We start from the raw sequence: 65,744 nt of genomic DNA on the forward strand, positions 1-65,744 counted from the left end.
GCGAGTGTGTGTGCGAGTGCGTATGAGTGTGTGCGAGTGTGTGTGCAAGTGTGTGCGAGTGTGTGTGCGAGTGCATATGAGTGTGTGCGAGTGTGTGTGCGTGTGTGTGCAAGTGTGTGTGATTGTGTGCGAGTGTGAGTGAGCTTGTAGGACTGTATGTGCGAGTGTTTGCGAGTGTGTGCGAGTATGTTCGAGTGTGTGTGAGTGTGTGCGAGTGTGTGTGCGAGTGTGTGCGAGTGTGTGCGAGTGTGTGCGAGTGTGTTTGAGTGTGTGCAAGTGTGTGCGAGTGTGTGTGCGAGTGCGTATGAGTGTGTGCGAGTGTGTGTGCAAGTGTGTGCGAGTGTGTGTGCGAGTGCGTATGAGTGTGTGCGAGTGTGTGTGCGTGTGTGTGCGAGTGTGTGTGATTGTGTGCGAGTGTGAGTGAGCTTGTAGGACTGTATGTGCGAGTGCTTGCGAGTGTGTGCGAGTATGTTCGAGTGTGCGTGAGTGTGTGCGAGTGTGTGTGCGAGTGTGTGCGAGTGTGTGTGCGAGAGTGTGCGAGTGTGTGCGAGTGTGTGCAAATGTGCGCGAGTGTGCACGAGTGAGTGGGTGTGAGTGTGTGCGAGTGTGTGTGCGAGTGTGTGCGTGTGAGTGTGTGCGAGCATGTGTGAGTGTGTGCAAGTGTGTGTGCGTGTGAATGTGTGCGAGTGTGTGCAAGTGTGTGTGAGTGTGTGCGAGTGTGTGTGTGCGAGTGTGTGTGAGTGTGTGCGAGTGTGTGTACGAGTGTGTGTGTGCGATTGTGTATAAGTGTGTGCGAGTGTGTGTGTGAGTGTGTGTGCGAGTGTGTGTGAATGTGTGCGATTGTGTGTAGGGCTGTATGTGCGAGTGTGTGCGAGTGCGTATGAGTGTGTGCGAGTGTGTGTGCAAGTGTGTGCGAGTGTGTGTGCGAGTGCATATGAGTGTGTGCGAGTGTGTGTGCGTGTGAGTGCAAGTGTGTGTGATTGTGTGCGAGTGTGAGTGAGCTTGTAGGACTGTATGTGCGAGTGTTTGCGAGTGTGTGCGAGTATGTTCGAGTGTGTGTGAGTGTGTGCGAGTGTGTGTGCGAGTGTGTGCGAGTGTGTGCGAGTGTGTGCGAGTGTGTTTGAGTGTGTGCAAGTGTGTGCGAGTGTGTGTGCGAGTGCGTATGAGTGTGTGCGAGTGTGTGTGCAAGTGTGTGCGAGTTGTTTGCGAGTGCGTATGAGTGTGTGCGAGTGTGTGTGCGTGTGTGTGCGAGTGTGTGTGATTGTGTGCGAGTGTGAGTGAGCTTGTAGGACTGTATGTGCGAGTGTTTGCGAGTGTGTGCGAGTATGTTCGAGTGTGTGTGAGTGTGTGCGAGTGTGTGTGCGAGTGTGTGCGAGTGTGTGTGCGAGAGTGTGCGAGTGTGTGCGAGTGTGTGCAAATGTGCGCGAGTGTGCACGAGTGAGTGGGTGTGAGTGTGTGCGAGTGTGTGTGCGAGTGTGTGCGTGTGATTGTGTGCGAGCGTGTGTGAGTGTGTGCAAGTGTGTGTGCGTGTGAATGTGTGCGAGTGTGTGCAAGTGTGTGTGAGTGTGTGCGAGTGTGTGTGTGCGAGTGTGTGTGAGTGTGTGCGAGTGTGTGTACGAGTGTGTGTGTGCGATTGTGTATAAGTGTGTGCGAGTGTGTGTGTGAGTGTGTGTGCGAGTGTGTGTGAATGTGTGCGATTGTGTGTAGGGCTGTATTTGCGAGTGTGTGCGAGGGTGCATGAGTGTGTGTGCGAGTGTGTGTGCGAGTGTGTGTGCGAGTGTATGTGATTGTGTGCGAGTGTGAGTGAGCTTGTAGGACTGTATGTGCGAGTGTTTGCGAGTGTGTGCGAGTGTGTGTGCGAGAGTGTGCGAGTGTGTGTGAGTGTGTGTGCAAGTGTGTGCGAGTGTGTGTGTGAGTGCGTATGAGTGTGTGCGAGTGTGTGTGCGTGTGTTTGCGAGTGTATGTGATTGTGTGCGAGTGTGAGTGAGCTTGTAGGACTGTATGTGCGAGTGTTTGCGAGTGTGTGCGAGTATGTTTGAGTGTGTGTGAGTGTGTGTGAGTGTGTGTGCGAGTGTGTGCGAGTGTGTGTGCGAGAGTGTGCGAGTGTGTGCGAGTGTGTGCAAATGTGCGCGAGTGTGCACGAGTGAGTGGGTGTGAGTGTGTGCGAGTGTGTGCGTGCGTGTTTGTGCGAGTGTGTGTGCGAGTGTGTACGAGTGTGTATTAGTGTGTGTGCGTGTGTGTGCAAGTGTGTGCGAGTGCGTGCGAGTGAGTGTGAGTGTGTGCAAATGTGTGCGAGCGTGTGCGAGTGTGTGCAAGTGTGTGTGAGTGTGCACGAGTGTGAGTGAGTGTGTGTGAGTCTGTGTGAGTGTGTGCTTGCGAGTGTGTGCTAGTGTGCGTGAGTGTGTGAGTGTGTGTGAGTGTGCGCGAGTGTGTGCGTGTGAGTAAGTGAGTGTGTGTGTGAGTGTGTGCGAGTGTGTGTGTGAGTGTGTACGACTCTGTGTGCGAGTGTGTGCGTGTGTGTGCGAGTGTATATGAGTGTATGTGCGAGTGTGTGTGCGAGTGTGTGTGCGAGTGTGTTTGAGTGTGTGCAAGTGTGTGCGAGTATGTGTGTGAGAGCGTACGAGTGTGTGCGAGTGTGTGTGCGTGTGTGTGCGAGTGTGTGCGAGTGTGTGTGCGAGAGTGTGCGAGTGTGTGCGAGTGTGTGCAAATGTGCGCGAGTGTGCACGAGTGAGTGGGTGTGAGTGTGTGTGAGTGTGTGTGCGAGTGTGTGCGTGTGAGTGTGTGCGAGCATGTGCGAGTGTGTGTGCGAGTGTGTGCGAGTGTGTGCGATTGTGTGTGTGAGTGTGTTTCAGTGTGTGCAAGTGTGTGCGAGTATGTGTGTGAGTGCGTACGAGTGTGTGCGAGTGTGTGTGCGTGTGTGTGCGAGTGTGTGTGATTGTGTGCGAGTGTGAATGAGCTTGTAGGACTGTATGTGCGATTGTTTGTGAGTGTGTGCGAGTGTGTTCGAGTGTGTGAGTGTGTGTGAGTGTGTGCGAGTGCGTGTGCAAGTGTGTGCGAGTGTGTGTGCGAGAGTGTGTGAGTGTGTGCGAGTGTGTGCAAATGTGCGCGAGTGTGCACGAGTGAGTGTGTGTGTGTGTGTGAGTGTGTGTGCGAGTGTGTGCGTTTGAGTGTGTGTGAGTGTGTGAGTGTTTGTGCGAGTGTGTGTGCGTGTGAATGTGTGCGAGTGTGTGCGAGTGTGTGTGTGCGAGTGTGTATAAGTGTGTGTGAGTGTGTGTGCGAGTGTGTGTGCGAGTGTGTGTGCGAGTGTGTTTGAGTGTGTGCAAGTGTGTGCGAGTATGTGTTTGAGTGCGTACGAGTGTGTGCGAGTGTGTGTGCGTGTGTGTGCGAGTGTGTGTGATTGTGTGCGAGTGTGAGTGAGCTTGTAGGACTGTATGTGCGATTGTGAGTGTGTGCGAGTGTGTTTGAGTGTGTGAGTGTGTGTGAGTGTGTGCGAGTGTGTGTGCGAGTGTGTGCGAGTGTGTGTGCGAGAGTGTGCGAGTGTGTGCACATGTGCGTGAGTGTGCACGAGTGAGTGGGTGTGTGTGTGTGCGAGTGTGTGTGCGAGTGTGTGCGTTTGAGTGTGTGCGAGCATGTGCGAGTGTGTGCGAGTGTGTGCAAATGTGCTCGAGTGTGCACGAGTGAGTGTGTGTGTGTGTGCGAGTGTGTGTGCGAGTGTGTGCGTTTGAGTGTGTGCGAGCGTGTGCGAGGTTGTGTGAGTGTATGTGCGAGTGTGTGTGCATGTGAATGTGTGCGAGTGTGTGCGAGTGTGTGCGAGTGTGTGTGTGCGAGTGTGTGTGAGTGTGTGCGAGTGTGTGCGAGTGTGTGCGGGAGTGTGTGTGCGATTGTGTGTAAGTGTGTGCGATTGTGTGTGTGGGTGGGTTTGAGTGTGTGCAAGTGTGTGCGAGTATGTGTGTGAGTGCGTACGAGTGTGTGTGAGTGTGTGTGCGTGTGTGTGTGAATGTGTGCGATTGTGTGTAGGGCTGTATTTGCGAGTGTGTGCGAGGGTGCATGAGTGTGTGTGCGAGTGTGTGTGCGAGTGTGTGTGCGAGTGTATGTGATTGTGTGCGAGTGTGAGTGAGCTTGTAGGACTGTATGTGCGAGTGTTTGCGAGTGTGTGCGAGTGTGTGTGCGAGAGTGTGCGATTGTGTGTGAGTGTGTGTGCAAGTGTGTGCGAGTGTGTGTGCGAGTGCGTATGAGTGTGTGCGAGTGTGTGTGCGTGTGTTTGCGAGTGTATGTGATTGTGTGCGAGTGTGAGTGAGCTTGTAGGACTGTATGTGCGAGTGTTTGCGAGTGTGTGCGAGTATGTTTGAGTGTGTGTGAGTGTGTGTGAGTGTGTGTGCGAGTGTGTGCGAGTGTGTGTGCGAGAGTGTGCGAGTGTGTGCGAGTGTGTGCAAATGTGCGCGAGTGTGCACGAGTGAGTGGGTGTGAGTGTGTGCGAGTGTGTGCGTGCGTGTTTGTGCGAGTGTGTGTGCGAGTGTGTACGAGTGTGTATTAGTGTGTGTGCGTGTGTGTGCAAGTGTGTGCGAGTGCGTGCGAGTGAGTGTGAGTGTGTGCAAATGTGTGCGAGCGTGTGCGAGTGTGTGCAAGTGTGTGTGAGTGTGCACGAGTGTGAGTGAGTGTGTGTGAGTCTGTGTGAGTGTGTGCTTGCGAGTGTGTGCTAGTGTGCGTGAGTGTGTGAGTGTGTGTGAGTGTGCGCGAGTGTGTGCGTGTGAGTAAGTGAGTGTGTGTGTGAGTGTGTGCGAGTGTGTGTGTGAGTGTGTACGACTCTGTGTGCGAGTGTGTGCGTGTGTGTGCGAGTGTATATGAGTGTATGTGCGAGTGTGTGTGCGAGTGTGTGTGCGAGTGTGTTTGAGTGTGTGCAAGTGTGTGCGAGTATGTGTGTGAGAGCGTACGAGTGTGTGCGAGTGTGTGTGCGTGTGTGTGCGAGTGTGTGCGAGTGTGTGTGCGAGAGTGTGCGAGTGTGTGCGAGTGTGTGCAAATGTGCGCGAGTGTGCACGAGTGAGTGGGTGTGAGTGTGTGTGAGTGTGTGTGCGAGTGTGTGCGTGTGAGTGTGTGCGAGCATGTGCGAGTGTGTGTGCGAGTGTGTGCGAGTGTGTGCGATTGTGTGTGTGAGTGTGTTTCAGTGTGTGCAAGTGTGTGCGAGTATGTGTGTGAGTGCGTACGAGTGTGTGCGAGTGTGTGTGCGTGTGTGTGCGAGTGTGTGTGATTGTGTGCGAGTGTGAGTGAGCTTGTAGGACTGTATGTGCGATTGTTTGTGAGTGTGTGCGAGTGTGTTCGAGTGTGTGAGTGTGTGTGAGTGTGTGCGAGTGCGTGTGCAAGTGTGTGCGAGTGTGTGTGCGAGAGTGTGTGAGTGTGTGCGAGTGTGTGCAAATGTGCGCGAGTGTGCACGAGTGAGTGTGTGTGTGTGTGAGTGTGTGTGCGAGTGTGTGCGTTTGAGTGTGTGTGAGTGTGTGTGAGTGTTTGTGCGAGTGTGTGTGCGTGTGAATGTGTGCGAGTGTGTGCGAGTGTGTGTGTGCGAGTGTGTATAAGTGTGTGTGAGTGTGTGTGCGAGTGTGTGTGCGAGTGTGTGTGCGAGTGTGTTTGAGTGTGTGCAAGTGTGTGCGAGTATGTGTTTGAGTGCGTACGAGTGTGTGCGAGTGTGTGTGCGTGTGTGTGCGAGTGTGTGTGATTGTGTGCGAGTGTGAGTGAGCTTGTAGGACTGTATGTGCGATTGTGAGTGTGTGCGAGTGTGTTTGAGTGTGTGAGTGTGTGTGAGTGTGTGCGAGTGTGTGTGCGAGTGTGTGCGAGTGTGTGTGCGAGAGTGTGCGAGTGTGTGCACATGTGCGTGAGTGTGCACGAGTGAGTGGGTGTGTGTGTGTGCGAGTGTGTGTGCGAGTGTGTGCGTTTGAGTGTGTGCGAGCATGTGCGAGTGTGTGCGAGTGTGTGCAAATGTGCTCGAGTGTGCACGAGTGAGTGTGTGTGTGTGTGCGAGTGTGTGTGCGAGTGTGTGCGTTTGAGTGTGTGCGAGCGTGTGCGAGGTTGTGTGAGTGTATGTGCGAGTGTGTGTGCATGTGAATGTGTGCGAGTGTGTGCGAGTGTGTGCGAGTGTGTGTGTGCGAGTGTGTGTGAGTGTGTGCGAGTGTGTGCGAGTGTGTGCGGGAGTGTGTGTGCGATTGTGTGTAAGTGTGTGCGATTGTGTGTGTGGGTGGGTTTGAGTGTGTGCAAGTGTGTGCGAGTATGTGTGTGAGTGCGTACGAGTGTGTGTGAGTGTGTGTGCGTGTGTGTGCGAGTGTGTGTGATTGTGTGCGAGTGTGAGTGAGCTTGTAGGACTGTATGTGCGATTGTTTGTGAGTGTGTGCGAGTGTGTTCGAGTGTGTGAGTGTGTGTGAGTGTGTGCGAGTGTGTGTGCGAGTGTGTGCGAGTGTGTGTGCGAGAGTGTGTGCGTGTGTGCGAGTGTGTGCAAATGTGCGCGAGTGTGCACGAGTGAGTGGGTGTGTGTGTGTGTGTGAGTGTGTGTGCGAGTGTGTGCGTTTGAGTGTGTGCGAGTGTGTGTGAGTGTGTGCGAGTGTGTGTGCGAGTGTGTGCGAGTGTGTGTGCGAGAGTGTGTGCGTGTGTGCGAGTGTGTGCAAATGTGCGCGAGTGTGCACGAGTGAGTGGGTGTGTGTGTGTGTGCGTGTGTGTGCGAGTGTGTGTGATTGTGTGCGAGTGTGAGTGAGCTTGTAGGACTGTATGTGCGAGTGTTTGCGAGTGTGTGCGAGTATGTTTGAGTGTGTGTGAGTGTGTGTGAGTGTGTGTGCGAGTGTGTGTGAGTGTGTGTGCGAGAGTGTGCGAGTGTGTGCGAGTGTGTGCAAATGTGCGTGAGTGTGCACGAGTGAGTGGGTGTGAGTGTGTGCGAGTGTGTGCGTGCGTGTTTGTGCGAGTGTGTGTGTGAGTGTGTACGAGTGTGTATGAGTGTGTGTGCGTGTGTGTGCAAGTGTGAGCGAGTGCGTGCGAGTGAGTGTGAGTGTGTGCAAATGTGTGCGAGCGTGTGCGAGTGTGTGCGAGTGTGTGTGAGTGTGCATGAGTGTGAGTGAGTGTGTGTGAGTCTGTGTGAGTGTGTGCTTGCGAGTGTGTGCTACTGTGCGTGAGTGTGTGAGTGTGTGTGAGTGTGCGCGAGTGTGTGCGTGTGAGTAAGTGAGTGTGTGTGTGAGTGTGTGCGAGTGTGTGTGTGAGTGTGTACGACTCTGTGTGCGAGTGTGTGCGTGTGTGTGCGAGTGTATATGAGTGTATGTGCGAGTGTGTGTGCGAGTGTGTGTGCGAGTGTGTTTGAGTGTGTGCAAGTGTGTGCGAGTATGTGTGTGAGTGCGTACGAGTGTGTGCGAGTGTGTGTGCGTGTGTGTGCGAGTGTGTGCGAGTGTGTGTGCGAGAGTGTGCGAGTGTGTGCGAGTGTGTGCAAATGTGCGCGAGTGTGCACGAGTGAGTGGGTGTGAGTGTGTGTGAGTGTGTGTGCGAGTGTGTGCTTGTGAGTGTGTGCGAGCATGTGCGAGTGTGTGTGAGTGTGTGCGAGTGTGTGTGCGAGTGTGTGCGAGTGTGTGTGCGAGTGTGTTTGAGTGTGTGCAAGTGTGTGCGAGTGTGTGTGCGAGTGTGTGCGAGTGTGTGTGCGAGAGTGTGCGAGTGTGTGCGAGTGTGTGCAAATGTGCGCGAGTGTGCACGAGTGAGTGGGTGTGAGTTTGTGCGAGTGTGTGTGCGAGAGTGTGCGAGTGTGTGCGAGTGTGTGCAAGTGTGTGCGAGTGTGTTTGCGAGTGTGTGTGCGAGTGTGTTTGAGTGTGTGCGAGTGTCTGTGCGTGTGTGTGCGAGTGTGTGCGAGTGTGTGTGCGAGTGTGTGCGAGTGTGTGTACGAGTGTGTGTGTGCGATTGTGTATAAGTGTGTGCGAGTGTGTGTGTGAGTGTGTGTGCGATTGTGTGTGAATGTGTGCGATTGTGTGTAGGGCTGTATGTGCGAGTGTGTGCGAGGGTGCATGAGTGTGTGTGCGAGTGTGTGTGCGAGTGTGTGTGCGAGTGTGTTTGAGTGTGTGCAAGTGTGTGCGAGTGCGTATGAGTGTGTGCGAGTGTGTGTGCATGTGTGTGCGAGTGTGTGTGATTGTGTGCGAGTGTGAGTGAGTGTGTGTGCGAGAGTGTGCGAGTGTGTGCGAGTGTGTGCAAATGTGCGCGAGTGTGCACGAGTGAGTGGGTGTGAGTGTGTGCGAGTGTGTGCGTGCGTGTTTGTGCGAGTGTGTGTGCGAGTGTGTACGAGTGTGTATGAGTGTGTGTGCGTGTGTGTGCAAGTGTGTGCGAGTGCGTGCAAGTGAGTGTGAGTGTGTGCAAATGTGTGCGAGCGTGTGCGAGTGTGTGCGAGTGTGTGTGAGTGTGCACGAGTGTGAGTGAGTGTGTGTGAGTCTGTGTGAGTGTGTGCTTGCGAGTGTGTGCTAGTGTGCGTGAGTGTGTGAGTGTGTGTGAGTGTGCGCGAGTGTGTGCGTGTGAGTAAGTGAGTGTGTGTGTGAGTGTGTGCAAGTGTGTGTGTGAGTGTGTACGACTCTGTGTGCGAGTGTGTGCGTGTGTGTGCGAGTGTATATGAGTGTATGTGCGAGTGTGTGTGCGAGTGTGTGTGCGAGTGTGTTTGAGTGTGTGCAAGTGTGTGCGAGTATGTGTGTGAGTGCGTACGAGTGTGTGCGAGTGTGTGTGCGAGTGTGTTTGAGTGTGTGCAAGTGTGTGCGAGTGCGTATGAGTGTGTGCGAGTGTGTGTGCGTGTGTGTGCGAGTGTGTGTGATTGTGTGCGAGTGTGAGTGAGCTTGTAGGACTGTATGTGCGAGTGTTTGCGAGTGTGTGCGAGTATGTTTGAGTGTGTGTGAGTGTGTGTGAGTGTGTGTGCGAGTGTGTGTGAGTGTGTGTGCGAGAGTGTGCGAGTGTGTGCGAGTGTGTGCAAATGTGCGCGAGTGTGCACGAGTGAGTGGGTGTGAGTGTGTGCGAGTGTGTGCGTGCGTGTTTGTGCGAGTGTGTGTGCGAGTGTGTACGAGTGTGTATGAGTGTGTGTGCGTGTGTGTGCAAGTGTGTGCGAGTGCGTGCGAGTGAGTGTGAGTGTGTGCAAATGTGTGCGAGCGTGTGCGAGTGTGTGCGAGTGTGTGTGAGTGTGCACGAGTGTGAGTGAGTGTGTGTGAGTCTGTGTGAGTGTGTGCTTGCGAGTGTGTGCTAGTGTGCGTGAGTGTGTGAGTGTGTGTGAGTGTGCGCGAGTGTGTGCGTGTGAGTAAGTGAGTGTGTGTGTGTGAGTGTGTGCGAGTGTGTGTGTGAGTGTGTACGACTCTGTGTGCGAGTGTGTGCGTGTGTGTGCGAGTGTATATGAGTGTATGTGCGAGTGTGTGTGCGAGTGTGTGTGCGAGTGTGTTTGAGTGTGTGCAAGTGTGTGCGAGTATGTGTGTGAGTGCGTACGAGTGTGTGCGAGTGTGTGTGCGTGTGTGTGCGAGTGTGTGCGAGTGTGTGTGCGAGAGTGTGCGAGTGTGTGCGAGTGTGTGCAAATGTGCGCGAGTGTGCACGAGTGAGTGGGTGTGAGTGTGTGTGAGTGTGTGTGCGAGTGTGTGCGTGTGAGTGTGTGCGAGCATGTGCGAGTGTGTGTGAGTGTGTGCGAGTGTGTGCGAGTGTGTGCGAGTGTGTGTGCGAGTGTGTTTGAGTGTGTGCAAGTGTGTGCGAGTGTGTGTGCGAGTGCGTATGAGTGTGTGCGAGTGTGTGTGCGTGTGTGTGCGAATGTGTGTGATTGTGTGTGAGTGTGAGTGAGCTTGTAGGACTGTATGTGCGAGTGTATGCGAGTGTGTGCGAGTATGTTCGAGTGTGTGAGTGTGTGTGAGTGTGTGCGAGTGTGTGTGCGAGTGTGTGCGAGTGTGTGTGCGAGAGTGTGCGAGTGTGTGCGAGTGTGTGCAAATGTGCGCGAGTGTGCACGAGTGAGTGGGTGTGAGTTTGTGCGAGTGTGTGCGAGAGTGTGCGAGTGTGTGCGAGTGTGTGCAAGTGTGTGCGAGTGTGTTTGCGAGTGTGTGTGCGAGTGTGTTTGAGTGTGTGCGAGTGTCTGTGCGTGTGTGTGCGAGTGTGTGCGAGTGTGTGTGCGAGAGTGTGCGAGTGTGTGAGAGTGTGTGTACGAGTGTGTGTGTGCGATTGTGTATAAGTGTGTGCGAGTGTGTGTGTGAGTGTGTGTGCGAGTGTGTGTGAATGTGTGCGATTGTGTGTAGGGCTGTATGTGCGAGTGTGTGCGAGGGTGCATGAGTGTGTGTGCGAGTGTGTGTGCGAGTGTGTGTGCGAGTGTGTTTGAGTGTGTGCAAGTGTGTGCGAGTGCGTATGAGTGTGTGCGAGTGTGTGTGCATGTGTGTGCGAGTGTGTGTGATTGTGTGCGAGTGTGAGTGAGTGTGTGTGCGAGAGTGTGCGAGTGTGTGCGAGTGTGTGCAAATGTGCGCGAGTGTGCACGAGTGAGTGGGTGTGAGTGTGTGCGAGTGTGTGCGTGCGTGTTTGTGCGAGTGTGTGTGCGAGTGTGTACGAGTGTGTATGAGTGTGTGTGCGTGTGTGTGCAAGTGTGTGCGAGTGCGTGCGAGTGAGTGTGAGTGTGTGCAAATGTGTGCGAGCGTGTGCGAGTGTGTGCGAGTGTGTGTGAGTGTGCACAAGTGTGAGTGAGTGTGTGTGAGTCTGTGTGAGTGTGTGCTTGCGAGTGTGTGCTAGTGTGCGTGAGTGTGTGAGTGTGTGTGAGTGTGCGCGAGTGTGTGCGTGTGAGTAAGTGAGTGTGTGTGTGAGTGTGTGCAAGTGTGTGTGTGAGTGTGTACGACTCTGTGTGCGAGTGTGTGCGTGTGTGTGCGAGTGTATATGAGTGTATGTGCGAGTGTGTGTGCGAGTGTGTGTGCGAGTGGTTTTTTTGTGTGTGCAAGTGTGTGCGAGTATGTGTGTGAGTGCGTACGAGTGTGTGCGAGTGTGTGTGCGTGTGTGTGCGAGTGTGTGCGAGTGTGTGTGCGAGAGTGTGCGAGTGTGTGCGAGTGTGTGCAAAAGTGCGAGAGTGTGCACGAGTGAGTAGGTGTGAGTGTGTGCGAGTGTGTGCGTGCGTGTTTGTGCGAGTGTGTGTGCGAGTGTGTACGAGTGTGTATGAGTGTGTGTGCGTGTGTGTGCAAGTGTGTGCGAGTGTGTGCGAGTGAGTGTGAGTGTGTGCAAATGTGTGTGAGCGTGTGCGAGTGTGTGCGAGTGTGTGTGAGTGTGCACGAGTGTGAGTGAGTGTGTGTGAGTCTGTGTGAGTGTGTGCTTGCGAGTGTGTGTGATTGTGTGCGAGTGTGAGTGAGCTTGTAGGACTGTATGTGCGAGTGTTTGCGAGTGTGTGCGAGTATGTTTGAGTGTGTGTGAGTGTGTGTGAGTGTGTGTGCGAGTGTGTGTGAGTGTGTGTGCGAGAGTGTGCGAGTGTGTGCGAGTGTGTGCAAATGTGTGCGAGTGTGCACGAGTGAGTGGGTGTGAGTGTGTGCGAGTGTGTGCGTGCGTGTTTGTGCGAGTGTGTGTGCGAGTGTGTACGAGTGTGTATGAGTGTGTGTGCGTGTGTGTGCAAGTGTGTGCGAGTGCGTGCGAGTGAGTGTGAGTGTGTGCAAATGTGTGTGAGCGTGTGCGAGTGTGTGCGAGTGTGTGTGAGTGTGCACGAGTGTGAGTGAGTGTGTGTGAGTCTGTGTGAGTGTGTGCTTGCGAGTGTGTGCTAGTGTGCGTGAGTGTGTGAGTGTGTGTGAGTGTGCGCGAGTGTGTGCGTGTGAGTAAGTGAGTGTGTGTGTCAGTGTGTGCGAGTGTGTGTGTGAGTGTGTACGACTGTGTGCGAGTGTGTGCGTGTGTGTGCGAGTGTATATGAGTGTATGTGCGAGTGTGTGTGCGAGTGTGTGTGCGAGTGTGTTTGAGTGTGTGCAAGTGTGTGCGAGTATGTGTGTGAGTGCGTACGAGTGTGTGCGAGTGTGTGTGCGTGTGTGTGCGTGTGAGTGTGTGCGAGCATGTGCGAGTGTGTGTGAGTGTGTGCGAGTGTGTGTGCGAGTGTGTGCGAGTGTGTGTGCGAGTGTGTTTGAGTGTGTGCAAGTGTTTGCGAGTGTGTGTGCGAGTGCGTATGAGTGTGTGCGAGTGTGTGTGAGTGTGTGTGCGAGTGTGTGTGATTGTGTGTGAGTGTGAGTGAGCTTGTAGGACTGTATGTGCGAGTGTATGCGAGTGTGTGCGAGTATATTCGAGTGTGTGAGTGTGTGTGAGTGTGTGCGAGTGTGTGTGCGAGTGTGTGCGAGTGTGTGTGCGAGAGTGTGCGAGTGTGTGCGAGTGTGTGCAAATGTGCGCGAGTGTGCACGAGTGAGTGGGTGTGAGTTTGTGCGAGTGTGTGTGCGAGAGTGTGCGAGTGTGTGCGAGTGTGTGCAAGTGTGTGCGAGTGTGTTTGCGAGTGTGTGTGCGCGTGTGTTTGAGTGTGTGCGAGTGTGTGTGCGTATGTGTGCGAGTGTGTGCGAGTGTGTGTGCGAGAGTGTGCGAGTGTGTGCGAGTGTGTGCAAATGTGCGCGAGTGTGCACGAGTGAGTGGGTGTGAGTGTGTGTGAGTGTGTGTGCGAGTGTGTGCGTGTGAGTGTGTTCGAGTGTGTGCGAGTGTGTGTACGAGTGTGTGTGTGCGATTGTGTATAAGTGTGTGCGATTGTGTGTGTGTGTGTTTGAGTGTGTGCAAGTGTGTGCGAGTATGTGTGTGAGTGCATACGAGTGTGTGCGAGTGTGTGTGCGTGTGTGCGAGTGTGTGTGATTGAGTGCGAGTGTGAGTGAGCTTGTAGTACTGTATGTGCGATTGTTTGTGAGTGTGTGCGAGTGTGTTCGAGTGTGTGAGTGTGTGTGAGTGTGTGCGAGTGTGTGTGCGAGTGTGTGCGAGTGTGTGTGCGAGAGTGTGTGAGTGTGTGCGAGTGTGTGCAAATGTGCGCGAGTGTGCACGAGTGAGTGGGTGTGTGTGTGAGTGTGTGTGCGAGTGTGTGCGTTTGAGTGTTTGCGAGTGTGTGTAAGTGTATGTGCGAGTGTGTGTGCGTGTGAATGTGTGCGATTGTGTGCGAGTGTGTGCGAGTGTGTGCGAGTGTGTGTGCGAGTGTGTTTGAGTGTGTGCAAGTGTGTGCGAGTGTGTGTGCGAGTGCGTATGAGTGTGTGCGAGTGTGTGTGCAAGTGTGTGCGAGTGTGTGTGCGAGTGCATATGAGTGTGTGCGAGTGTGTGTGCGTGTGTGTGCAAGTGTGTGTGATTGTGTGCGAGTGTGAGTGAGCTTGTAGGACTGTATGTGCGAGTGTTTGCGAGTGTGTGCGAGTATGTTCGAGTGTGTGTGAGTGTGTGCGAGTGTGTGTGCGAGTGTGTGCGAGTGTGTGTGCGAGAGTGTGTGAGTGTGTGCGAGTGTGTGCAAATGTGCGCGAGTGTGCACGAGTGAGTGGGTGTGAGTGTGTGCGAGTGTGTGTGCGAGTGTGTGCGTGTGAGTGTGTGCGAGCGTGTGTGAGTGTGTGCAAGTGTGTGTGCGTGTGAATGTGTGCGAGTGTGTGCAAGTGTGTGTGAGTGTGTGCGAGTGTGTGTGTGCGAGTGTGTGTGAGTGTGTGCGAGTGTGTGTACGAGTGTGTGTGTGCGATTGTGTATAAGTGTGTGCGAGTGTGTGTGTGAGTGTGTGTGCGAGTGTGTGTGAATGTGTGCGATTGTGTGTAGGGCTGTATTTGCGAGTGTGTGCGAGGGTGCATGAGTGTGTGTGCGAGTGTGTGTGCGAGTGTGTGTGTGAGTGTATGTGATTGTGTGCGAGTGTGAGTGAGCTTGTAGGACTGTATGTGCGAGTGTTTGCGAGTGTGTGCGAGTGTGTGTGCGAGAGTGTGCGAGTGTGTGTGAGTGTGTGTGCAAGTGTGTGCGAGTGTGTGTGCGAGTGCGTATGAGTGTGTGCGAGTGTGTGTGCGTGTGTTTGCGAGTGTATGTGATTGTGTGCGAGTGTGAGTGAGCTTGTAGGACTGTATGTGCGAGTGTTTGCGAGTGTGTGCGAGTATGTTTGAGTGTGTGTGAGTGTGTGTGAGTGTGTGTGCGAGTGTGTGCGAGTGTGTGTGCGAGAGTGTGCGAGTGTGTGCGAGTGTGTGCAAATGTGCGGGAGTGTGCACGAGTGAGTGGGTGTGATTGTGTGCGAGTGTGTGCGTGCGTGTTTGTGCGAGTGTGTGTGCGAGTGTGTACGAGTGTGTATTAGTGTGTGTGCGTGTGTGTGCAAGTGTGTGCGAGTGCGTGCGAGTGAGTGTGAGTGTGTGCAAATGTGTGCGAGCGTGTGCGAGTGTGTGCGAGTGTGTGTGAGTGTGCACGAGTGTGAGTGAGTGTGTGTGAGTCTGTGTGAGTGTGTGCTTGCGAGTGTGTGCTAGTGTGCGTGAGTGTGTGAGTGTGTGTGAGTGTGCGCGAGTGTGTGCGTGTGAGTAAGTGAGTGTGTGTGTGAGTGTGTGCGAGTGTGTGTGTGAGTGTGTACGACTCTGTGTGCGAGTGTGTGCGTGTGTGTGCGAGTGTATATGAGTGTATGTGCGAGTGTGTGTGCGAGTGTGTGTGCGAGTGTGTTTGAGTGTGTGCAAGTGTGTGCGAGTATGTGTGTGAGAGCGTACGAGTGTGTGCGAGTGTGTGTGCGTGTGTGTGCGAGTGTGTGCGAGTGTGTGTGCGAGAGTGTGCGAGTGTGTGCAAATGTGCGCGAGTGTGCACGAGTGAGTGGGTGTGAGTGTGTGTGAGTGTGTGTGCGAGTGTGTGCGTGTGAGTGTGTGCGAGCATGTGCGAGTGTGTGTGCGAGTGTGTGCGAGTGTGTGCGATTGTGTGTGTGAGTGTGTTTCAGTGTGTGCAAGTGTGTGCGAGTATGTGTGTGAGTGCGTACGAGTGTGTGCGAGTGTGTGTGCGTGTTTGTGCGAGTGTGTGTGATTGTGTGCGAGTGTGAGTGAGCTTGTAGGACTGTATGTGCGATTGTTTGTGAGTGTGTGCGAGTGTGTTCGAGTGTGTGAGTGTGTGTGAGTGTGTGCGAGTGCGTGTGCAAGTGTGTGCGAGTGTGTGTGCGAGAGTGTGTGAGTGTGTGCGAGTGTGTGCAAATGTGCGCGAGTGTGCATGAGTGAGTGTGTGTGTGCGATTGTGTATAAGTGTGTGCGAGTGTGTGTGTGAGTGTGTGTGCGAGTGTGTGTGAATGTGTGCGATTGTGTGTAGGGCTGTATTTGCGAGTGTGTGCGAGGGTGCATGAGTGTGTGTGCGAGTGTGTGTGCGAGTGTGTGTGCGAGTGTATGTGATTGTGTGCGAGTGTGAGTGAGCTTGTAGGACTGTATGTGCGAGTGTTTGCGAGTGTGTGCGAGTGTGTGTGCGAGAGTGTGCGAGTGTGTGTGAGTGTGTGTGCAAGTGTGTGCGAGTGTGTGTGCGAGTGCGTATGAGTGTGTGCGAGTGTGTGTGCGTGTGTTTGCGAGTGTATGTGATTGTGTGCGAGTGTGAGTGAGCTTGTAGGACTGTATGTGCGAGTGTTTGCGAGTGTGTGCGAGTATGTTTGAGTGTGTGTGAGTGTGTGTGAGTGTGTGTGCGAGTGTGTGCGAGTGTGTGTGCGAGAGTGTGCGAGTGTGTGCGAGTGTGTGCAAATGTGCACGAGTGTGCACGAGTGAGTGGGTGTGAGTGTGTGCGAGTGTGTGCGTGCGTGTTTGTGCGAGTGTGTGTGCGAGTGTGTACGAGTGTGTATTAGTGTGTGTGCGTGTGTGTGCAAGTGTGTGCGAGTGCGTGCGAGTGAGTGTGAGTGTGTGCAAATGTGTGCGAGCGTGTGCGAGTGTGTGCGAGTGTGTGTGAGTGTGCACGAGTGTGAGTGAGTGTGTGTGAGTCTGTGTGAGTGTGTGCTTGCGAGTGTGTGCTAGTGTGCGTGAGTGTGTGAGTGTGTGTGAGTGTGCGCGAGTGTGTGCGTGTGAGTAAGTGAGTGTGTGTGTGAGTGTGTGCGAGTGTGTGTGTGAGTGTGTACGACTCTGTGTGCGAGTGTGTGCGTGTGTGTGCGAGTGTATATGAGTGTATGTGCGAGTGTGTGTGCGAGTGTGTGTGCGAGTGTGTTTGAGTGTGTGCAAGTGTGTGCGAGTATGTGTGTGAGTGCGTACGAGTGTGTGCGTGTGAGTAAGTGTGTGTGCGTGTGAATGTGTGCGAGTGTGTGCGAGTGTGGGTGTGCGAGTGTGTATAAGTGTGTGTGAGTGTGTGTGCGAGTGTGTGTGCGAGTGTGTGTGCGAGTGTGTTTGAGTGTGTGCAAGTGTGTGCGAGTATGTGTTTGAGTGCGTACGAGTGTGTGCGAGTGTGTGTGCGTGTGTGTGCGAGTGTGTGTGATTGTGTGCGAGTGTGAGTGAGCTTGTAGGACTGTATGTGCGATTGTGAGTGTGTGCGAGTGTGTTTGAGTGTGTGAGTGTGTGTGAGTGTGTGCGAGTGTGTGTGCGAGTGTGTGCGAGTGTGTGTGCGAGAGTGTGCGAGTGTGTGCAAATGTGCGTGAGTGTGCACGAGTGAGTGGGTGTGTGTGTGTGCGAGTGTGTGTGCGAGTGTGTGCGTTTGAGTGTGTGCGAGCATGTGCGAGTGTGTGCGAGTGTGTGCAAATGTGCTCGAGTGTGCACGAGTGAGTGTGTGTGTGTGTGCGAGTGTGTGTGCGAGTGTGTGCGTTTGAGTGTGTGCGAGCGTGTGCGAGTGTGTGTGAGTGTATGTGCGAGTGTGTGTGCATGTGAATGTGTGCGAGTGTGTGCGAGTGTGTGCGAGTGTGTGTGTGCGAGTGTGTGTGAGTGTGTGCGAGTGTGTGCGAGTGTGTGCGAGAGTGTGTGTGCGATTGTGTGTAAGTGTGTGCGATTGTGTGTGGGGGTGGGTTTGAGTGTGTGCAAGTGTGTGCGAGTATGTGTGTGAGTGCGTACGAGTGTGTGTGAGTGTGTGTGCGTGTGTGTGCGAGTGTGTGTGATTGTGTGCGAGTGTGAGTGAGCTTGTAGGACTGTATGTGCGATTGTTTGTGAGTGTGTGCGAGTGTGTTCGAGTGTGTGAGTGTGTGTGAGTGTGTGCGAGTGTGTGTGCGAGTGTGTGCGAGTGTGTGTGCGAGAGTGTGTGCGTGTGTGCGAGTGTGTGCAAATGTGCGCGAGTGTGCACGAGTGAGTGGGTGTGTGTGTGAGTGTGTGTGCGAGTGTGTGCGTTTGAGTGTGTGCGAGTGTGTGTGAGTGTATGTGCGAGTGTGTGTGCGTGTGAATGTGTGCGAGTGTGGTCGAGTGTGTGCGAGTGTGTGTGTGCGAGTGTGTGTGAGTGTGTGCGAGTGTGTGCGAGTGTGTGCGAGTGTGTGTACGAGTGTGTGTGTGCGATTGTGTATAAGTGTGTGCGAGTGTGTGTGTGAGAGTGTGTGTGAGTGTGTGTGTGCGAGTTTGCTCGATTGTGTGTGAGTGTGTGTGAGTGAGTGTGTACGAGTGTGTGCGAGTGTGTGCGAGTGTGTGTGTGAATGTGTGCGATTGTGTGTAGGGCTGTATGTGCGAGTGTGTGCGAGTGTGTATGAGTGTGTGTGCGAGTGTGTGCAAGTGTGTGCGAGTGTGTGCGAGTGTGTGCGTGCGAGTGTGTGCGACTGTGTGTGTGAGTGTGTGCAAGTGTGTACGAGTGTGTGTGCGAGTGTGTGCCAGTGTGTGCATACGAGTGTGTGCAAGTGAGTGCGAGTGTGTACGAGTGTGTGTGCGTGTGTGTGCAAGTGTGTGCGAGTGCGTGCGGGTGTGTGTGCGAGTGTGTGCGAGTGTGTGCGAGTGTGTGTGCGAGTGTGTGTGCGATTGTGTATGAGTGAGTGTGTGCGAGTGTGTGTCAAAGTGTGTACGAGTGTGTGCGAGTGTGTGCGAGTGTGTGTGCGAGAGTGTGTGAGTGTGTGCGAGTGTGTGCAAATGTGCGCGAGTGTGCACGAGTGAGTGGGTGTGTGTATGTGTGAGTGTGTGTGCGAGTGTGTGCGTTTGAGTGTGTGCGAGTGTGTGTGAGTGTATGTGCGAGTGTGTGTGCGTGTGAATGTGTGCGAATGTGTGCGAGTGTGTGTGCGAGTGTGTTTGAGTGTGTGCAAGTGTGTGCGAGTGTGTGTGCGAGTGCGTATGAGTGTGTGCGAGTGTGTGTGCGTGTGTGTGCGAGTGTGTGTGATTGTGTGCGAGTGTGAGTGAGCTTGTAGGACTGTATGTGCGAGTGTTTGCGAGTGTGTGCGAGTATGTTCGAGTGTGTGTGAGTGTGTGCGAGTGTGTGTGCGAGTGTGTGCGAGTGTGTGTGCGAGAGTGTGCGAGTGTGTGCGAGTGTGTGCAAATGTGCGCGAGTGTGCACGAGTGAGTGGGTGTGAGTGTGTGCGAGTGTGTGTGCGAGTGTGTGCGTGTGAGTGTGTGCGAGCGTGTGTGAGTGTGTGTGCGAGTGTGTGTGCGTGTGAATGTGTGCGAGTGTGTGCAAGTGTGTGTGAGTGTGTGCGAGTGTGTGTGAGTGTGTGCGAGTGTGTGTACGAGTGTGTGTGTGCGATTGTGTATAAGTGTGTGCGAGTGTGTGTGTGAGTGTGTGTGCGAGTGTGTGTGAATGTGTGCGATTGTGTGTAGGGCTGTATGTGCGAGTGTGTGCGAGGGTGTATGAGTGTGTGTGCGAGTGTGTGTGCGAGTGTGTTTGAGTGTGTGCAAGTGTGTGCGAGTGTGTGTGCGAGTGCGTATGAGTGTGTGCGAGTGTGTGTGCGTGTGTGTGCGAGTGTGTGATTGTGTGCGAGTGTGAGTGAGCTTGTAGGACTGTATGTGCGAGTGTTTGCGAGTGTGTGCTCGTATGTTTGAGTGTGTGTGAGTGTGTGCGAGTGTGTGTGCGAGTGTGTGCGAGTGTGTGTGCGAGAGTGTGCGAGTGTGTGCGAGTGTGTGTGCGAGAGTGTGCGAATGTGTGCGAGTGTGTGCAAATGTGCGCGAGTGTGCACGAGTGAGTGGGTGTGAGTGTGTGCGAGTGTGTGCGTGCGTGTTTGTGCTAGTGTGTGTGCGAGTGTGTACGAGTGTGTATGAGTGTGTGTGCGTGTGTGTGCAAGTGTGTGCGAGTGCGTGCGAGTGAGTGTGAGTGTGTGCAAATGTGTGCGAGCGTGTGCGAGCGTGTGTGAGTGTGTGTGAGTGTGCACGAGTGTGAGTGAGTGTGTGTGAGTCTGTGTGAGTGTGTGCTTGCGAGTGTGTGCTAGTGTGTGTGAGTGTGTGAGTGTGTGTGAGTGTGCGCGAGTGTGTGCGTGTGAGTAAGTGAGTGTGTGTGTGAGTGTGTGTGAGTGTGTGTGTGAGTGTGTACGACTCTGTGTGCGAGTGTGTGTGTGCGAGTGTGTGTGAGTGTGTTTGAGTGTGTGCAAGTGTGTGCGAGTATGTGTGTGAGTGCGTACGAGTGTGTGCGAGTGTGTGTGCATGTGTGCGAGTGTGTTTGATTGTGTGCGAGTGTGAGTGAGCTTGTAGGACTGTATGTGCGATTGTTTGTGAGTGTGTGCGAGTGTGTTCGAGTGTGTGAGTGTGTGTGAGTGTGTTCGAGTGTGTGTGCAAGTGTGTGCGAGTGTGTGTGCGAGAGTGTGTGAGTGTGTGCGAGTGTGTGCAAATGTGCGCGAGTGTGCACGAGTGAGTGGGTGTGTGTGTGTGTGAGTGTGTGTGCGAGTGTGTGCGTTTGAGTGTGTGCGAGTGTGTGTGAGTGTATGTGCGAGTGTGTGTGCGTGTGAATGTGTGCGAGTGTGTGCGAGTGTGTGCGAGTGTGTGTGCGAGTGTGTTTGAGTGTGTGCAAGTGTGTGCGAGTGTGTGTGCGAGTGCGTATGAGTGTGTGCGAGTGTGTGCGAGTGTGTGTGCGTGTGTGTGCGAGTGTGTGTGATTGTGTGCGAGTGTGAGTGAGCTTGTAGGACTGTATGTGTGAGTGTTTGCGAGTGTGTGCGAGTATGTTCGAGTGTGTGTGAGTGTGTGCGAGTGTGTGTGCGAGTGTTTGCGAGTGTGTGTGCGAGAGTGTGCGAGTGTGTGCGAGTGTGTGCAAATGTGCGCGAGTGTGCACGAGTGAGTGGGTGTGAGTGTGTGCGAGTGTGTGTGCGAGTGTGTGCGTGTGAGTGTGTGCGAGCATGTGTGAGTGTGTGTGCAAGTGTGTGTGCGTGTGAATGTGTGCGAGTTTACTCGATTGTGTGTGAGTGTGTGTGAGTGTGTGTGAGTGAGTGTGTACGAGTGTGTGCGAGTGTGTGTGTGAATGTGTGCGATTGTGTGTAGGGCTGTATGTGCGAGTGTGTGCGAGTGTGTATGAGTGTGTGCGAGTGTGTGCAAGTGTGTGCGAGTGTGTGCAAGTGTGTGTGCGTGCGAGTGTGTGCGTGCGAGTGTGTGCGACTGTGTGTGTGAGTGTGTGCAATTGTGTACGAGTGTGTGTGCGAGTGTGTGCCAGTGTGTGCATACGAGTGTGTGCAAGTGAGTGCGAGTGTGTACGAGTGTGTGTGCGTGTGTGTGCAAGTGTGTGCGAGTGCGTGCGGGTGTGTGTGCGAGTGTGTGCGAGTGTGTGTGTGCGATTGTGTATGAGTGAGTGTGTGCGAGTGTGTGTCAAAGTGTGTACGAGTGTGTGCGAGTGTGTGCGAGTGTGTGTGCGAGAGTGTGTGAGTGTGTGTGAGTGTGTGCAAATGTGCGCGAGTGTGCACGAGTGAGTGGGTGTGTGTGTGTGTGAGTGTGTGTGTGAGTGTGTGCGTTTGAGTGTGTGCGAGTGTGTGCGAGTGTGTGCGAGTGTGTGTACGAGTGTGTGTGTGCGATTGTGTATAAGTGTGTGCGAGTGTGTGTGTGAGTGTGTGTGCGAGTGTGTGTGTGCGAGTTTGCTCGATTGTGTGTTAGTGAGTGTGTATGAGTGTGTGCGAGTGTGTGCGAGTGTGTGTGAATGTGTGCGATTGTGTGTAGGGCTGTATGTGCGAGTGTGTGCGAGTGTGTATGAGTGTGTGTGCGAGTGTGTGCAAGTGTGTGCGAGTGTGTGCGAGTGTGTGTGCGTGCGAGTGTGTGCGTGCGAGTGTGTGCGACTGTGTGTGTGAGTGTGTGCAAGTGTGTACGAGTGTGTGTGCGAGTGTGTGCCAGTGTGTGCAAATGTGCGCGAGTGTGCACGAGTGAGTGGGTGTGAGTGTGTGCGAGTGTGTGTGCGAGTGTGTGCGTGTGAGTGTGTGCGAGCGTGTGTGAGTGTATGTGCGAGTGTGTGTGCGTGTGAATGTGTGCGAGTGTGTGCGAGTGTGTGTGTGCGAGTGTGTATAAGTGTGTGTGAGTGTGTGTGCGAGTGTGTGTGCGAGTGTGTGTGCGAGTGTGTTTGAGTGTGTGCAAGTGTGTGCGAGTATGTGTGTGAGTGCGTACGAGTGTGTGCGAGTGAGTGTGAGTGTGTGCAAATGTGTGTGAGCGTGTGCGAGTGTGTGCGAGTGTGTGTGAGTGTGCACGAGTGTGAGTGAGTGTGTGTGAGTCTGTGTGAGTGTGTGCTTGCGAGTGTGTGTGATTGTGTGCGAGTGTGAGTGAGCTTGTAGGACTGTATGTGCGAGTGTTTGCGAGTGTGTGCGAGTATGTTTGAGTGTGTGTGAGTGTGTGTGAGTGTGTGTGCGAGTGTGTGTGAGTGTGTGTGCGAGAGTGTGCGAGTGTGTGCGAGTGTGTGCAAATGTGTGCGAGTGTGCACGAGTGAGTGGGTGTGAGTGTGTGCGAGTGTGTGCGTGCGTGTTTGTGCGAGTGTGTGTGCGAGTGTGTACGAGTGTGTATGAGTGTGTGTGCGTGTGTGTGCAAGTGTGTGCGAGTGCGTGCGAGTGAGTGTGAGTGTGTGCAAATGTGTGTGAGCGTGTGCGAGTGTGTGCGAGTGTGTGTGAGTGTGCACGAGTGTGAGTGAGTGTGTGTGAGTCTGTGTGAGTGTGTGCTTGCGAGTGTGTGCTAGTGTGCGTGAGTGTGTGAGTGTGTGTGAGTGTGCGCGAGTGTGTGCGTGTGAGTAAGTGAGTGTGTGTGTCAGTGTGTGCGAGTGTGTGTGTGAGTGTGTACGACTGTGTGCGAGTGTGTGCGTGTGTGTGCGAGTGTATATGAGTGTATGTGCGAGTGTGTGTGCGAGTGTGTGTGCGAGTGTGTTTGAGTGTGTGCAAGTGTGTGCGAGTATGTGTGTGAGTGCGTACGAGTGTGTGCGAGTGTGTGTGCGTGTGTGTGCGTGTGAGTGTGTGCGAGCATGTGCGAGTGTGTGTGAGTGTGTGCGAGTGTGTGTGCGAGTGTGTGCGAGTGTGTGTGCGAGTGTGTTTGAGTGTGTGCAAGTGTGTGCGAGTGTGTGTGCGAGTGCGTATGAGTGTGTGCGAGTGTGTGTGAGTGTGTGTGCGAGTGTGTGTGATTGTGTGTGAGTGTGAGTGAGCTTGTAGGACTGTATGTGCGAGTGTATGCGAGTGTGTGCGAGTATATTCGAGTGTGTGAGTGTGTGTGAGTGTGTGCGAGTGTGTGTGCGAGTGTGTGCGAGTGTGTGTGCGAGAGTGTGCGAGTGTGTGCGAGTGTGTGCAAATGTGCGCGAGTGTGCACGAGTGAGTGGGTGTGAGTTTGTGCGAGTGTGTGTGCGAGAGTGTGCGAGTGTGTGCGAGTGTGTGCAAGTGTGTGCGAGTGTGTTTGCGAGTGTGTGTGCGCGTGTGTTTGAGTGTGTGCGAGTGTGTGTGCGTATGTGTGCGAGTGTGTGCGAGTGTGTGTGCGAGAGTGTGCGAGTGTGTGCGAGTGTGTGCAAATGTGCGCGAGTGTGCACGAGTGAGTGGGTGTGAGTGTGTGTGAGTGTGTGTGCGAGTGTGTGCGTGTGAGTGTGTTCGAGTGTGTGCGAGTGTGTGTACGAGTGTGTGTGTGCGATTGTGTATAAGTGTGTGCGATTGTGTGTGTGTGTGTTTGAGTGTGTGCAAGTGTGTGCGAGTATGTGTGTGAGTGCATACGAGTGTGTGCGAGTGTGTGTGCGTGTGTGCGAGTGTGTGTGATTGAGTGCGAGTGTGAGTGAGCTTGTAGTACTGTATGTGCGATTGTTTGTGAGTGTGTGCGAGTGTGTTCGAGTGTGTGAGTGTGTGTGAGTGTGTGCGAGTGTGTGTGCGAGTGTGTGCGAGTGTGTGTGCGAGAGTGTGTGAGTGTGTGCGAGTGTGTGCAAATGTGCGCGAGTGTGCACGAGTGAGTGGGTGTGTGTGTGAGTGTGTGTGCGAGTGTGTGCGTTTGAGTGTTTGCGAGTGTGTGTAAGTGTATGTGCGAGTGTGTGTGCGTGTGAATGTGTGCGATTGTGTGCGAGTGTGTGCGAGTGTGTGCGAGTGTGTGTGCGAGTGTGTTTGAGTGTGTGCAAGTGTGTGCGAGTGTGTGTGCGAGTGCGTATGAGTGTGTGCGAGTGTGTGTGCAAGTGTGTGCGAGTGTGTGTGCGAGTGCATATGAGTGTGTGCGAGTGTGTGTGCGTGTGTGTGCAAGTGTGTGTGATTGTGTGCGAGTGTGAGTGAGCTTGTAGGACTGTATGTGCGAGTGTTTGCGAGTGTGTGCGAGTATGTTCGAGTGTGTGTGAGTGTGTGCGAGTGTGTGTGCGAGTGTGTGCGAGTGTGTGTGCGAGAGTGTGTGAGTGTGTGCGAGTGTGTGCAAATGTGCGCGAGTGTGCACGAGTGAGTGGGTGTGAGTGTGTGCGAGTGTGTGTGCGAGTGTGTGCGTGTGAGTGTGTGCGAGCGTGTGTGAGTGTGTGCAAGTGTGTGTGCGTGTGAATGTGTGCGAGTGTGTGCAAGTGTGTGTGAGTGTGTGCGAGTGTGTGTGTGCGAGTGTGTGTGAGTGTGTGCGAGTGTGTGTACGAGTGTGTGTGTGCGATTGTGTATAAGTGTGTGCGAGTGTGTGTGTGAGTGTGTGTGCGAGTGTGTGTGAATGTGTGCGATTGTGTGTAGGGCTGTATTTGCGAGTGTGTGCGAGGGTGCATGAGTGTGTGTGCGAGTGTGTGTGCGAGTGTGTGTGTGAGTGTATGTGATTGTGTGCGAGTGTGAGTGAGCTTGTAGGACTGTATGTGCGAGTGTTTGCGAGTGTGTGCGAGTGTGTGTGCGAGAGTGTGCGAGTGTGTGTGAGTGTGTGTGCAAGTGTGTGCGAGTGTGTGTGCGAGTGCGTATGAGTGTGTGCGAGTGTGTGTGCGTGTGTTTGCGAGTGTATGTGATTGTGTGCGAGTGTGAGTGAGCTTGTAGGACTGTATGTGCGAGTGTTTGCGAGTGTGTGCGAGTATGTTTGAGTGTGTGTGAGTGTGTGTGAGTGTGTGTGCGAGTGTGTGCGAGTGTGTGTGCGAGAGTGTGCGAGTGTGTGCGAGTGTGTGCAAATGTGCGGGAGTGTGCACGAGTGAGTGGGTGTGATTGTGTGCGAGTGTGTGCGTGCGTGTTTGTGCGAGTGTGTGTGCGAGTGTGTACGAGTGTGTATTAGTGTGTGTGCGTGTGTGTGCAAGTGTGTGCGAGTGCGTGCGAGTGAGTGTGAGTGTGTGCAAATGTGTGCGAGCGTGTGCGAGTGTGTGCGAGTGTGTGTGAGTGTGCACGAGTGTGAGTGAGTGTGTGTGAGTCTGTGTGAGTGTGTGCTTGCGAGTGTGTGCTAGTGTGCGTGAGTGTGTGAGTGTGTGTGAGTGTGCGCGAGTGTGTGCGTGTGAGTAAGTGAGTGTGTGTGTGAGTGTGTGCGAGTGTGTGTGTGAGTGTGTACGACTCTGTGTGCGAGTGTGTGCGTGTGTGTGCGAGTGTATATGAGTGTATGTGCGAGTGTGTGTGCGAGTGTGTGTGCGAGTGTGTTTGAGTGTGTGCAAGTGTGTGCGAGTATGTGTGTGAGAGCGTACGAGTGTGTGCGAGTGTGTGTGCGTGTGTGTGCGAGTGTGTGCGAGTGTGTGTGCGAGAGTGTGCGAGTGTGTGCAAATGTGCGCGAGTGTGCACGAGTGAGTGGGTGTGAGTGTGTGTGAGTGTGTGTGCGAGTGTGTGCGTGTGAGTGTGTGCGAGCATGTGCGAGTGTGTGTGCGAGTGTGTGCGAGTGTGTGCGATTGTGTGTGTGAGTGTGTTTCAGTGTGTGCAAGTGTGTGCGAGTATGTGTGTGAGTGCGTACGAGTGTGTGCGAGTGTGTGTGCGTGTTTGTGCGAGTGTGTGTGATTGTGTGCGAGTGTGAGTGAGCTTGTAGGACTGTATGTGCGATTGTTTGTGAGTGTGTGCGAGTGTGTTCGAGTGTGTGAGTGTGTGTGAGTGTGTGCGAGTGCGTGTGCAAGTGTGTGCGAGTGTGTGTGCGAGAGTGTGTGAGTGTGTGCGAGTGTGTGCAAATGTGCGCGAGTGTGCATGAGTGAGTGTGTGTGTGCGATTGTGTATAAGTGTGTGCGAGTGTGTGTGTGAGTGTGTGTGCGAGTGTGTGTGAATGTGTGCGATTGTGTGTAGGGCTGTATTTGCGAGTGTGTGCGAGGGTGCATGAGTGTGTGTGCGAGTGTGTGTGCGAGTGTGTGTGCGAGTGTATGTGATTGTGTGCGAGTGTGAGTGAGCTTGTAGGACTGTATGTGCGAGTGTTTGCGAGTGTGTGCGAGTGTGTGTGCGAGAGTGTGCGAGTGTGTGTGAGTGTGTGTGCAAGTGTGTGCGAGTGTGTGTGCGAGTGCGTATGAGTGTGTGCGAGTGTGTGTGCGTGTGTTTGCGAGTGTATGTGATTGTGTGCGAGTGTGAGTGAGCTTGTAGGACTGTATGTGCGAGTGTTTGCGAGTGTGTGCGAGTATGTTTGAGTGTGTGTGAGTGTGTGTGAGTGTGTGTGCGAGTGTGTGCGAGTGTGTGTGCGAGAGTGTGCGAGTGTGTGCGAGTGTGTGCAAATGTGCACGAGTGTGCACGAGTGAGTGGGTGTGAGTGTGTGCGAGTGTGTGCGTGCGTGTTTGTGCGAGTGTGTGTGCGAGTGTGTACGAGTGTGTATTAGTGTGTGTGCGTGTGTGTGCAAGTGTGTGCGAGTGCGTGCGAGTGAGTGTGAGTGTGTGCAAATGTGTGCGAGCGTGTGCGAGTGTGTGCGAGTGTGTGTGAGTGTGCACGAGTGTGAGTGAGTGTGTGTGAGTCTGTGTGAGTGTGTGCTTGCGAGTGTGTGCTAGTGTGCGTGAGTGTGTGAGTGTGTGTGAGTGTGCGCGAGTGTGTGCGTGTGAGTAAGTGAGTGTGTGTGTGAGTGTGTGCGAGTGTGTGTGTGAGTGTGTACGACTCTGTGTGCGAGTGTGTGCGTGTGTGTGCGAGTGTATATGAGTGTATGTGCGAGTGTGTGTGCGAGTGTGTGTGCGAGTGTGTTTGAGTGTGTGCAAGTGTGTGCGAGTATGTGTGTGAGTGCGTACGAGTGTGTGCGTGTGAGTAAGTGTGTGTGCGTGTGAATGTGTGCGAGTGTGTGCGAGTGTGGGTGTGCGAGTGTGTATAAGTGTGTGTGAGTGTGTGTGCGAGTGTGTGTGCGAGTGTGTGTGCGAGTGTGTTTGAGTGTGTGCAAGTGTGTGCGAGTATGTGTTTGAGTGCGTACGAGTGTGTGCGAGTGTGTGTGCGTGTGTGTGCGAGTGTGTGTGATTGTGTGCGAGTGTGAGTGAGCTTGTAGGACTGTATGTGCGATTGTGAGTGTGTGCGAGTGTGTTTGAGTGTGTGAGTGTGTGTGAGTGTGTGCGAGTGTGTGTGCGAGTGTGTGCGAGTGTGTGTGCGAGAGTGTGCGAGTGTGTGCAAATGTGCGTGAGTGTGCACGAGTGAGTGGGTGTGTGTGTGTGCGAGTGTGTGTGCGAGTGTGTGCGTTTGAGTGTGTGCGAGCATGTGCGAGTGTGTGCGAGTGTGTGCAAATGTGCTCGAGTGTGCACGAGTGAGTGTGTGTGTGTGTGCGAGTGTGTGTGCGAGTGTGTGCGTTTGAGTGTGTGCGAGCGTGTGCGAGTGTGTGTGAGTGTATGTGCGAGTGTGTGTGCATGTGAATGTGTGCGAGTGTGTGCGAGTGTGTGCGAGTGTGTGTGTGCGAGTGTGTGTGAGTGTGTGCGAGTGTGTGCGAGTGTGTGCGAGAGTGTGTGTGCGATTGTGTGTAAGTGTGTGCGATTGTGTGTGGGGGTGGGTTTGAGTGTGTGCAAGTGTGTGCGAGTATGTGTGTGAGTGCGTACGAGTGTGTGTGAGTGTGTGTGCGTGTGTGTGCGAGTGTGTGTGATTGTGTGCGAGTGTGAGTGAGCTTGTAGGACTGTATGTGCGATTGTTTGTGAGTGTGTGCGAGTGTGTTCGAGTGTGTGAGTGTGTGTGAGTGTGTGCGAGTGTGTGTGCGAGTGTGTGCGAGTGTGTGTGCGAGAGTGTGTGCGTGTGTGCGAGTGTGTGCAAATGTGCGCGAGTGTGCACGAGTGAGTGGGTGTGTGTGTGAGTGTGTGTGCGAGTGTGTGCGTTTGAGTGTGTGCGAGTGTGTGTGAGTGTATGTGCGAGTGTGTGTGCGTGTGAATGTGTGCGAGTGTGGTCGAGTGTGTGCGAGTGTGTGTGTGCGAGTGTGTGTGAGTGTGTGCGAGTGTGTGCGAGTGTGTGCGAGTGTGTGTACGAGTGTGTGTGTGCGATTGTGTATAAGTGTGTGCGAGTGTGTGTGTGAGAGTGTGTGTGAGTGTGTGTGTGCGAGTTTGCTCGATTGTGTGTGAGTGTGTGTGAGTGAGTGTGTACGAGTGTGTGCGAGTGTGTGCGAGTGTGTGTGTGAATGTGTGCGATTGTGTGTAGGGCTGTATGTGCGAGTGTGTGCGAGTGTGTATGAGTGTGTGTGCGAGTGTGTGCAAGTGTGTGCGAGTGTGTGCGAGTGTGTGCGTGCGAGTGTGTGCGACTGTGTGTGTGAGTGTGTGCAAGTGTGTACGAGTGTGTGTGCGAGTGTGTGCCAGTGTGTGCATACGAGTGTGTGCAAGTGAGTGCGAGTGTGTACGAGTGTGTGTGCGTGTGTGTGCAAGTGTGTGCGAGTGCGTGCGGGTGTGTGTGCGAGTGTGTGCGAGTGTGTGCGAGTGTGTGTGCGAGTGTGTGTGCGATTGTGTATGAGTGAGTGTGTGCGAGTGTGTGTCAAAGTGTGTACGAGTGTGTGCGAGTGTGTGCGAGTGTGTGTGCGAGAGTGTGTGAGTGTGTGCGAGTGTGTGCAAATGTGCGCGAGTGTGCACGAGTGAGTGGGTGTGTGTATGTGTGAGTGTGTGTGCGAGTGTGTGCGTTTGAGTGTGTGCGAGTGTGTGTGAGTGTATGTGCGAGTGTGTGTGCGTGTGAATGTGTGCGAATGTGTGCGAGTGTGTGTGCGAGTGTGTTTGAGTGTGTGCAAGTGTGTGCGAGTGTGTGTGCGAGTGCGTATGAGTGTGTGCGAGTGTGTGTGCGTGTGTGTGCGAGTGTGTGTGATTGTGTGCGAGTGTGAGTGAGCTTGTAGGACTGTATGTGCGAGTGTTTGCGAGTGTGTGCGAGTATGTTCGAGTGTGTGTGAGTGTGTGCGAGTGTGTGTGCGAGTGTGTGCGAGTGTGTGTGCGAGAGTGTGCGAGTGTGTGCGAGTGTGTGCAAATGTGCGCGAGTGTGCACGAGTGAGTGGGTGTGAGTGTGTGCGAGTGTGTGTGCGAGTGTGTGCGTGTGAGTGTGTGCGAGCGTGTGTGAGTGTGTGTGCGAGTGTGTGTGCGTGTGAATGTGTGCGAGTGTGTGCAAGTGTGTGTGAGTGTGTGCGAGTGTGTGTGAGTGTGTGCGAGTGTGTGTACGAGTGTGTGTGTGCGATTGTGTATAAGTGTGTGCGAGTGTGTGTGTGAGTGTGTGTGCGAGTGTGTGTGAATGTGTGCGATTGTGTGTAGGGCTGTATGTGCGAGTGTGTGCGAGGGTGTATGAGTGTGTGTGCGAGTGTGTGTGCGAGTGTGTTTGAGTGTGTGCAAGTGTGTGCGAGTGTGTGTGCGAGTGCGTATGAGTGTGTGCGAGTGTGTGTGCGTGTGTGTGCGAGTGTGTGATTGTGTGCGAGTGTGAGTGAGCTTGTAGGACTGTATGTGCGAGTGTTTGCGAGTGTGTGCTCGTATGTTTGAGTGTGTGTGAGTGTGTGCGAGTGTGTGTGCGAGTGTGTGCGAGTGTGTGTGCGAGAGTGTGCGAGTGTGTGCGAGTGTGTGTGCGAGAGTGTGCGAATGTGTGCGAGTGTGTGCAAATGTGCGCGAGTGTGCACGAGTGAGTGGGTGTGAGTGTGTGCGAGTGTGTGCGTGCGTGTTTGTGCTAGTGTGTGTGCGAGTGTGTACGAGTGTGTATGAGTGTGTGTGCGTGTGTGTGCAAGTGTGTGCGAGTGCGTGCGAGTGAGTGTGAGTGTGTGCAAATGTGTGCGAGCGTGTGCGAGCGTGTGTGAGTGTGTGTGAGTGTGCACGAGTGTGAGTGAGTGTGTGTGAGTCTGTGTGAGTGTGTGCTTGCGAGTGTGTGCTAGTGTGTGTGAGTGTGTGAGTGTGTGTGAGTGTGCGCGAGTGTGTGCGTGTGAGTAAGTGAGTGTGTGTGTGAGTGTGTGTGAGTGTGTGTGTGAGTGTGTACGACTCTGTGTGCGAGTGTGTGTGTGCGAGTGTGTGTGAGTGTGTTTGAGTGTGTGCAAGTGTGTGCGAGTATGTGTGTGAGTGCGTACGAGTGTGTGCGAGTGTGTGTGCATGTGTGCGAGTGTGTTTGATTGTGTGCGAGTGTGAGTGAGCTTGTAGGACTGTATGTGCGATTGTTTGTGAGTGTGTGCGAGTGTGTTCGAGTGTGTGAGTGTGTGTGAGTGTGTTCGAGTGTGTGTGCAAGTGTGTGCGAGTGTGTGTGCGAGAGTGTGTGAGTGTGTGCGAGTGTGTGCAAATGTGCGCGAGTGTGCACGAGTGAGTGGGTGTGTGTGTGTGTGAGTGTGTGTGCGAGTGTGTGCGTTTGAGTGTGTGCGAGTGTGTGTGAGTGTATGTGCGAGTGTGTGTGCGTGTGAATGTGTGCGAGTGTGTGCGAGTGTGTGCGAGTGTGTGTGCGAGTGTGTTTGAGTGTGTGCAAGTGTGTGCGAGTGTGTGTGCGAGTGCGTATGAGTGTGTGCGAGTGTGTGCGAGTGTGTGTGCGTGTGTGTGCGAGTGTGTGTGATTGTGTGCGAGTGTGAGTGAGCTTGTAGGACTGTATGTGCGAGTGTTTGCGAGTGTGTGCGAGTATGTTCGAGTGTGTGTGAGTGTGTGCGAGTGTGTGTGCGAGTGTTTGCGAGTGTGTGTGCGAGAGTGTGCGAGTGTGTGCGAGTGTGTGCAAATGTGCGCGAGTGTGCACGAGTGAGTGGGTGTGAGTGTGTGCGAGTGTGTGTGCGAGTGTGTGCGTGTGAGTGTGTGCGAGCGTGTGTGAGTGTGTGTGCAAGTGTGTGTGCGTGTGAATGTGTGCGAGTTTACTCGATTGTGTGTGAGTGTGTGTGAGTGTGTGTGAGTGAGTGTGTACGAGTGTGTGCGAGTGTGTGTGTGAATGTGTGCGATTGTGTGTAGGGCTGTATGTGCGAGTGTGTGCGAGTGTGTATGAGTGTGTGCGAGTGTGTGCAAGTGTGTGTGAGTGTGTGCAAGTGTGTGTGCGTGCGAGTGTGTGCGTGCGAGTGTGTGCGACTGTGTGTGTGAGTGTGTGCAATTGTGTACGAGTGTGTGTGCGAGTGTGTGCCAGTGTGTGCATACGAGTGTGTGCAAGTGAGTGCGAGTGTGTACGAGTGTGTGTGCGTGTGTGTGCAAGTGTGTGCGAGTGCGTGCGGGTGTGTGTGCGAGTGTGTGCGAGTGTGTGTGTGCGATTGTGTATGAGTGAGTGTGTGCGAGTGTGTGTCAAAGTGTGTACGAGTGTGTGCGAGTGTGTGCGAGTGTGTGTGCGAGAGTGTGTGAGTGTGTGTGAGTGTGTGCAAATGTGCGCGAGTGTGCACGAGTGAGTGGGTGTGTGTGTGTGTGAGTGTGTGTGTGAGTGTGTGCGTTTGAGTGTGTGCGAGTGTGTGTGAGTGTATGTGCGAGTGTGTGTGCATGTGAATGTGTGCGAGTGTGTGCGAGTGTGTGCGAGTGTGTGTGTGCGAGTGTGTGTGAGTGTGTGCGAGTGTGTGCGAGTGTGTGCGAGTGTGTGTACGAGTGTGTGTGTGCGATTGTGTATAAGTGTGTGCGAGTGTGTGTGTGAGTGTGTGTGCGAGTGTGTGTGTGCGAGTTTGCTCGATTGTGTGTGAGTGAGTGTGTATGAGTGTGTGCGAGTGTGTGCGAGTGTGTGTGAATGTGTGCGATTGTGTGTAGGGCTGTATGTGCGAGTGTGTGCGAGTGTGTATGAGTGTGTGTGCGAGTGTGTGCAAGTGTGTGCGAGTGTGTGCGAGTGTGTGTGCGTGCGAGTGTGTGCGTGCGAGTGTGTGCGACTGTGTGTGTGAGTGTGTGCAAGTGTGTACGAGTGTGTGTGCGAGTGTGTGCCAGTGTGTGCAAATGTGCGCGAGTGTGCACGAGTGAGTGGGTGTGAGTGTGTGCGAGTGTGTGTGCGAGTGTGTGTGCGTGTGAATGTGTGCGAGTGTGTGCGAGTGTGTGTGCGAGTGTGTGCGAGTGTGTGTGCGAGAGTGTGCGAGTGTGTGCGAGTGTGTGTGCGAGAGTGTGCGAATGTGTGCGAGTGTGTGCAAATGTGCGCGAGTGTGCACGAGTGAGTGGGTGTGAGTGTGTGCGAGTGTGTGCGTGCGTGTTTGTGCTAGTGTGTGTGCGAGTGTGTACGAGTGTGTATGAGTGTGTGTGCGTGTGTGTGCAAGTGTGTGCGAGTGCGTGCGAGTGAGTGTGAGTGTGTGCAAATGTGTGCGAGCGTGTGCGAGCGTGTGTGAGTGTGTGTGAGTGTGCACGAGTGTGAGTGAGTGTGTGTGAGTCTGTGTGAGTGTGTGCTTGCGAGTGTGTGCTAGTGTGTGTGAGTGTGTGAGTGTGTGTGAGTGTGCGCGAGTGTGTGCGTGTGAGTAAGTGAGTGTGTGTGTGAGTGTGTGTGAGTGTGTGTGTGAGTGTGTACGACTCTGTGTGCGAGTGTGTGTGTGCGAGTGTGTGTGAGTGTGTTTGAGTGTGTGCAAGTGTGTGCGAGTATGTGTGTGAGTGCGTACGAGTGTGTGCGAGTGTGTGTGCATGTGTGCGAGTGTGTTTGATTGTGTGCGAGTGTGAGTGAGCTTGTAGGACTGTATGTGCGATTGTTTGTGAGTGTGTGCGAGTGTGTTCGAGTGTGTGAGTGTGTGTGAGTGTGTTCGAGTGTGTGTGCAAGTGTGTGCGAGTGTGTGTGCGAGAGTGTGTGAGTGTGTGCGAGTGTGTGCAAATGTGCGCGAGTGTGCACGAGTGAGTGGGTGTGTGTGTGTGTGAGTGTGTGTGCGAGTGTGTGCATTTGAGTGTGTGCGAGTGTGTGTGAGTGTATGTGCGAGTGTGTGTGCGTGTGAATGTGTGCGAGTGTGTGCGAGTGTGTGCGAGTGTGTGTGCGAGTGTGTTTGAGTGTGTGCAAGTGTGTGCGAGTGTGTGTGCGAGTGCGTATGAGTGTGTGCGAGTGTGTGCGAGTGTGTGTGCGTGTGTGTGCGAGTGTGTGTGATTGTGTGCGAGTGTGAGTGAGCTTGTAGGACTGTATGTGCGAGTGTTTGCGAGTGTGTGCGAGTATGTTCGAGTGTGTGTGAGTGTGTGCGAGTGTGTGTGCGAGTGTTTGCGAGTGTGTGTGCGAGAGTGTGCGAGTGTGTGCGAGTGTGTGCAAATGTGCGCGAGTGTGCACGAGTGAGTGGGTGTGAGTGTGTGCGAGTGTGTGTGCGAGTGTGTGCGTGTGAGTGTGTGCGAGCATGTGTGAGTGTGTGTGCAAGTGTGTGTGCGTGTGAATGTGTGCGAGTTTACTCGATTGTGTGTGAGTGTGTGTGAGTGTGTGTGAGTGAGTGTGTACGAGTGTGTGCGAGTGTGTGTGTGAATGTGTGCGATTGTGTGTAGGGCTGTATGTGCGAGTGTGTGCGAGTGTGTATGAGTGTGTGCGAGTGTGTGCAAGTGTGTGCGAGTGTGTGCAAGTGTGTGTGCGTGCGAGTGTGTGCGTGCGAGTGTGTGCGACTGTGTGTGTGAGTGTGTGCAATTGTGTACGAGTGTGTGTGCGAGTGTGTGCCAGTGTGTGCATACGAGTGTGTGCAAGTGAGTGCGAGTGTGTACGAGTGTGTGTGCGTGTGTGTGCAAGTGTGTGCGAGTGTGTGCGGGTGTGTGTGCGAGTGTGTGCGAGTGTGTGTGTGCGATTGTGTATGAGTGAGTGTGTGCGAGTGTGTGTCAAAGTGTGTACGAGTGTGTGCGAGTGTGTGCGAGTGTGTGTGCGAGAGTGTGTGAGTGTGTGTGAGTGTGTGCAAATGTGCGCGAGTGTGCACGAGTGAGTGGGTGTGTGTGTGTGTGAGTGTGTGTGTGAGTGTGTGCGTTTGAGTGTGTGCGAGTGTGTGCGAGTGTGTGCGAGTGTGTGTACGAGTGTGTGTGTGCGATTGTGTATAAGTGTGTGCGAGTGTGTGTGTGAGTGTGTGTGCGAGTGTGTGTGTGCGAGTTTGCTCGATTGTGTGTTAGTGAGTGTGTATGAGTGTGTGCGAGTGTGTGCGAGTGTGTGTGAATGTGTGCGATTGTGTGTAGGGCTGTATGTGCGAGTGTGTGCGAGTGTGTATGAGTGTGTGTGCGAGTGTGTGCAAGTGTGTGCGAGTGTGTGCGAGTGTGTGTGCGTGCGAGTGTGTGCGTGCGAGTGTGTGCGACTGTGTGTGTGAGTGTGTGCAAGTGTGTACGAGTGTGTGTGCGAGTGTGTGCCAGTGTGTGCAAATGTGCGCGAGTGTGCACGAGTGAGTGGGTGTGAGTGTGTGCGAGTGTGTGTGCGAGTGTGTGCGTGTGAGTGTGTGCGAGCGTGTGTGAGTGTATGTGCGAGTGTGTGTGCGTGTGAATGTGTGCGAGTGTGTGCGAGTGTGTGTGTGCGAGTGTGTATAAGTGTGTGTGAGTGTGTGTGCGAGTGTGTGTGCGAGTGTGTGTGCGAGTGTGTTTGAGTGTGTGCAAGTGTGTGCGAGTATGTGTGTGAGTGCGTACGAGTGTGTGCGAGTGTGTGTGATTGTGTGCGAGTGTGAGTGAGCTTGTAGGACTGTATGTGCGATTGTTTGTGAGTGTGTGCGAGTGTGTTTGAGTGTGTGAGTGTGTGTGAGTGTGTGCGAGTGTGTGTGCGAGTGTGTGCGAGTGTGTGTGCGAGAGTGTGCGAGTGTGTGCAAATGTGCGCGAGTGTGCACGAGTGAGTGGGTGTGTGTGTGTGCGAGTGTGTGCGAGTGTGTGCGTTTGAGTGTGTGCGAGCATGTGCGAGTGTGTGCGAGTGTGTGCAAATGTGCGCGAGTGTGCACGAGTGAGTGTGTGTGTGTGTGCGAGTGTGTGTGCGAGTGTGTGCGTTTCAGTGTGTGCGAGCGTGTGCGAGTGTGTGTGAGTGTATGTGCGAGTGTGTGTGCATGTGAATGTGTGCGAGTGTGTGCGAGTGTGTGTGTGCGAGTGTGTGTGAGTGTGTGCGAGTGTGTGCGAGTGTGTGCGAGAGTGTGTGTTTGAGTGTGTGCAAGTGTGTGCGAGTGTGTGTGCGAGTGCGTATGAGTGTGTGCGAGTGTGTGCGAGTGTGTGTGCGTGTGTGTGCGAGTGTGTGTGATTGTGTGCGAGTGTGAGTGAGCTTGTAGGACTGTATGTGCGAGTGTTTGCGAGTGTGTGCGAGTATGTTCGAGTGTGTGTGAGTGTGTGCGAGTGTGTGTGCGAGTGTTTGCGAGTGTGTGTGCGAGAGTGTGCGAGTGTGTGCGAGTGTGTGCAAATGTGCGCGAGTGTGCACGAGTGAGTGGGTGTGAGTGTGTGCGAGTGTGTGTGCGAGTGTGTGCGTGTGAGTGTGTGCGAGCGTGTGTGAGTGTGTGTGCAAGTGTGTGTGCGTGTGAATGTGTGCGAGTTTACTCGATTGTGTGTGAGTGTGTGTGAGTGTGTGTGAGTGAGTGTGTACGAGTGTGTGCGAGTGTGTGTGTGAATGTGTGCGATTGTGTGTAGGGCTGTATGTGCGAGTGTGTGCGAGTGTGTATGAGTGTGTGCGAGTGTGTGCAAGTGTGTGCGAGTGTGTGCAAGTGTGTGTGCGTGCGAGTGTGTGCGTGCGAGTGTGTGCGACTGTGTGTGTGAGTGTGTGCAATTGTGTACGAGTGTGTGTGCGAGTGTGTGCCAGTGTGTGCATACGAGTGTGTGCAAGTGAGTGCGAGTGTGTACGAGTGTGTGTGCGTGTGTGTGCAAGTGTGTGCGAGTGCGTGCGGGTGTGTGTGCGAGTGTGTGCGAGTGTGTGTGTGCGATTGTGTATGAGTGAGTGTGTGCGAGTGTGTGTCAAAGTGTGTACGAGTGTGTGCGAGTGTGTGCGAGTGTGTGTGCGAGAGTGTGTGAGTGTGTGTGAGTGTGTGCAAATGTGCGCGAGTGTGCACGAGTGAGTGGGTGTGTGTGTGTGTGAGTGTGTGTGCGAGTGTGTGCGTTTGAGTGTGTGCGAGTGTGTGTGAGTGTATGTGCGAGTGTGTGTGCATGTGAATGTGTGCGAGTGTGTGCGAGTGTGTGCGAGTGTGTGTGTGCGAGTGTGTGTGAGTGTGTGCGAGTGTGTGCGAGTGTGTGCGAGTGTGTGTACGAGTGTGTGTGTGCGATTGTGTATAAGTGTGTGCGAGTGTGTGTGTGAGTGTGTGTGCGAGTGTGTGTGTGCGAGTTTGCTCGATTGTGTGTGAGTGAGTGTGTATGAGTGTGTGCGAGTGTGTGCGAGTGTGTGTGAATGTGTGCGATTGTGTGTAGGGCTGTATGTGCGAGTGTGTGCGAGTGTGTATGAGTGTGTGTGCGAGTGTGTGCAAGTGTGTGCGAGTGTGTGCGAGTGTGTGTGCGTGCGAGTGTGTGCGTGCGAGTGTGTGCGACTGTGTGTGTGAGTGTGTGCAAGTGTGTACGAGTGTGTGTGCGAGTGTGTGCCAGTGTGTGCAAATGTGCGCGAGTGTGCACGAGTGAGTGGGTGTGAGTGTGTGCGAGTGTGTGTGCGAGTGTGTGCGTGTGAGTGTGTGCGAGCGTGTGTGAGTGTATGTGCGAGTGTGTGTGCGTGTGAATGTGTGCGAGTGTGTGCGAGTGTGTGTGTGCGAGTGTGTATAAGTGTGTGTGAGTGTGTGTGCGAGTGTGTGTGCGAGTGTGTGTGCGAGTGTGTTTGAGTGTGTGCAAGTGTGTGCGAGTATGTGTGTGAGTGCGTACGAGTGTGTGCGAGTGTGTGTGATTGTGTGCGAGTGTGAGTGAGCTTGTAGGACTGTATGTGCGATTGTTTGTGAGTGTGTGCGAGTGTGTTTGAGTGTGTGAGTGTGTGTGAGTGTGTGCGAGTGTGTGTGCGAGTGTGTGCGAGTGTGTGTGCGAGAGTGTGCGAGTGTGTGCAAATGTGCGCGAGTGTGCACGAGTGAGTGGGTGTGTGTGTGTGCGAGTGTGTGCGAGTGTGTGCGTTTGAGTGTGTGCGAGCATGTGCGAGTGTGTGCGAGTGTGTGCAAATGTGCGCGAGTGTGCACGAGTGAGTGTGTGTGTGTGTGCGAGTGTGTGTGCGAGTGTGTGCGTTTCAGTGTGTGCGAGCGTGTGCGAGTGTGTGTGAGTGTATGTGCGAGTGTGTGTGCATGTGAATGTGTGCGAGTGTGTGCGAGTGTGTGTGTGCGAGTGTGTGTGAGTGTGTGCGAGTGTGTGCGAGTGTGTGCGAGAGTGTGTGTGCGATTGTGTGTAAGTGTGTGCGATTGTGTGTGTGAGTGGGTTTGAGTGTGTGCAAGTGTGTGCGAGTATGTGTGTGAGTGCGTACGAGTGTGTGTGAGTGTGTGTGCGTGTGTGTGCGAGTGTGTGTGATTGTGTGCGAGTGTGAGTGAGCTTGTAGGACTGTATGTGCGATTGTTTGTGAGTGTGTGCGAGTGTGTTCGAGTGTGTGAGTGTGTGTGAGTGTGTGCGAGTGTGTGTGCGAGTGTGTGCGAGTGTGTGTGCGAGAGTGTGTGCGTGTGTGCGAGTGTGTGCAAATGTGCGCGAGTGTGCACGAGTGAGTGGGTGTGTGTGTGTGTGAGTGTGTGTGCGAGTGTGTGCAAGTGTGTGCGAGTGTGTGCGAGTGTGTGTGAGTGCGAGTGTGTGCGTGCGAGTGTGTGCGACTGTGTGTGTGAGTGTGTGCAAGTGTGTACGAGTGTGTGTGCGAGTGTGTGCCAGTGTGTGCAAATGTGCGCGAGTGTGCACGAGTGAGTGGGTGTGAGTGTGTGCGAGTGTGTGTGCGAGTGTGTGCGTGTGAGTGTGTGCGAGCGTGTGTGAGTGTATGTGCGAGTGTGTGTGCGTGTGAATGTGTGCGAGTGTGTGCGAGTGTGTGTGTGCAAGTGTGTATAAGTGTGTGTGAGTGTGTGTGCGAGTGTGTGTGCGAGTGTGTGTGCGAGTGTGTTTGAGTGTGTGCAAGTGTGTGCGAGTATGTGTGTGAGTGCGTACGAGTGTGTGCGAGTGTGTGTGATTGTGTGCGAGTGTGAGTGAGCTTGTAGGACTGTATGTGCGATTGTTTGTGAGTGTGTGCGAGTGTGTTTGAGTGTGTGAGTGTGTGTGAGTGTGTGCGAGTGTGTGTGCGAGTGTGTGCGAGTGTGTGTGTGAGAGTGTGCGAGTGTGTGCAAATGTGCGCGAGTGTGCACGAGTGAGTGGGTGTGTGTGTGTGCGAGTGTGTGCGAGTGTGTGCGTTTGAGTGTGTGCGAGCATGTGCGAGTGTGTGCGAGTGTGTGCAAATGTGCGCGAGTGTACACTAGTGAGTGTGTGTGTGTGTGTGCGAGTGTGTGTGCGAGTGTGTGCGTTTGAGTGTGTGCGAGCGTGTGCGAGTGTGTGTGAGTGTATGTGCGAGTGTGTGTGCATGTGAATGTGTGCGAGTGTGTGCGAGTGTGTGTGTGCGAGTGTGTGTGAGTGTGTGCGAGTGTGTGCGAGTGTGTGCGAGAGTGTGTGTGCGATTGTGTGTAAGTGTGTGCGATTGTGTGTGTGAGTGGGTTTGAGTGTGTGCAAGTGTGTGCGAGTATGTGTGTGAGTGCGTACGAGTGTGTGTGAGTGTGTGTGCGTGTGTGTGCGAGTGTGTGTGATTGTGTGCGAGTGTGAGTGAGCTTGTAGGACTGTATGTGCGATTGTTTGTGAGTGTGTGCGAGTGTGTTCGAGTGTGTGAGTGTGTGTGAGTGTGTGCGAGTGTGTGTGCGAGTGTGTGCGAGTGTGTGTGCGAGAGTGTGTGCGTGTGTGCGAGTGTGTGCAAATGTGCGCGAGTGTGCACGAGTGAGTGGGTGTGTGTGTGTGTGAGTGTGTGTGCGAGTGTGTGCGTTTGAGTGTGTGCGAGTGTGTGTGAGTGTATGTGCGAGTGTGTGTGCGTGTGAATGTGTGCGAGTATGTGCGAGTGTCTGCGAGTGTGTGTGTGCGAGTGTGTGTGAGTGTGTGCGAGTGTGTGCGAGTGTGTGCGAGTGTGTGTACGAGTGTGTGTGTGCGATTGTGTATAAGTGTGTGCGAGTGTGTGTGTGAGTGTGTGTGTGAGTGTGTGTGTGCGAGTTTGCTCGATTGTGTGTGAGTGTGTGTGAGTGAGTGTGTATGAGTGTGTGCAAGTGTGTGCGAGTGTGTGCGAGTGTGTGTGCGTGCGAGTGTGTGCGTGCGAGTGTGTGCGACTGTGTGTGTGAGTGTGTGCAAGTGTGTACGAGTGTGTGTGCGAGTGTGTGCCAGTGTGTGCATACGAGTGTGTGCAAGTGAGTGCGAGTGTGTACGAGTGTGTGTGCGTGTGTGTGCAAGTGTGTGCGAGTGCGTGCGGGTGTGTGTGCGAGTGTGTGCGAGTGTGTGTGAGTGTGTGTGCGATTGTGTATGAGTGAGTGTGTGCGAGTGTGTGTCAAAGTGTGTACGAGTGTGTGCGAGTGTGTGCGAGTGTGTGTGCGAGAGTGTGTGAGTGTGTGCGAGTGTGTGCAAATGTGCGCGAGTGTGCACGAGTGAGTGGGTGTGTGTGTGTGTGAGTGTGTGTGCGAGTGTGTGCGTTTGAGTGTGTGCGAGTTTGTGTTAGTGTATGTGCGAGTGTGTGTGCGTGTGAATGTGTGCGAATGTGTGCGAGTGTGTGTGCGAGTGTGTTTGAGTGTGTGCAAGTGTGTGCGAGTGTGTGTGCGAGTGCGTATGAGTGTGTGCGAGTGTGTGTGCGTGTGTGTGCGAGTGTGTGTGATTGTGTGCGAGTGTGAGTGAGCTTGTAGGACTGTATGTGCGAGTGTTTGCGAGTTTGTGCGAGTATGTTCGAGTGTGTGTGAGTGTGTGCGAGTGTGTGTGCGAGTGTGTGCGAGTGTGTGTGCGAGAGTGTGCGAGTGTGTGCGAGTGTGTGCAAATGTGCGCGAGTGTGCACGAGTGAGTGGGTGTGAGTGTGTGCGAGTGTGTGTGCGAGTGTGTGCGTGTGAGTGTGTGCGAGCGTGTGTGAGTGTGTGTGCGAGTGTGTGTGCGTGTGAATGTGTGCGAGTGTGTGCAAGTGTGTGTGAGTGTGTGCGAGTGTGTGTGTGCGAGTGTGTGTGAGTGTGTGCGAGTGTGTGTACGAGTGTGTGTGTGCGATTGTGTATAAGTGTGTGCGAGTGTGTGTGTGAGTGTGTGTGCGAGTGTGTGTGAATGTGTGCGATTGTGTGTAGGGCTGTATGTGCGAGTGTGTGCGAGGGTGTATGAGTGTGTGTGCGAGTGTGTGTGCGAGTGTGTTTGAGTGTGTGCAAGTGTGTGCGAGTGTGTGTGCGAGTGCGTATGAGTGTGTGCGAGTGTGTGTGCGTGTGTGTGCGAGTGTGTGATTGTGTGCGAGTGTGAGTGAGCTTGTAGGACTGTATGTGCGAGTGTTTGCGAGTGTGTGCTCGTATGTTTGAGTGTGTGTGAGTGTGTGCGAGTGTGTGTGCGAGTGTGTGCGAGTGTGTGTGCGAGAGTGTGCGAGTGTGTGCGAGTGTGTGCAAATGTGCGCGAGTGTGCACGAGTGAGTGGGTGTGAGTGTGTGCGAGTGTGTGCGTGCGTGTTTGTGCTAGTGTGTGTGCGAGTGTGTACGAGTGTGTATGAGTGTGTGTGCGTGTGTGTGCGAGTGAGTGTGAGTGTGTGCAAATGTGTGCGAGCGTGTGCGAGCGTGTGCGAGTGTGTGTGAGTGTGCACGAGTGTGAGTGAGTGTGTGTGAGTCTGTGTGAGTGTGTGCTTGCGAGTGTGTGCTAGTGTGCGTGAGTGTGTGAGTGTGTGTGAGTGTGCGCGAGTGTGTGCGTGTGAGTAAGTGAGTGGGTGTGTGAGTGTGTGAGAGTGTGTGTGTGAGTGTGTACGACTCTGTGTGCGAGTGTGTGCGAGTGTGTGCGAGTGTGTGTGTGCGAGTGTGTGTGAGTGTGTGCGAGTGTGTTCGAGTGTGTGCGAGTGTGTGTACGAGTGTGTGTGTGCGACTGTGTATAAGTGTGTGCGATTGTGTGTGTGAGTGTGTTTGAGTGTGTGCGAGTATGTGTGTGAGTGCGTACGAGTGTGTGCGAGTGTGTGTGCATGTGTGCGAGTGTGTGTGATTGTGTGCGAGTGTGAGTGAGCTTGTAGGACTGTATGTGTGATTGTTTGTGAGTGTGTGCGAGTGTGTTCGAGTGTGTGAGTGTGTGTGAGTGTGTGCGAGTGTGTGTGCGAGTGTGTGCGAGTGTGTGTGCGAGAGTGTGCGAGTGTGTGCGAGTGTGTGCAAATGTGCGCGAGTGTGCACGAGTGAGTGGGTGTGAGTGTGTGCGAGTGTGTGTGCTAGTGTGTGCGTGTGAGTGTGTGCGAGCGTGTGTGAGTGTGTGCAAGTGTGTGTGCGTGTGAATGTGTGCGAGTGTGTGCAAGTGTGTGTGAGTGTGTGCGAGTGTGTATGTGCGAGTGTGTGTGAGTGTGTGCGAGTGTGTGTACGAGTGTGTGTGTGCGATTGTGTATAAGTGTGTGCGAGTGTGTGTGAGTGTGTGCGAGTGTGTGCGAGTGTGTGCGAGTGTGTGTACGAGTGTGTGTGTGCGAGTGTGTGTGAGTGTGTGCGAGTGTGTGCGAGTGTGTGCGAGTGTGTGTACGAGTGTGTGTGTGCGATTGTGTATAAGTGTGTGCGAGTGTGCGTGTGAGTGTGTGTGCGAGTGTGTGTGTGCGAGTTTGCTCGATTGTGTGTGAGTGAGTGTGTACGATTGTGTGCGATTGTGTGCGAGTGTGTGTGAATGTGTGCGATTGTGTGTAGGGCTGTATGTGCGAGTGTGTGCGAGTGTGTATGAGTGTGTGTGCGAGTGTGTGCAAGTGTGTGCGAGTGTGTGCGAGTGTGTGTGCGTGCGAGTGTGTGCGACTGTGTGTGTGAGTGTGTGCAAGTGTGTACGAGTGTGTGTGCGAGTGTGTGCCAGTGTGTGCATACGAGTGTGTGCAAGTGAGTGCGAGTGTGTACAAGTGTGTGTGCGTGTGTGTGCAAGTGTGTGCGAGTGTGTGCGGGTGTGTGTGCGAGTGTGTGCGAGTGTGTGCGAGTGTGTGTGTGCGATTGTGTATGAGTGTGTGCGAGTGTGTGTGTGAGTGTGTGTGCGAGTGTGTGTGAATGTGTGCGATTGTGTGTAGGGCTGTATGTGCGAGTGTGTGCGAGGGTGCATGAGTGTGTGTGCGAGTGTGTTTGAGTGTGTGCAAGTGTGTGTGAGTGTGTGTGCGAGTGCGTATGAGTGTGTGCGAGTGTGTGTGCGTGTGTGTGCGAGTGTGTGCGAGTATGTTTGAGTGTGTGTGAGTGTGTGTAAGTGTGTGTGCGAGTGTGTGCGAGTGTGTGTGCGAGAGTGTGCGAGTGTGTGCGAGTGTGTGCAATGTGCGCGAGTGTGCACGAGTGAGTGGGTGTGAGTGTGTGCGAGTGTGTGCGTGCGTGTTTGTGCGAGTGTGTGTGCGAGTATGTACGAGTGTGTATGAGTGTGTGTGCGTGTGTGTGCAAGTGTGCGAGTGCGTGCGAGTGAGTGTGAGTGTGTGCAAATGTGTGCGAGCGTGTGCGAGTGTGTGTGAGTGTGCACGAGTGTGAGTGAGTGTGTGTGAGTCTGTGTGAGTGTGTGCTTGCGAGTGTGTGCTAGTGTGCGTGAGTGTGTGAGTGTGTGTGAGTGTGCGCGAGTGTGTGCGTGTGAGTAAGTGAGTGTGTGTGTGAGTGTGTGCGAGTGTGTGTGTGAGTGTGTACGACTCTGTGTTTGAGTGTGTGCAAGTGTGTGCGAGTATGTGTGTGAGTGCGTACGAGTGTGTGCGAGTGTGTGTGCGTGTGTGTGCGAGTGTGTGCGAGTGTGTGTGCGAGAGTGTGCGAGTGTGTGCGAGTGTGTGCAAATGTGCGCGAGTGTGCACGAGTGAGTGGGTGTGAGTGTGTGTGAGTGTGTGTGCGAGTGTGTGCGTGTGAGTGTGTGCGAGCATGTGCGAGTGTGTGTGAGTGTGTGCGAGTGTGTGTGCGAGTGTGTGCGAGTGTGTGTGCGAGTGTGTTTGAGTGTGTGCAAGTGTGTGCGAGTGTGTGTGCGAGTGCGTATGAGTGTGTGCGAGTGTGTGTGCGTGTGTGTGCGAGTGTGTGTGATTGTGTGTGAGTGTGAGTGAGCTTGTAGGACTGTATGTGCGAGTGTATGCGAGTGTGTGCGAGTATGTTCGAGTGTGTGAGTGTGTGTCAGTGTGTGCGAGTGTGTGTGCGAGTGTGTGCGAGTGTGTGTGCGAGAGTGTGCGAGTGTGTGCGAGTGTGTGCAAATGTGCGCGAGTGTCCACGAGTGAGTGGGTGTGAGTGTGTGCGAGTGTGTGTGCGAGAGTGTGCGAGTGTGTGCGAGTGTGTGCAAGTGTGTGCGAGTGTGTTTGCGAGTGTGTGTGCGAGTGTGTTTGAGTGTGTTCGAGTGTGTGTGCGTGTGTGTGCGAGTGTGTGCGAGTGTGTGTGCGAGAGTGTGCGAGTGTGTGCGAGTGTGTGCAAATGTGCGCGAGTGTGCACGAGTGAGTGGGTGTGAGTGTGTGTGAGTGTGTGTGCGAGTGTGTGCGTGTGAGTTCGTTCGAGTGTGTGCGAGTGTGTGTACGAGTGTGTGTATGCGATTGTGTATAAGTGTGTGCGATTGTGTGTGTGAGTGTGTTTGAGTGTGTGCAAGTGTGTGCGAGTATGTGTGTGAGTGTGTACGAGTGTGTGCGAGTGTGTGTGAGTGTATGTGCGAGTGTGTGTGCGTGTGAATGTGTGCGAGTATGTGCGAGTGTCTGCGAGTGTGTGTGTGCGAGTGTGTGTGAGTGTGTGCGAGTGTGTGCGAGTGTGTGCGAGTGTGTGTACGAGTGTGTGTGTGCGATTGTGTATAAGTGTGTGCGAGTGTGTGTGTGAGTGTGTGTGTGAGTGTGTGTGTGCGAGTTTGCTCGATTGTGTGTGAGTGTGTGTGAGTGAGTGTGTATGAGTGTGTGCAAGTGTGTGCGAGTGTGTGCGTGCGAGTGTGTGCGACTGTGTGTGTGAGTGTGTGCAAGTGTGTACGAGTGTGTGTGCGAGTGTGTGCCAGTGTGTGCATACGAGTGTGTGCAAGTGAGTGCGAGTGTGTACGAGTGTGTGTGCGTGTGTGTGCAAGTGTGTGCGAGTGCGTGCGGGTGTGTGTGCGAGTGTGTGCGAGTGTGTGTGAGTGTGTGTGCGATTGTGTATGAGTGAGTGTGTGCGAGTGTGTGTCAAAGTGTGTACGAGTGTGTGCGAGTGTGTGCGAGTGTGTGTGCGAGAGTGTGTGAGTGTGTGCGAGTGTGTGCAAATGTGCGCGAGTGTGCACGAGTGAGTGGGTGTGTGTGTGTGTGAGTGTGTGTGCGAGTGTGTGCGTTTGAGTGTGTGCGAGTTTGTGTTAGTGTATGTGCGAGTGTGTGTGCGTGTGAATGTGTGCGAATGTGTGCGAGTGTGTGTGCGAGTGTGTTTGAGTGTGTGCAAGTGTGTGCGAGTGTGTGTGCGAGTGCGTATGAGTGTGTGCGAGTGTGTGTGCGTGTGTGTGCGAGTGTGTGTGATTGTGTGCGAGTGTGAGTGAGCTTGTAGGACTGTATGTGCGAGTGTTTGCGAGTGTGTGCGAGTATGTTCGAGTGTGTGTGAGTGTGTGCGAGTGTGTGTGCGAGTGTGTGCGAGTGTGTGTGCGAGAGTGTGCGAGTGTGTGCGAGTGTGTGCAAATGTGCGCGAGTGTGCACGAGTGAGTGGGTGTGAGTGTGTGCGAGTGTGTGTGCGAGTGTGTGCGTGTGAGTGTGTGCGAGCGTGTGTGAGTGTGTGTGCGAGTGTGTGTGCGTGTGAATGTGTGCGAGTGTGTGCAAGTGTGTGTGAGTGTGTGCGAGTGTGTGTGTGCGAGTGTGTGTGAGTGTGTGCGAGTGTGTGTACGAGTGTGTGTGTGCGATTGTGTATAAGTGTGTGCGAGTGTGTGTGTGAGTGTGTGTGCGAGTGTGTGTGAATGTGTGCGATTGTGTGTAGGGCTGTATGTGCGAGTGTGTGCGAGGGTGTATGAGTGTGTGTGCGAGTGTGTGTGCGAGTGTGTTTGAGTGTGTGCAAGTGTGTGCGAGTGTGTGTGCGAGTGCGTATGAGTGTGTGCGAGTGTGTGTTTGTGTGCGAGTGTGAGTGAGCTTGTAGGACTGTATGTGCGAGTGTTTGCGAGTGTGTGCTCGTATGTTTGAGTGTGTGTGAGTGTGTGCGAGTGTGTGTGCGAGTGTGTGCGAGTGTGTGTGCGAGAGTGTGCGAGTGTGTGCGAGTGTGTGCAAATGTGCGCGAGTGTGCACGAGTGAGTGGGTGTGAGTGTGTGCGAGTGTGTGCGTGCGTGTTTGTGCTAGTGTGTGTGCGAGTGTGTACGAGTGTGTATGAGTGTGTGTGCGTGTGTGTGCGAGTGAGTGTGAGTGTGTGCAAATGTGTGCGAGCGTGTGCGAGCGTGTGCGAGTGTGTGTGAGTGTGCACGAGTGTGAGTGAGTGTGTGTGAGTCTGTGTGAGTGTGTGCTTGCGAGTGTGTGCTAGTGTGCGTGAGTGTGTGAGTGTGTGTGAGTGTGCACGAGTGTGTGCGTGTGAGTAAGTGAGTGGGTGTGTGAGTGTGTGAGAGTGTGTGTGTGAGTGTGTACGACTCTGTGTGCGAGTGTGTGCGAGTGTGTGCGAGTGTGTGTGTGCGAGTGTGTGTGAGTGTGTGCGAGTGTGTTCGAGTGTGTGCGAGTGTGTGTACGAGTGTGTGTGTGCGATTGTGTATAAGTGTGTGCGATTGTGTGTGTGAGTGTGTTTGAGTGTGTGCGAGTATGTGTGTGAGTGCGTACGAGTGTGTGCGAGTGTGTGTGCATGTGTGCGAGTGTGTGTGATTGTGTGCGAGTGTGAGTGAGCTTGTAGGACTATATGTGCGATTGTTTGTGAGTGTGTGCGAGTGTGTTCGAGTGTGTGAGTGTGTGTGAGTGTGTGCGAGTGTGTGTGCGAGTGTGTGCGAGTGTGTGTGCGAGAGTGTGCGAGTGTGTGCGAGTGTGTGCAAATGTGCGCGAGTGTGCACGAGTGAGTGGGTGTGAGTGTGTGCGAGTGTGTGTGCTAGTGTGTGCGTGTGAGTGTGTGCGAGCGTGTGTGAGTGTGTGCAAGTGTGTGTGCGTGTGAATGTGTGCGAGTGTGTGCAAGTGTGTGTGAGTGTGTGCGAGTGTGTGTGTGCGAGTGTGTGTGAGTGTGTGCGAGTGTGTGTACGAGTGTGTGTGTGCGATTGTGTATAAGTGTGTGCGAGTGTGTGTGAGTGTGTGCGAGTGTGTGCGAATGTGTGCGAGTGTGTGTACGAGTGTGTGTGTGCGAGTGTGTGTGAGTGTGTGCGAGTGTGTGCGAGTGTGTGCGAGTGTGTGTACGAGTGTGTGTGTGCGATTGTGTATAAGTGTGTGCGAGTGTGCGTGTGAGTGTGTGTGCGAGTGTGTGTGTGCGAGTTTGCTCGATTGTGTGTGAGTGAGTGTGTACGATTGTGTGCGATTGTGTGCGAGTGTGTGTGAATGTGTGCGATTGTGTGTAGGGCTGTATGTGCGAGTGTGTGCGAGTGTGTATGAGTGTGTGTGCGAGTGTGTGCAAGTGTGTGCGAGTGTGTGCGAGTGTGTGTGCGTGCGAGTGTGTGCGACTGTGTGTGTGAGTGTGTGCAAGTGTGTACGAGTGTGTGTGCGAGTGTGTGCCAGTGTGTGCATACGAGTGTGTGCAAGTGAGTGCGAGTGTGTACAAGTGTGTGTGCGTGTGTGTGCAAGTGTGTGCGAGTGTGTGCGGGTGTGTGTGCGAGTGTGTGCGAGTGTGTGCGAGTGTGTGTGTGCGATTGTGTATGAGTGTGTGCGAGTGTGTGTGTGAGTGTGTGTGCGAGTGTGTGTGAATGTGTGCGATTGTGTGTAGGGCTGTATGTGCGAGTGTGTGCGAGGGTGCATGAGTGTGTGTGCGAGTGTGTTTGAGTGTGTGCAAGTGTGTGCGAGTGTGTGTGCGAGTGCGTATGAGTGTGTGCGAGTGTGTGTGCGTGTGTGTGCGAGTGTGTGCGAGTATGTTTGAGTGTGTGTGAGTGTGTGTAAGTGTGTGTGCGAGTGTGTGCGAGTGTGTGTGCGAGAGTGTGCGAGTGTGTGCGAGTGTGTGCAATGTGCGCGAGTGTGCACGAGTGAGTGGGTGTGAGTGTGTGCGAGTGTGTGCGTGCGTGTTTGTGCGAGTGTGTGTGCGAGTATGTACGAGTGTGTATGAGTGTGTGTGCGTGTGTGTGCAAGTGTGCGAGTGCGTGCGAGTGAGTGTGAGTGTGTGCAAATGTGTGCGAGCGTGTGCGAGTGTGTGCGAGTGTGTGTGAGTGTGCACGAGTGTGAGTGAGTGTGTGTGAGTGTGTGCAAGTGTGTGCGAGTATGTGTGTGAGTGTGTACGAGTGTGTGCGAGTGTGTGTGCGTGTGTGCGAGTGTGTGTGATTGAGTGCGAGTGTGAGTGAGCTTGTAGGACTGTATGTGCGATTGTTTGTGAGTGTGTGCGAGTGTGTTCGAGTGTGTGAGTGTGTGTGAGTGTGTGCGAGTGTGTGTGCGAGTGTGTGCGAGTGTGTGTGCGAGAGTGTGCGAGTGTGTGCGAGTGTGTGCAAATGTGCGCGAGTGTGCACGAGTGAGTGGGTGTGAGTGTGTGCGAGTGTGTGTGCGAGTGTGTGCGTGTGAGTGTGTGCGAGCGTGTGTGAGTGTGTGCAAGTGTGTGTGCGTGTGAATGTGTGCGAGTGTGTGCAAGTGTGTGTGAGTGTGTGCGAGTGTGTGTGTGCGAGTGTGTGTGAGTGTGTGCGAGTGTGTGTACGAGTGTGTGTGTGCGATTGTGTATAAGTGTGTGCGAGTGTGTGTGAGTGTGTGCGAGTGTGTGCGAGTGTGTGCGAGTGTGTGTACGAGTGTGTGTGTGCGAGTGTGTGTGAGTGTGTGCGAGTGTGTGCGAGTGTGTGCGAGTGTGTGTACGAGTGTGTGTGTGCGATTGTGTATAAGTGTGTGCGAGTGTGCGTGTGAGTGTGTGTGCGAGTGTGTGTGTGCGAGTTTGCTCGATTGTGTGTGAGTGAGTGTGTACGATTGTGTGCGATTGTGTGCGAGTGTGTGTGAATGTGTGCGATTGTGTGTAGGGCTGTATGTGCGAGTGTGTGCGAGTGTGTATGAGTGTGTGTGCGAGTGTGTGCAAGTGTGTGCGAGTGTGTGCGAGTGTGTGTGCGTGCGAGTGTGTGCGACTGTGTGTGTGAGTGTGTGCAAGTGTGTACGAGTGTGTGTGCGAGTGTGTGCCAGTGTGTGCATACGAGTGTGTGCAAGTGAGTGCGAGTGTGTACAAGTGTGTGTGCGTGTGTGTGCAAGTGTGTGCGAGTGTGTGCGGGTGTGTGTGCGAGTGTGTGCGAGTGTGTGCGAGTGTGTGTGCGATTGTGTATGAGTGTGTGCGAGTGTGTGTGTGAGTGTGTGTGCGAGTGTGTGTGAATGTGTGCGATTGTGTGTAGGGCTGTATGTGCGAGTGTGTGCGAGGGTGCATGAGTGTGTGTGCGAGTGTGTTTGAGTGTGTGCAAGTGTGTGCGAGTGTGTGTGCGAGTGCGTATGAGTGTGTGCGAGTGTGTGTGCGTGTGTGTGCGAGTGTGTGCGAGTATGTTTGAGTGTGTGTGAGTGTGTGTAAGTGTGTGTGCGAGTGTGTGCGAGTGTGTGTGCGAGAGTGTGCGAGTGTGTGCGAGTGTGTGCAATGTGCGCGAGTGTGCACGAGTGAGTGGGTGTGAGTGTGTGCGAGTGTGTGCGTGCGTGTTTGTGCGAGTGTGTGTGCGAGTATGTACGAGTGTGTATGAGTGTGTGTGCGTGTGTGTGCAAGTGTGCGAGTGCGTGCGAGTGAGTGTGAGTGTGTGCAAATGTGTGCGAGCGTGTGCGAGTGTGTGCGAGTGTGTGTGAGTGTGCACGAGTGTGAGTGAGTGTGTGTGAGTCTGTGTGAGTGTGTGCTTGCGAGTGTGTGCTAGTGTGCGTGAGTGTGTGAGTGTGTGTGAGTGTGCGCGAGTGTGTGCGTGTGAGTAAGTGAGTGTGTGTGTGAGTGTGTGCGAGTGTGTGTGTGAGTGTGTACGACTCTGTGTTTGAGTGTGTGCAAGTGTGTGCGAGTATGTGTGTGAGTGCGTACGAGTGTGTGCGAGTGTGTGTGCGTGTGTGTGCGAGTGTGTGCGAGTGTGTGTGCGAGAGTGTGCGAGTGTGTGCGAGTGTGTGCAAATGTGCGCGAGTGTGCACGAGTGAGTGGGTGTGAGTGTGTGTGAGTGTGTGTGCGAGTGTGTGCGTGTGAGTGTGTGCGAGCATGTGCGAGTGTGTGTGAGTGTGTGCGAGTGTGTGTGCGAGTGTGTGCGAGTGTGTGTGCGAGTGTGTTTGAGTGTGTGCAAGTGTGTGCGAGTGTGTGTGCGAGTGCGTATGAGTGTGTGCGAGTGTGTGTGCGTGTGTGTGCGAGTGTGTGTGATTGTGTGTGAGTGTGAGTGAGCTTGTAGGACTGTATGTGCGAGTGTATGCGAGTGTGTGCGAGTATGTTCGAGTGTGTGAGTGTGTGTGAGTGTGTGCGAGTGTGTGTGCGAGTGTGTGCGAGTGTGTGTGCGAGAGTGTGCGAGTGTGTGCGAGTGTGTGCAAATGTGCGCGAGTGTGCACGAGTGAGTGGGTGTGAGTGTGTGCGAGTGTGTGTGCGAGAGTGTGCGAGTGTGTGCGAGTGTGTGCAAGTGTGTGCGAGTGTGTTTGCGAGTGTGTGTGCGAGTGTGTTTGAGTGTGTTCGAGTGTGTGTGCGCGTGTGTGCGAGTGTGTGCGAGTGTGTGTGCGAGAGTGTGCGAGTGTGTGCGAGTGTGTGCAAATGTGCGCGAGTGTGCACGAGTGAGTGGGTGTGAGTGTGTGTGAGTGTGTGCGAGTGTGTGCGTGTGAGTTCGTTCGAGTGTGTGCGAGTGTGTGTACGAGTGTGTGTATGCGATTGTGTATAAGTGTGTGCGATTGTGTGTGTGAGTGTGTTTGAGTGTGTGCAAGTGTGTGCGAGTATGTGTGTGAGTGTGTACGAGTGTGTGCGAGTGTGTGTGCGTGTGTGCGAGTGTGTGTGATTGAGTGCGAGTGTGAGTGAGCTTGTAGGACTGTATGTGCGATTGTTTGTGAGTGTGTGCGAGTGTGTTCGAGTGTGTGAGTGTGTGTGAGTGTGTGCGAGTGTGTGTGCGAGTGTGTGCGAGTGTGTGTGCGAGAGTGTGCGAGTGTGTGCGAGTGTGTGCAAATGTGCGCGAGTGTGCACGAGTGAGTGGGTGTGAGTGTGTGCGAGTGTGTGTGCGAGTGTGTGCGTGTGAGTGTGTGCGAGCGTGTGTGAGTGTGTGCAAGTGTGTGTGCGTGTGAATGTGTGCGAGTGTGTGCAAGTGTGTGTGAGTGTGTGCGAGTGTGTGTGTGCGAGTGTGTGTGAGTGTGTGCGAGTGTGTGTACGAGTGTGTGTGTGCGATTGTGTATAAGTGTGTGCGAGTGTGTGTGAGTGTGTGTGCGAGTGTGTGTGAATGTGTGCGATTGTGTGTAGGGCTGTATTTGCGAGTGTGTGCGAGGGTGCATGAGTGTGTGTGCGAGTGTGTGTGCGAGTGTGTGTGCGAGTGTGTTTGAGTGTGTGCAAGTGTGTGCGAGTGTGTGTGCGAGTGCGTATGAGTGTGTGCGAGTGTGTGTGCGTGTGTGTGCAAGTGTGTGCGAGTGCGTGCGGGTGTGTGTGCGAGTGTGTGCGAGTGTGTGTGTGCGATTGTGTATGAGTGAGTGTGTGCGAGTGTGTGTCAAAGTGTGTACGAGTGTGTGCGAGTGTGTGCGAGTGTGTGTGCGATTGTGAATGAGTGAGTGTGTGCGAGTGTGTGTGAAAGTGTGTGCGAGTGTGTGTGTGAGTGTGCACGGGTGTGTGCGTGCGAGTGCGTGCAAGTGAGTGCGAGTGTGTGCAAATGTGTGCGAGCGTGTGCGAGTGTGTGCGAGTGTGTGTGGGTGTGTTTGAGTGTGTGAGTGTGTGTGAGTATGTGCGAGTGTGTGCGAGTGTGTGCGAGTGTGTGTGAGTGTGTTTGAGTGTGTGAGTGTGTGTGAGTATGTGCGAGTGTGTGTGCGAGTGTGTGCGAGTGTGTGTGCGAGAGTGTGCGAGTGTGTGCAAATGTGCCCAACTGTGAGTGAGTGTGCACGAGTGAGTGGGTGTGAGTGTGTGCGAGTGTGTGCGTGTGAGTGTGTGCGAGCATGTGCGGGTGTGTGTGAGTGTGTGCGAGTGTGTGTGCGAGTGTGTGCGAGTGTGTGCGCAAGTGTGTGTGCAAGTGTGTTTGAGTGTGTGCAAGTGTGTGCGAGTGTGTGTGCGAGTGCGTATGAGTGTGTGCGAGTGTGTGTGCATGTGTGTGCGAGTGTGTGTGATTGTGTGCGAGTGTGAGTGAGCTTGTAGGACTGTATGTGCGAGTGTTTGTGAGTGTGTGCGAGTGTGTGCAAGTGTGTGTGAGTGTGTGCGAGTGTGTGTGCGCGAGTGTGTGTGAGTGTGTGCGAGTGTGTGCGAGTGTGTGCGAGTGTGTGTACGAGTGTGTGTGTGCGATTGTGTATAAGTGTGTGCGAGTGTGTGTGTGAGTGTGTGTGTGCGAGTTTGCTCGATTGTGTGTGAGTGTGTGTGAGTGAGTGGGTACGAGTGTGTGTGAATGCGTGCAATTGTGTGTAGGGCTGTATGTGCGAGTGTGTATGAGTGTGTGTGCGAGTGTGTGCAAGTGTTTGCGAGTGTTTGTGCTAGTGTGTGCCAGTGTGTGCAAGTGAGTGCGAGTGTGTGTGTGTGAGTGTGTGCGAGTGTGTGCAAGTGTGTGTGAGCGTGTGCGAGTGTGTGTGCGCGAGTGTGTGTGAGTGTGTGCGAGTGTGTGCGAGTGTGTGTACGAGTGTGTGTGTGCGATTGTGTATAAGTGTGTGCGAGTGTGTGTGCGAGTGTGTGTGCGAGTGTGTGTGCGAGTGTGTGCAAGTGTGTGCGAGTATGTGTGTGAGTGTGTACGAGTGTGTGCGAGTGTGTGTGCGTGTGTGTGCGAGTGTGTGTGCGTGTGAATGTGTGCGAGTGTGTGCGAGTGTGTGCGAGTGTGTGTGTGCGAGTGTGTGTGAGTGTGTGCGAGTGTGTTCGAGTGTGTGCGAGTGTGTGTACGAGTGTGTGTGTGCGATTGTGTATAAATGTGTGCGATTGTGTGTGTGAGTGTGTTTGAGTGTGTGCAAGTGTGTGCGAGTATGTGTGTGAGTGCGTACGAGTGTGTGCGAGTGTGTGTGCATGTGTGCGAGTGTGTGTGATTGTGTGCGAGTGTGAGTGAGCTTGTAGGACTGTATGTGCGATTGTTTGTGAGTGTGTGCGAGTGTGTTCGAGTGTGTGAGTGTGTGTGAGTGTGTGCGAGTGTGTGTGCGAGAGTGTGCGAGTGTGTGTGCGAGAGTGTGTGAGTGTGTGCGAGTGTGTGCAAATGTGCGCGAGTGTGCACGAGTGAGTGGGTGTGTGTGTGTGTGAGTGTGTGTGCGAGTGTGTGCGTTTGAGTGTGTGCGAGTGTGTGTGAGTGTATGTGCGAGTGTGTGTGCGTGTGAATGTGTGCGAGTGTGTGCGAGTGTGTGCGAGTGTGTGCGAGTGTGTGTGCGAGTGTGTTTGAGTGTGTGCAAGTGTGTGCGAGTGTGTGTGCGAGTGCGTATGAGTGTGTGCGAGTGTGTGCGAGTGTGTGTGCGTGTGTGTGCGAGTGTGTGTGATTGTGTGCGAGTGTGAGTGAGCTTGTAGGACTGTATGTGCGAGTGTTTGCGAGTGTGTGCGAGTATGTTCGAGTGTGTGTGAGTGTGTGCGAGTGTGTGTGCGAGTGTGTGCGAGTGTGTGTGCGAGAGTGTGCGAGTGTGTGTGAGTGTGTGCAAATGTGCGCGAGTGTGCACGAGTGAGTGGGTGTGAGTGTGTGCGAGTGTGTGCGTGTGAGTGTGTGCGAGCGTGTGTGAGTGTGTGTGCAAGTGTGTGTGCGTGTGAATGTGTGCGAGTGTGTGCAAGTGTGTGTGAGTGTGTGCGAGTGTGTGTGTGCGAGTGTGTGTGAGTGTGTGCGAGTGTGTGTACGAGTGTGTGTGTGCGATTGTGTATAAGTGTGTGCGAGTGTGTGTGTGAGTGTGTGTGCGAGTGTGTGTGAATGTGTGCGATTGTGTCTAGGGCTGTATGTGCGAGTGTGTGCGAGGGTGCATGAGTGTGTGTGCGAGTGTGTGTGCGAGTGTGTGTGCGAGTGTGTTTGAGTGTGTGCAAGTGTGTGCGAGTGTGTGTGTGAGTGCGTATGAGTGTGTGCGAGTGTGTGTGTGTGTGTGCGAGTGTGTGTGATTGTGTGCGAGTGTGAGTGAGCTTGTAGGACTGTATGTGCGAGTGTTTGCGAGTGTGTGCGAGTATGTTTGAGTGTGTGTGAGTGTGTGTGAGTGTGTGTGCGAGTGTGTGCGAGTGTGTGTGCGAGTGTGTGCGAGTGTGTGCAAATGTGCGCGAGTGTGCACGAGTGAGTGGGTGTGAGTGTGTGCGAGTGTGTGCGTGCGTGTTTGTGCGAGTGTGTGTGCGAGTGTGTACGAATGTGTATGAGTGTGTGTGCGTGTGTGTGCAAGTGTGTGCGAGTGCGTGCGAGTGAGTGTGAGTGTGTGCAAATGTGTGCGAGCGTGTGCGAGTGTGTGCGAGTGTGTGTGAGTGTGCACGAGTGTGAGTGAGTGTGTGTGAGTCTGTGTGAGTGTGTGCTTGCGAGTGTGTGCTAGTGTGCGTGAGTGTGTGAGTGTGTGTGAGTGTGCGCGAGTGTGTGCGTGTGAGTAAGTGAGTGTGTGTGTGAGTGTGTGCGAGTGTGTGTGTGAGTCTGTACGACTCTGTGTGCGAGTGTGTGCGTGTGTGTGCGAGTGTATATGAGTGTATGTGCGAGTGTGTGTGCGAGTGTGTGTGCGAGTGTGTTTGAGTGTGTGCAAGTGTGTGCGAGTATGTGTGTGAGTGCGTACGAGTGTGTGCGAGTGTGTGTGCGTGTGTGTGCGAGTGTGTGCGAGTGTGTGTGCGAGAGTGTGCGAGTGTGTGCGAGTGTGTGCAAATGTGCGTGAGTGTGCACGAGTGAGTGGGTGTGAGAGTGTGTGAGTGTGTGTGCGAGTGTGTGCGTGTGAGTGTGTGCGAGCATGTGCGAGTGTGTGTGAGTGTGTGCGAGTGTGTGTGCGAGTGTGTGCGAGTGTGTGTGCGAGTGTGTTTGATTGTGTGCAAGTGTGTGCGAGTGTGTGTGCGAGTGCGTATGAGTGTGTGCGAGTGTGTGTGCGTGTGTGTGCGAGTGTGTGTGATTGTGTGTGAGTGTGAGTGAGCTTGTAGGACTGTATGTGCGAGTGTATGCGAGTGTGTGCGAGTATGTTCGAGTGTGTGAGTGTGTGTGAGTGTGTGCGAGTGTGTGTGCGAGTGTGTGCGTGTGAGTGTGTTCGAGTGTGTGCGAGTGTGTGTACGAGTGTGTGTGTGCGATTGTGTATAAGTGTGTGTGATTGTGTGTGTGAGTGTGTTTGAGTGTGTGCAAGTGTGTGCGAGTATGTGTGTGAGTGCGTACGAGTGTGTGCGAGTGTGTGTGCGTGTGTGCGAGTGTGTGTGATTGAGTGCGAGTGTGAGTGAGCTTGTAGGACTGTATGTGCGATTGTTTGTGAGTGTGTTCGAGTGTGTGAGTGTGTGTGAGTGTGTGCGAGTGTGTGTGCGAGTGTGTGCGAGTGTGTGTGCGAGTGTGTGTGCGAGAGTGTGTGAGTGTGTGCGAGTGTGTGCAAATGTGCGCGAGTGTGCACGAGTGAGTGGGTGTGTGTGTGTAAGTGTATGTGCGAGTGTGTGTGCATGTGAATGTGTGCGAGTGTGTGCGAGTGTGTGCGAGTGTGTTTGAGTGTGTGCAAGTGTGTGCGAGTGTGTGTGCGAGTGCGTATGAGTGTGTGCGATTGTGTGTGCGTGTGTGTGCGAGTGTGTGTGATTGTGTGCGAGTGTGAGTGAGCTTGTAGGACTGTATGTGCGAGTGTTTGCGAGTGTGTGCGAGTATGTTCGAGTGTGTGTGAGTGTGTGCGAGTGTGTGTGCGAGTGTGTGCGAGTGTGTGTGCGAGAGTGTGCGAGTGTGTGCGAGTGTGTGCAAATGTGCGCGAGTGTGCACGAGTGAGTGGGTGTGAGTGTGTGCGAGTGTGTGTGCGAGTGTGTGCGTGTGAGTGTGTGCGAGCGTGTGTGAGTGTGTGCAAGTGTGTGTGCGTGTGAATGTGTGCGAGTGTGTGCAAGTGTGTGCAAATGTGTGCGAGCGTGTGCGAGTGTGTGCGAGTGTGTGTGAGTGTGCACGAGTGTGAGTGAGTGTGTGTGAGTCTGTGTGAGTGTGTGCTTGCGAGTGTGTGCTAGTGTGCGTGAGTGTGTGAGTGTGTGTGAGTGTGCGCGAGTGTGTGCGTGTGAGTAAGTGAGTGTGTGTGTGAGTGTGTGCGAGTGTGTGTGTGAGTGTGTACGACTCTGTGTGCGAGTGTGTGCGTGTGTGTGCGAGTGTATATGAGTGTATGTGCGAGTGTGTGTGCAAGTGTGTGTGCGAGTGTGTTTGAGTGTGTGCAAGTGTGTGCGAGTATGTGTGTGAGTGCGTACGAGTGTGTGCGAGTGTGTGTGCGTGTGTGTGCGTGTGTGTGCGAGTGTGTGTGCGAGAGTGTGCGAGTGTGTGCGAGTGTGTGCAAATGTGCGCGAGTGTGCACGAGTGAGTGGGTGTGAGTGTGTGTGAGTGTGTGTGTGAGTGTGTGCGTGTGAGTGTGTGCGAGCATGTGCGAGTGTGTGTGCGAGTGTGTGCGAGTGTGTGCGATTGTGTGTGTGAGTGTGTTTGAGTGTGTGCAAGTGTGTGCGAGTATGTGTGTGAGTGCGTATGAGTGTGTGCAAGTGTGTGTGCGTGTGTGTGCGAGTGTGTGTGATTGTGTGCGAGTGTGAGTGAGCTTGTAGGACTGTATGTGCGATTGTTTGTGAGTGTGTGCGAGTGTGTTCGAGTGTGTGAGTGTGTGTGAGTGTGTGCGAGTGCGTGTGCAAGTGTGTGCGAGTGTGTGTGCGAGAGTGTGTGAGTGTGTGCGAGTGTGTGCAAATGTGCGCGAGTGTGCACGAGTGAGTGTGTGTGTGTGTGAGTGTGTGTGCGAGTGTGTGCGTTTGAGTGTGTGCGAGTGTGTGTGAGTGTATGTGCGAGTGTGTGTGCGTGTGAATGTGTGCGAGTGTGTGCGAGTGTGTGCGAGTGTGTGCGAGTGTGTGTGTGCGAGTGTGTGTGAGTTTGTGCGAGTGTGTGCGAGTGTGTGCGAGTGTGTTTACGAGTGTGTGTGTGCGATTGTGTATAAGTGTGTGCGAGTGTGTGTGTGAGTGTGTGTGCGAGTGTGTGTGTGCGAGTTTGCTCGATTGTGTGTGAGTGTGTGTGAGTGAGTGTGTACGAGTGTGTGCGAGTGTGTGCGAGTGTGTGTGTGAATGTGTGCGATTGTGTGTAGGGCTGTATGTGCGAGTGTGTGCGAGTGTGTATGAGTGTGTGTGCGAGTGTGTGCAAGTGTGTGCGAGTGTGTGTGCGTGCGAGTGTGTGCGTGCGAGTGTGTGCGACTGTGTGTGTGAGTGTGTGCAAGTGTGTACGAGTGTGTGTGCGAGTGTGTGCCAGTGTGTGCATACGAGTGTGTGCGAGTGTGTGCGAGTGTGTGTACGAGTGTGTGTGTGCGATTGTGTATAAGTGTGTGTGAGTGTGTGTGCGAGTGTGTGTGCGAGTGTGTGTGCGAGTGTGTTTGAGTGTGTGCAAGTGTGTGCGAGTATGTGTGTGAGTGCGTACGAGTGTGTGCGAGTGTGTGTGCGTGTGTGTGCGAGTGTGTGTGATTGTGTGCGAGTGTGAGTGAGCTTGTAGGACTGTATGTGCGATTGTTTGTGAGTGTGTGCGAGTGTGTTCGAGTGTGTGAGTGTGTGTGAGTGTGTGCGAGTGTGTGTGCGAGTGTGTGCGAGTGTGTGTGCGAGAGTGTGTGCGTGTGTGCGAGTGTGTGCAAATGTGCGCGAGTATGCACGAGTGAGTGTGTGTGTGTGTGTGTGAGTGTGTGTGCGAGTGTGTGCGTTTGAGTGTGTGCGAGTGTGTGTGAGTGTATGTGCGAGTGTGTGTGCGTGTGAATGTGTGCGAGTGTGTGCGAGTGTGTGCGAGTGTGTGTGTGCGAGTGTGTGTGAGTGTGTGCGAGTGTGTGCGAGTGTGTGCGAGTGTGTGCGAGTGTGTGTACGAGTGTGTGTGTGCGATTGTGTATAAGTGTGTGCGAGTGTGTGTGTGAGAGTGTGTGTGAGTGTGTGTGTGCGAGTTTGCTCGATTGTGTGTGAGTGTGTGTGAGTGAGTGTGTACGAGTGTGTGCGAGTGTGTGCGAGTGTGTGTGTGAATGTGTGCGATTGTGTGTAGGGCTGTATGTGCGAGTGTGTGCGAGTGTGTATGAGTGTGTGTGCGAGTGTTTGCAAGTGTGTGCGAGTGTGTGCGAGTGTGTGTGCGTGCGAGTGTGTGCGTGCGAGTGTGTGCGACTGTGTGTGTGAGTGTGTGCAAGTGTGTACGAGTGTGTGTGCGAGTGTGTGCCAGTGTGTGCATACGAGTGTGTGCAAGTGAGTGCGAGTGTGTACGAGTGTGTGTGCGTGTGTGTGCAAGTGTGTGCGAGTGCGTGCGGGTGTGTGTGCGAGTGTGTGCGAGTGTGTGCGAGTGTGTGTGTGCGATTGTGTATGAGTGAGTGTGTGCGAGTGTGTGTCAAAGTGTGTACGAGTGTGTGCGAGTGTGTGCGAGTGTGTGTGCGAGAGTGTGTGAGTGTGTGCGAGTGTGTGCAAATGTGCGCGAGTGTGCACGAGTGAGTGGGTGTGTGTGTGTGTGAGTGTGTGTGCGAGTGTGTGCGTTTGAGTGTGTGCGAGTGTGTGTGAGTGTATGTGCGAGTGTGTGTGCGTGTGAATGTGTGCGAATGTGTGCGAGTGTGTGTGCGAGTGCGTATGAGTGTGTGCGAGTGTGTGTGCGTGTGTGTGCGAGTGTGTGTGATTGTGTGCGAGTGTGAGTGAGCTTGTAGGACTGTATGTGCGAGTGTTTGCGAGTGTGTGCGAGTATGTTTGAGTGTGTGTGAGTGTGTGCGAGTGTGTGTGCGAGTGTGTTTGAGTGTGTGCAAGTGTGTGCGAGTATGTGTGTGAGTGCGTACGAGTGTGTATGAGTGTGTGTGCGAGTGTGTGCAAGTGTGTGCGAGTGTGTGCGAGTGTGTGTGCGTGCGAGTGTGTGCGTGCGAGTGTGTGCGACTGTGTGTGTGAGTGTGTGCAAGTGTGTACGAGTGTGTGTGCCAGTGTGTGCCAGTGTGTGCATACGAGTGTGTGCAAGTGAGTGCGAGTGTGTACGAGTGTGTGTGCGTGTGTGTGCAAGTGTGTGCGAGTGCGTGCGGGTGTGTGTGCGAGTGTGTGCGAGTGTGTGCGAGTGTGTGTGTGCGATTGTGTATGAGTGAGTGTGTGCGAGTGTGTGTCAAAGTGTGTACGAGTGTGTGCGAGTGTGTGTGCGAGAGTGTGTGAGTGTGTGCGAGTGTGTGCAAATGTGCACGAGTGTGCACGAGTGAGTGGGTGTGTGTGTGAGTGTGTGTGCGAGTGTGTGCGTTTGAGTGTGTGCGAGTGTGTGTGAGTGTATGTGCGAGTGTGTGTGCGTGTGAATGTGTGCGAATGTGTGCGAGTGTGTGTCCGAGTGTGTTTGAGTGTGTGCAAGTGTGTGCGAGTGTGTGTGCGAGTGCGTATGAGTGTGTGCGAGTGTGTGTGCGTGTGTGTGCGAGTGTGTGTGATTGTGTGCGAGTGTGAGTGAGCTTGTAGGACTGTATGTGCGAGTGTTTGCGAGTGTGTGCGAGTATGTTCGAGTGTGTGTGAGTGTGTGCGAGTGTGTGTGCGAGTGTGTGCGAGTGTGTGTGCGAGAGTGTGCGAGTGTGTGCGAGTGTGTGCAAATGTGCGCGAGTGTGCACGAGTGAGTGGGTGTGAGTGTGTGCGAGTGTGTGTGCGAGAGTGTGCGAGTGTGTGCGAGTGTGTGCAAGTGTGTGCGAGTGTGTTTGCGAGTGTGTGTGCGAGTGTGTTTGAGTGTGTGCGAGTGTGTGTGCGTGTGTATGTGCGAGTGTGTGTGAATGTGTGCGATTGTGTGTAGGGCTGTATGTGCGAGTGTGTGCGAGGGTGTATGAGTGTGTGTGCGAGTGTGTGTGCGAGTGTGTGTGCGAGTGCGTATGAGTGTGTGCGAGTGTGTGTGCGTGTGTGTGCGAGTGTGTGTGATTGTGTGCGAGTGTGAGTGAGCTTGTAGGACTGTATGTGCGAGTGTTTGCGAGTGTGTGCTCGTATGTTTGAGTGTGTGTGAGTGTGTGCGAGTGTGTGTGCGAGTGTGTGCGAGTGTGTGTGCGAGAGTGTGCGAGTGTGTGCGAGTGTGTGCAAATGTGCGCGAGTGTGCACGAGTGAGTGGGTGTGAGTGTGTGCGAGTGTGTGCGTGCGTGTTTGTGCGAGTGTGTGTGCGAGTGTGTACGAGTGTGTATGAGTGTGTGTGCGTGTGTGTGCAAGTGTGTGCGAGTGCGTGCGAGAGAGTGTGAGTGTGTGCAAATGTGTGCGAGCGTGTGCGAGTGTGTGCGAGTATGTGTGAGTGTGCACGAGTGTGAGTGAGTGTGTGTGAGTCTGTGTGAGTGTGTGCTTGCGAGTGTGTGCTAGTGTGCGTGAGTGTGTGAGTGTGTGTGAGTGTGCGCGAGTGTGTGCGTGTGAGTAAGTGAGTGTGTGTGTGAGTGTGTGCGAGTGTGTGTGTGCGTGTGTACGACTCTGTGTGCGAGTGTGTGCGAGTGTGTGCGAGTGTGTGTGTGCGAGTGTGTGTGAGTGTGTGCGAGTGTGTTCGAGTGTGTGCGAGTGTGTGTACGAGTGTGTGTGTGCGATTGTGTATAAGTGTGTGCGATTGTGTGTGTGAGTGTGTTTGAGTGTGTGCAAGTGTGTGCCAGTATGTGTGTGAGTGCGTACGAGTGTGTGCGAGTGTGTGTGCATGTGTGCGAGTGTGTGTGATTGTGTGCGAGTGTGAGTGAGCTTGTAGGACTGTATGTGTGATTGTTTGTGAGTGTGTGCGAGTGTGTTCGAGTGTGTGAGTGTGTGTGAGTGTGTGCGAGTGTGTGTGCGAGTGTGTGCGAGTGTGTGTGCGAGAGTGTGTGAGTGTGTGTGAGTGTGTGCAAATGTGCGCGAGTGTGCACGAGTGAGTGGGTGTGTGTGTGTGTGAGTGTGTGTGCGAGTGTGTGCGTTTGAGTGTGTGCGAGTGTGTGTGAGTGTATGTGCGAGTGTGTGTGCGTGTGAATGTGTGCGAGTGTGTGCGAGTGTGTGCGAGTGTGTGCGAGTGTGTGTGCGAGTGTGTTTGAGTGTGTGCAAGTGTGTGCGAGTGTGTGTGCGAGTGCGTATGAGTGTGTGCGAGTGTGTGTGCGTGTGTGTGCGAGTGTGTGTGATTGTGTGCGAGTGTGAGTGAGCTTGTAGGACTGTATGTGCGAGTGTTTGCGAGTGTGTGCGAGTATGTTTGAGTGTGTGTGAGTGTGTGCGAGTGTGTGTGCGAGTGTTTGCGAGTGTGTGTGCGAGAGTGTGCGAGTGTGTGCGAGTGTGTGCAAATGTGCGCGAGTGTGCACGAGTGAGTGGGTGTGAGTGTGTGCGAGTGTATGTGCGAGTGTGTGCGTGTGAGTGTGTGCGAGCGTGTGTGAGTGTGTGTGCAAGTGTGTGTGCGTGTGAATGTGTGCGAGTGTGTGCAAGTGTGTGTGAGTGTGTGCGAGTGTGTGTGTGCGAGTGTGTGTGAGTGTGTGCGAGTGTGTGTACGAGTGTGTGTGTGCGATTGTGTATAAGTGTGTGCGAGTGTGTGTGTGAGTGTGTGTGCGAGTGTGTGTGAATGTGTGCGATTGTGTGTAGGGCTGTATGTGCGAGTGTGTGCGAGGGTGCATGAGTGTGTGTGCGAGTGTGTGTGCGAGTGTGTGTGCGAGTGTGTTTGAGTGTGTGCAAGTGTGTGCGAGTGTGTGTGTGAGTGCGTATGAGTGTGTGCGAGTGTGTGTGTGTGTGTGCGAGTGTGTGTGATTGTGTGCGAGTGTGAGTGAGCTTGTAGGACTGTATGTGCGAGTGTTTGCGAGTGTGTGCGAGTATGTTTGAGTGTGTGTGAGTGTGTGTGAGTGTGTGTGCGAGTGTGTGCGAGTGTGTGTGCGAGAGTGTGCGAGTGTGTGCGAGTGTGTGCAAATGTGCGCGAGTGTGCACGAGTGAGTGGGTGTGAGTGTGTGCGAGTGTGTGCGTGCGTGTTTGTGCGAGTGTGTGTGCGAGTGTGTACGAATGTGTATGAGTGTGTGTGCGTGTGTGTGCAAGTGTGTGCGAGTGCGTGCGAGTGAGTGTGAGTGTGTGCAAATGTGTGCGAGCGTGTGCGAGTGTGTGCGAGTGTGTGTGAGTGTGCACGAGTGTGAGTGAGTGTGTGTGAGTCTGTGTGAGTGTGTGCTTGCGAGTGTGTGCTAGTGTGCGTGAGTGTGTGAGTGTGTGTGAGTGTGCGCGAGTGTGTGCGTGTGAGTAAGTGAGTGTGTGTGTGAGTGTGTGCGAGTGTGTGTGTGAGTCTGTACGACTCTGTGTGCGAGTGTGTGCGTGTGTGTGCGAGTGTATATGAGTGTATGTGCGAGTGTGTGTGCGAGTGTGTGTGCGAGTGTGTTTGAGTGTGTGCAAGTGTGTGCGAGTATGTGTGTGAGTGCGTACGAGTGTGTGCGAGTGTGTGTGCGTGTGTGTGCGAGTGTGTGCGAGTGTGTGTGCGAGAGTGTGCGAGTGTGTGCGAGTGTGTGCAAATGTGCGTGAGTGTGCACGAGTGAGTGGGTGTGAGAGTGTGTGAGTGTGTGTGCGAGTGTGTGCGTGTGAGTGTGTGCGAGCATGTGCGAGTGTGTGTGAGTGTGTGCGAGTGTGTGTGCGAGTGTGTGCGAGTGTGTGTGCGAGTGTGTTTGATTGTGTGCAAGTGTGTGCGAGTGTGTGTGCGAGTGCGTATGAGTGTGTGCGAGTGTGTGTGCGTGTGTGTGCGAGTGTGTGTGATTGTGTGTGAGTGTGAGTGAGCTTGTAGGACTGTATGTGCGAGTGTATGCGAGTGTGTGCGAGTATGTTCGAGTGTGTGAGTGTGTGTGAGTGTGTGCGAGTGTGTGCGAGTGTGTGTGCGAGAGTGTGCGAGTGTGTGCGAGTGTGTGCAAATGTGCGCGAGTGTGCACGAGTGAGTGGGTGTGAGTGTGTGCGAGTGTATGTGCGAGAGTGTGCGAGTGTGTGCGAGTGTGTGCAAGTGTGTGCGAGAGTGTTTGCGAGTGTGTGTGCGAGTGTGTTTGAGTGTGTGCGAGTGTGTGTGCGTGTGTGTGCGAGTGTGTGCGAGTGTGTGTGCGAGAGTGTGCGAGTGTGTGCGAGTGTGTGCAAATGTGCGCGAGTGTGCACGAGTGAGTGGGTGTGAGTGTGTGCGAGTGTGTGTGCGAGTGTGTGCGTGTGAGTGTGTTCGAGTGTGTGCGAGTGTGTGTACGAGTGTGTGTGTGCGATTGTGTATAAGTGTGTGTGATTGTGTGTGTGAGTGTGTTTGAGTGTGTGCAAGTGTGTGCGAGTATGTGTGTGAGTGCGTACGAGTGTGTGCGAGTGTGTGTGCGTGTGTGCGAGTGTGTGTGATTGAGTGCGAGTGTGAGTGAGCTTGTAGGACTGTATGTGCGATTGTTTGTGAGTGTGTTCGAGTGTGTGAGTGTGTGTGAGTGTGTGCGAGTGTGTGTGCGAGTGTGTGCGAGTGTGTGTGCGAGTGTGTGTGCGAGAGTGTGTGAGTGTGTGCGAGTGTGTGCAAATGTGCGCGAGTGTGCACGAGTGAGTGGGTGTGTGTGTGTAAGTGTATGTGCGAGTGTGTGTGCATGTGAATGTGTGCGAGTGTGTGCGAGTGTGTGCGAGTGTGTTTGAGTGTGTGCAAGTGTGTGCGAGTGTGTGTGCGAGTGCGTATGAGTGTGTGCGATTGTGTGTGCGTGTGTGTGCGAGTGTGTGTGATTGTGTGCGAGTGTGAGTGAGCTTGTAGGACTGTATGTGCGAGTGTTTGCGAGTGTGTGCGAGTATGTTCGAGTGTGTGTGAGTGTGTGCGAGTGTGTGTGCGAGTGTGTGCGAGTGTGTGTGCGAGAGTGTGCGAGTGTGTGCGAGTGTGTGCAAATGTGCGCGAGTGTGCACGAGTGAGTGGGTGTGAGTGTGTGCGAGTGTGTGTGCGAGTGTGTGCGTGTGAGTGTGTGCGAGCGTGTGTGAGTGTGTGCAAGTGTGTGTGCGTGTGAATGTGTGCGAGTGTGTGCAAGTGTGTGCAAATGTGTGCGAGCGTGTGCGAGTGTGTGCGAGTGTGTGTGAGTGTGCACGAGTGTGAGTGAGTGTGTGTGAGTCTGTGTGAGTGTGTGCTTGCGAGTGTGTGCTAGTGTGCGTGAGTGTGTGAGTGTGTGTGAGTGTGCGCGAGTGTGTGCGTGTGAGTAAGTGAGTGTGTGTGTGAGTGTGTGCGAGTGTGTGTGTGAGTGTGTACGACTCTGTGTGCGAGTGTGTGCGTGTGTGTGCGAGTGTATATGAGTGTATGTGCGAGTGTGTGTGCAAGTGTGTGTGCGAGTGTGTTTGAGTGTGTGCAAGTGTGTGCGAGTATGTGTGTGAGTGCGTACGAGTGTGTGCGAGTGTGTGTGCGTGTGTGTGCGTGTGTGTGCGAGTGTGTGTGCGAGAGTGTGCGAGTGTGTGCGAGTGTGTGCAAATGTGCGCGAGTGTGCACGAGTGAGTGGGTGTGAGTGTGTGTGAGTGTGTGTGCGAGTGTGTGCGTGTGAGTGTGTGCGAGCATGTGCGAGTGTGTGTGCGAGTGTGTGCGAGTGTGTGCGATTGTGTGTGTGAGTGTGTTTGAGTGTGTGCAAGTGTGTGCGAGTATGTGTGTGAGTGCGTATGAGTGTGTGCAAGTGTGTGTGCGTGTGTGTGCGAGTGTGTGTGATTGTGTGCGAGTGTGAGTGAGCTTGTAGGACTGTATGTGCGATTGTTTGTGAGTGTGTGCGAGTGTGTTCGAGTGTGTGAGTGTGTGTGAGTGTGTGCGAGTGCGTGTGCAAGTGTGTGCGAGTGTGTGTGCGAGAGTGTGTGAGTGTGTGCGAGTGTGTGCAAATGTGCGCGAGTGTGCACGAGTGAGTGTGTGTGTGTGTGAGTGTGTGTGCGAGTGTGTGCGTTTGAGTGTGTGCGAGTGTGTGTGAGTGTATGTGCGAGTGTGTGTGCGTGTGAATGTGTGCGAGTGTGTGCGAGTGTGTGCGAGTGTGTGCGAGTGTGTGTGTGCGAGTGTGTGTGAGTTTGTGCGAGTGTGTGCGAGTGTGTGCGAGTGTGTTTACGAGTGTGTGTGTGCGATTGTGTATAAGTGTGTGCGAGTGTGTGTGTGAGTGTGTGTGCGAGTGTGTGTGTGCGAGTTTGCTCGATTGTGTGTGAGTGTGTGTGAGTGAGTGTGTACGAGTGTGTGCGAGTGTGTGCGAGTGTGTGTGTGAATGTGTGCGATTGTGTGTAGGGCTGTATGTGCGAGTGTGTGCGAGTGTGTATGAGTGTGTGTGCGAGTGTGTGCAAGTGTGTGCGAGTGTGTGTGCGTGCGAGTGTGTGCGTGCGAGTGTGTGCGACTGTGTGTGTGAGTGTGTGCAAGTGTGTACGAGTGTGTGTGCGAGTGTGTGCCAGTGTGTGCATACGAGTGTGTGCGAGTGTGTGCGAGTGTGTGTACGAGTGTGTGTGTGCGATTGTGTATAAGTGTGTGTGAGTGTGTGTGCGAGTGTGTGTGCGAGTGTGTGTGCGAGTGTGTTTGAGTGTGTGCAAGTGTGTGCGAGTATGTGTGTGAGTGCGTACGAGTGTGTGCGAGTGTGTGTGCGTGTGTGTGCGAGTGTGTGTGATTGTGTGCGAGTGTGAGTGAGCTTGTAGGACTGTATGTGCGATTGTTTGTGAGTGTGTGCGAGTGTGTTCGAGTGTGTGAGTGTGTGTGAGTGTGTGCGAGTGTGTGTGCGAGTGTGTGCGAGTGTGTGTGCGAGAGTGTGTGCGTGTGTGCGAGTGTGTGCAAATGTGCGCGAGTATGCACGAGTGAGTGTGTGTGTGTGTGTGTGAGTGTGTGTGCGAGTGTGTGCGTTTGAGTGTGTGCGAGTGTGTGTGAGTGTATGTGCGAGTGTGTGTGCGTGTGAATGTGTGCGAGTGTGTGCGAGTGTGTGCGAGTGTGTGTGTGCGAGTGTGTGTGAGTGTGTGCGAGTGTGTGCGAGTGTGTGCGAGTGTGTGCGAGTGTGTGTACGAGTGTGTGTGTGCGATTGTGTATAAGTGTGTGCGAGTGTGTGTGTGAGAGTGTGTGTGAGTGTGTGTGTGCGAGTTTGCTCGATTGTGTGTGAGTGTGTGTGAGTGAGTGTGTACGAGTGTGTGCGAGTGTGTGCGAGTGTGTGTGTGAATGTGTGCGATTGTGTGTAGGGCTGTATGTGCGAGTGTGTGCGAGTGTGTATGAGTGTGTGTGCGAGTGTTTGCAAGTGTGTGCGAGTGTGTGCGAGTGTGTGTGCGTGCGAGTGTGTGCGTGCGAGTGTGTGCGACTGTGTGTGTGAGTGTGTGCAAGTGTGTACGAGTGTGTGTGCGAGTGTGTGCCAGTGTGTGCATACGAGTGTGTGCAAGTGAGTGCGAGTGTGTACGAGTGTGTGTGCGTGTGTGTGCAAGTGTGTGCGAGTGCGTGCGGGTGTGTGTGCGAGTGTGTGCGAGTGTGTGCGAGTGTGTGTGTGCGATTGTGTATGAGTGAGTGTGTGCGAGTGTGTGTCAAAGTGTGTACGAGTGTGTGCGAGTGTGTGCGAGTGTGTGTGCGAGAGTGTGTGAGTGTGTGCGAGTGTGTGCAAATGTGCGCGAGTGTGCACGAGTGAGTGGGTGTGTGTGTGTGTGAGTGTGTGTGCGAGTGTGTGCGTTTGAGTGTGTGCGAGTGTGTGTGAGTGTATGTGCGAGTGTGTGTGCGTGTGAATGTGTGCGAATGTGTGCGAGTGTGTGTGCGAGTGCGTATGAGTGTGTGCGAGTGTGTGTGCGTGTGTGTGCGAGTGTGTGTGATTGTGTGCGAGTGTGAGTGAGCTTGTAGGACTGTATGTGCGAGTGTTTGCGAGTGTGTGCGAGTATGTTTGAGTGTGTGTGAGTGTGTGCGAGTGTGTGTGCGAGTGTGTTTGAGTGTGTGCAAGTGTGTGCGAGTATGTGTGTGAGTGCGTACGAGTGTGTATGAGTGTGTGTGCGAGTGTGTGCAAGTGTGTGCGAGTGTGTGCGAGTGTGTGTGCGTGCGAGTGTGTGCGTGCGAGTGTGTGCGACTGTGTGTGTGAGTGTGTGCAAGTGTGTACGAGTGTGTGTGCCAGTGTGTGCCAGTGTGTGCATACGAGTGTGTGCAAGTGAGTGCGAGTGTGTACGAGTGTGTGTGCGTGTGTGTGCAAGTGTGTGCGAGTGCGTGCGGGTGTGTGTGCGAGTGTGTGCGAGTGTGTGCGAGTGTGTGTGTGCGATTGTGTATGAGTGAGTGTGTGCGAGTGTGTGTCAAAGTGTGTACGAGTGTGTGCGAGTGTGTGTGCGAGAG

The sequence above is a fragment of the Phyllobates terribilis genome, unplaced genomic scaffold, assembly GCF_046119375.1.
Source record: "Phyllobates terribilis strain yellow unplaced genomic scaffold, ASM4611937v1 Scaffold_12__6_contigs__length_324123572, whole genome shotgun sequence".
Taxonomy (NCBI): domain Eukaryota; kingdom Metazoa; phylum Chordata; class Amphibia; order Anura; family Dendrobatidae; genus Phyllobates; species Phyllobates terribilis.